This window comes from Mustela erminea, chromosome 15, assembly GCF_009829155.1.
Source record: "Mustela erminea isolate mMusErm1 chromosome 15, mMusErm1.Pri, whole genome shotgun sequence".
Lineage (NCBI taxonomy): Eukaryota > Metazoa > Chordata > Mammalia > Carnivora > Mustelidae > Mustela > Mustela erminea.
Window position 1 is genome coordinate 50,516,921 of NC_045628.1, and position 72,089 is coordinate 50,589,009.

General features: G+C 36.1%; 1 long non-coding RNA gene across 2 annotated transcripts; it reads left to right on the plus strand.

Annotated features, from left to right (window-relative positions):
• The first annotated feature begins 22,308 nt into the window (after positions 1 to 22,308).
• On the plus strand, positions 22,309 to 34,158 carry LOC116573905. 2 transcript variants are annotated; one of them, XR_004279059.1, is made up of 4 exons: positions 22,309 to 22,376; positions 28,691 to 28,749; positions 29,909 to 29,915; positions 34,041 to 34,158. It is a non-coding gene; the product is annotated as an uncharacterized LOC116573905 (long non-coding RNA). The 2 variants fall into 2 exon arrangements; XR_004279058.1 differs by lacking the exon at positions 29,909 to 29,915.
• The last annotated feature ends 37,931 nt before the right edge of the window (positions 34,159 to 72,089 follow it).

A 72,089-nucleotide genomic window follows, 5' to 3' on the forward strand; every position in this document is an offset into this window, starting at 1 on the left:
AAAAATGATTTTTTTTTTGCACTGTAATTATATCTAAGTCTCATTATATTAACAAATTTAACCCTCACTACAGTTTTTTAATATAACTCTTATTAGCTTTCTTTCAGAGATAATGAACTTGAAACTTGAAACAGTTAAATATATTTACCAAAGACCACAAAGCCAGAAAAATAGGCTAGGTTAGGATATGAACCTACATGTACATAATTTGTTCTTTCTTCTAGATCAACGTTAGCAAAACTTGGGTTCCTGGGTCATTTCTAACTAGATAATTACAATGAGTTACATGAAATAAGGGTTGCACTTTTAAATTAGTTTAGGGGGTAAAAAGCTGAATAGTAAATTGGGTGTTTGCATATTAAAGGCTCAGTTCATTTCTCAAGAAAAAGAATCTGCTTATACTTGTTTAACTCGGCATTCCATAAACTTATTTGATAAGTGTCCTTTATAAGACATCATTTAATATAGCATGGATTATTCATTTCATTTTCCACAGCACACAGATTGAGAAATACTGATGCTGCAACGTCTCAAGGTATAGCATTTGCAAATCACCTATATAAACAGTTGGGCACTTATTGTTCTGATTTTGACAAGATAATTGGTATTAATTATCTGTAACTGAAGCTTAAAATACTAATTTAAAGGAATAGAATCCTTCAAAACTTTGACCAACATTCCTCAAGCATTTCTTCTTAAACCAGGAGAAGAAAACATTATAAAGCACAAATGAGGTAGCATTTCAAGTAGAAAGTGGTTAAGAGAGCCAACAGTCACTAAGGAGACAAACAAAACACAATGGGAGTGTTCTAGAGTGTTAAGGGTACTTCAGTGGCAGAGCGATGGTCAGAATGGAGACCTTAAGGGAAGGAAGGAAGTAGAGACAGTGAATAAAGATGCATTTGCCAAGTTTGAAAGGGAGAAACAGGTGGTCCAAGAAGGATCCCCTTTTCAAGATGGAAAGACTTAGGGATGCCTACTAATAGAGAAAGTGTCAGGAGAGAGACAAAGATTAGAGATGTAGACAATCCAAAAAAGTAAGTTTTAGAAAGGGTCAAAAATGAGTTGAATGTAATCTAGGTGAATCCACACATCACTGGGAGATAATACGTAAAAACACATTTTTTGGGAGAACTATTTAGCAATATAAAGCAAAACCCCCAGTATTGATCATATCTTTGACTTTCACCTCTATTTGATAATTTATCCTATGGAAATAATGCAATGGATTGAGATTTTTGCACATATAGATTTGTCATATTGTAAATTATAATATTGAACATATGTTCCTTAATGTCCACATCTTTTTCATAGGGAGTGGGATACTCAATTGTTTTTTTCTTCTGTACTTTGTTTAATATGCAATTTATTAGCATTAAGTAGTACTAAGTAATCAACATTTTAGATACCTTAAGTAATGAATTATACTTTGGATGCCTGGGCACCTCAATCAGTTAAGTTTCTGACTCTTGATCTCTGACCCAATGTTGATCTCAGATACATGAGTTCAGGCCCTGCATTGGCTCCACACTTAAAAAAAAAAATAGTCAATTGCACTCAAAATAGAAATGTCATTATGTACCAATCAAAACTGATTTTTGCCTTTATATTAATATAAATTTTGAAAGGAGCTAATAACATGGATTTAAATTAGATATTTTATCATTTCATTCTTACTCTAATTTTTTAATTAAATTTTTAAATTTTTTTATAAATATATAATGTATTTTTATCCCCAGGGGTACAGGTCTATGAATCTCCAGGTTTACACAGTTCACAGCATTCACCATAGCACATACCCTCTCCAATGTCTTCCTTTAATTCTGATTGTTAGTCTAATTTTAATTCTTACTTATGTGTTTATAGATTTGTCCTAACAATACAACAATAACTACAAATTTATCTTTATCCTAGAGATTCAGTTAAAAATATAGTCATCTCATATCCATCGAGGTTGTAGGATCTAGATTATCTATCTATTGTTTATTAAAACATAGGGTATTATAACTGTATTTTTTTATACTATAGTCTATTTTCATATTTTGATATCTGATGTTTTACATCAAAATCTTTGTTTTTAAGTTTTACGTGGCCAAAGTATCTAATCTTTGATTCTATCATTATGATATAATATGTTTATATATATATGTGTGTGTATATATATGTATATATATAAAATGTATAATATATCATATCATAATGATATATATCATATACATCATACATATAATATGTATAATATCATACTTATAATATGATATTTATATATCATATTACGATATGATATATTACCTAGCTTGTTGGTATAATTGGGTAGGTATGTATGTCTTCTCAGTATCTCATTATAATTAGCAGGGTCATCTGGAGGTTTTACGTACATGGAGATGAAGGATACAGTCTGCATTCTCAGTGCTTTTCTTAGGCCAGTTTGCTAATTCTTCATTTTGGAACATATAGTTAACCGCCCTCTCTTGGTATGGTTATTGATTGTGAATATCAATTCTTCCTCCATTATCCACTTCTCCCACAATAAAAATAGCCTTTACCCCCTCACCCTGATTTGTCTGTCCTAGGAAACATTTAAAATAATCTATTTAGTTAATTCTATGCATATATTATTGTGGATCCTAGCCAGGACTCTAACTTTTTAAAATGTATTTTACACATTAAGTTTTATCTGAAGTAATGCTTAATCCCAAACAATGACACAATGGATGAAAATTTTAAGTAGAAGAAAATCTTTCAGGGCAGGAAGGATTTTGAACCTGAAATTGTGCCAAAATAACAATCACCTACTGTATGTAAATGTAATAAAAAATGATCATTTATTTATGGAGAAAAAGCAAAGCAGAAAATTATTGTATTCCAATTGTAGACTTATTCTCTATTTTCTTCATTTTGAATAAAGTGTTATGTCAGGAAGTTGATTGACTAGGTTTGACTTTGTTTTTGCCTTAACTGATAAATGTTGTGATAAGTTTTATAAGACCATAAAATTGTATTGTTGCCAAATGGCATCCTTATGCAAATTCTCCAGAAGTCTTTTTTCTAATGATAATTATAGTTTGCATGTCATAAGTACCTATTATGTGGCAGGCACTGTGGATAGACTATCTAATTAATTTTTCAGACAACCCCATGAGAAAGGTATTACTATCCCCACATGTGGATGAGAAAACTGAAGATAAGAGAGGTTAAGTAATTTGAAAAAGGTCATTCAGCTAAGTGCCAAAGCCAATATTTAAAGGCAAGCATATTTGAGTCCAAAGTTACTATGCTTCCTCCTTATATTTTGCTGCCTTTGCCTTATAAGTCAAAGAGAGATAGGAAGAGAATATGAAAATGAGCATTTTAGCTTTGGGGGATAATTAATGGCTAGAGTAAAACACACACACACACACACACACTCACACACACACTCTTTAAATGTTGAATTGAAAATGTATGCATAACTTTTCTATGTATTTGTGTGTATTGGTGTATGTGTGTGTGTCTCTCTCTATAAAATTATTAAGTGTTGCATTTTTAAATACTAATAAATACTTCAAATCAAGCATTAAAATACCTACAGCTGAGTGTAGGTGTTTACTTGATTAGGCACTGCTTTTCTTGGACAGAAGTAGATATCTCACAATGCCACAAGAGTGTTTAATGTTCCACTAGTCTAAAGAAATGGATATATTTTTGAAACAGTGTTGCAGAATTTTATTTATGATTATAGATCTGTCTGATGTTCAGAGACCTTTTTCAGTTTTCTCACTTTTTTTTTCTTTGTTGTAACAAGATTTCATAAAAAGCATATGCTTACAAAGTGCTGATTAGATCAAGTTGGGTGAAATGAGTAACACCTTGGAAAGACAGTACATATCAGACATCAAAATAGCTTCAAAAATTTGGAAAAGTGTCCATAAACAAACAGGAAAAAATGATGTTTGCTGACGAGGTAGGAAAAAACAAGAAAAACAAACTGAAAATCGTGTATGATTAGTTACTTGTGCCTTTAGAGTGGGGGGAAAAAATCCGCAAGGTGCCGCTAATGTAATGTAGCTACCAGGAAAGTGTGTGCAGACCTTGTGCATATTAATGAGGGCATCTGGGGTGGGTGCTGAGAGTAGTGTCCTTGCAATCTCACTTACTTTTCAGAGGTGATCTCTCCTTGGCTCCTGGTGGTGATTGTACGGACACCAACACAGGACTTTCACTGTGCAAACTTCCATGGGAATACAGTTCAACAGAATATCAAAACTTCTCTCCGTATTAGCAAATGGAATTTGAAATGTTTCTTCCATGATTCCAGTCTTGGTGGCAGAAAAGAAAAGAAGGGAAACAAAATTCTTTTGCCTTCATGTACATGTTAGTAATCATATTAGTAATGCTAATAGTAACCAAACATTTAATGAAGACATTACTTATTACAAAAATAAAATGTTCACCTCAGTAAACCTCAACTGAGGTTTAAAGAGATAAAGTCAATGACTAATGTCACAATCTGGTATGTAGTGGTGTTGGGACTCAACGCAAGTGTGTTGGGTCTTCAATTCCTTCCTTCCTTTCCTTTCCTTTCTTTCTTCCTTTCTTTTCTTTCTTTCTTTCTTTCTTTCTTTCTTTCTTTCTTTCTTTCTTTCTTTCTTTCTTTCTCTTTCTTTCTTCCTTTCTTTCTTTCTTTCTTTCTTTCTTTCTTTTTTAAAAGATTTTATTTATTTATTTGATAGAGAGAGAGAGAGAGATCACAAGTAGGCAGAGAAGCAGGTGGACAGAGAGGGGGAAGCAGGCTCCCTCCTGAGCAGAGAGCCCGATGCAGGGCTCGATTCCAGGACCGAAAGATTATGACCTGAGCTGAAGGCAGAGGCTTAACCCACTGAGCCACACAGGTGCCCCAACAATGCCTACATTTCAAATTCTTCTTCCTGCCACTGGCTTCTCTGGCAGCTGCTCAAGTCCATTCCTTGTGGCAGAGAAATTTGAGTTACCTGGCTACTTTCACTTAAGATCCTTTGGAGCTTGGGTCCCACTACTGTTTCTCGACGACTCCCTCCTACTGCTTTATACTCTCCAACCATTTCCTCCACCTACATTCTGCCTTCTACTAGTGCCTTTCTCTGATTGGAATACCTACCTAAAATCGGAGGAGAGATTTTCTGCCCACTAGATAAAGCATGTTTACCCTCCTGCAGGATTGAGGAGGGAAGCTATCCCTTCTGCATTTGGAGTTTCTCTCCTTTTTACTGTTCTCCCTCATCCTGATGTTACCTCACCTTATCATTTAAAAAAAATTGTCTTTTATTCTGGAATGATTTATAGAAACCAAGAAAAAGTATATGCTTAAGAAATCAAAGGACCCAAGGATTACATGGAAAAACAAATTCTTCAAGTTTTGGGAAGTGATAGCATTGGATAGAAAATTAAACCTAAGATCTAAAGGGCAAAGATACAGGGACACCTGGATGGCTCAGTGGCTTAAGCCTCTGCCTTCGGCTCAGGTCATAATCTCAGGGTCCTAGGATCAAGCCCTGCATCGGGCCCTCTGCTCAGCGGGGAGCCTGCTTCCCCGTCTCTGTCCACCTGCTTCTCTGCCTACTTGTGATCTCTCTCTCTCTCTCTTTTGTCAAATAAATAAATAAAATCTTTAAGAAAAATAAAAAATAAAATAAATAAATAAAGGGCAAAGATACAGAAGACAAAGAAATATCTCAAGACAGATGGATAGTGGGGTCTGATTCTACTTGCACTGAGGATATGCTGGATATCAAGAGCTAAAATTAATCAGTTTAATAGGAGTTTACCTACTGCCCGCTGTTTGGCTGGATGCTTAGGAGAAAACCAAAGCCCTTGCCTTCACAGTCTGGGAAAAATCAATGAGGAGAAATTAGAATAAAGAGTAACAAATACTCTGGCAAAGGCCAGGCCAGCGGAGAATAACAATGCTGCCTCTGGGAGGATTCCCTGTTTAATCCCAGGGATTACAGAGAAGAATTCCTTTGATAAATGATGTTTGGTCAAATCTTCTGATGAACAACTTCAATAACCATGTAGCTGACCCATCTGGCTCACGGATCTGTCAGCAGTTTGACTTCCTTATGACTGACGGTAAAAATATGAAGCTTCAAAAAGTCCTGATTGTAAGATGCAGACGTGAGAGTAAGAAACCATTATAAAGATTATCAATAGTAATAATGATGATGGTGTTGATGACGACGATGATGATGATGTTATAGGATTCAAAAGTTCTCTCTTTAGCCCAGCATGATCTGTCTGAGTGACTCAATAAATACCAATGACTCTATAATTCCATCTGGATAAAAGTAGAAAAGGTCATACTCTCGCTAAGGTTGCTGATCTTTCCATTAGCAAAGAGGTTCTGAAACATGGGAAGAACTTCTTCTCTTCTGTCCTATGCATGACACTTCTGCCCCACGCTTCATCTTCTCATTACTGAAAACTTCCTTCCCCCTAAGCACAAGCCTCTGACTTTTGAATTTAGATCAACAGTTCAGGCATCTTTTTAGAGCTGCAGGTCTATATTCCAGTTGCCCCTTCTACATCTCCAGTGCATATCTCCCACCGACTGAAAATGTTCAAAACTGAATGAATCATTCCTCTGTCTTCAAACCTATTGGACTCAGTCTTCTATTAACTCCCAACACCCCATCAAAGACAAATGTTGTCTCTTTGAAATAGCTGTTGACAGTTGGCTTTATCTGGTGCCACTTTTTCCCCCTCTTCTTTCATTGATCTTTCAATTTCTTGAACACCTCACTTTTATTATTCTCTTTTTCAGGCCCCACAAACATGCTTTCCCTCTGAAGATTTTTCTGTCCAAGCTATTCCTTACACCTATGAATTCCTGGTCAAGTGCCAGGTCTCAATTTAGATGTCACTCCCCCCAGAAGGTTTTTGCTGATACCCATAGTTTGTATTATAAATGCATTTCCCTCTACTCATTTAAAAAAATATCTATCAACCACCATATACGTTCTAGGTACTGTCGATTTTTTAATGATTCTCATAAGGACAGCAACCAAATAAGGACAGGTCTGGAATGTTGCAGAATACCCATAAGGCATACCAAGTATTTGTCGGATGGATATTTAGGTTACCAAGAAATCAGCTAGGCTAATAAATAAAGGGATAAATAAATAAATAAAGGGAAGTGAGAGCACTTTGAGCAGAGATGACAGCGTGAGTTAATCACAAACAGATATGGGATTTGGGATAGAGAACTGACTGTGAAGGTAGTGGAGTGCTTCTTCATAGATAAATAGAAGTTTATAGCAAATATACACTATGCTTATCAAGGACATTGGTTGAAAAAGAAGAAGAGAATTGGGGAAGTAACTAGAATGCTATCTGAAAATAAGGAATGCTGCATTTAATTTGCTTTCTGTAAAATTTTGAGAGATATTTACCTTGAAGAGGAATATGAAACAAAGAGCTCTACTTTAAATACAAGAAGAAAGGAATTTAATTCAGTGAGAAAAATCATAATTGTGGCAGGAAGGGAACTATACTAAAGCCAGGATAGAAGGACTCCTTGGCCAGGAACAAAGGAAGGAAAATACTGGTGAAACTGGAGGAAAAAAGTAAGGATTTTATCATTATTTTTATTGATTGCTTGAAAGTAAAATCACAGAAAATTACTTTTTCCAAAATATTTATTATCACTCTGAAGAAAACATTGTTGTTTGCTGAAAGTTAGGTAGGAAAATAAAAGAAGAATGAAAAAGTTTTGGAATAGCCAAGGCAAGAAAGAGAATGGGGATGGAATTTGAAATATGGGCAGTCTGCATGGTGCTAGAATATTGTCAGGTGACTCTTTCCACTGTAATCACAATCATGATACATCAAGAGTTTTTTGGGAGCAATACAAAAATGTTTCAGTGGTGGGACCATCCAATCAAATTTAAACTTATTTTATTTTATTTTATTTTATTTTATTTTATTTTATTTTATTTATTTGACAGAGAGAGAGAGACAGCAAGAAAAGGAACACAAGCAGGGGGAGTGGGAGACTCAGGGCTCGATCCCAGGACCCTGGGATCATGATCTGAGCCAAAGACAGACACTTATCAACAGAGCCACCCATGTGCCCCAGTGGTTTTTTTGTTTGTTTGTTTGATAAGATTTTATTTATTTATTTGACAGAGAGAGAGAGAAAATACAAGCAGGGAGAGTGGGAGAGGGAGGGGCAGGATCCTCACTGAGCAGGGAGTCCGATGCAGGCTCCATCCCAGAGCCAAGGCAGACGCTTAATGACTGACCCACCCAGGTGCCCCAGGTTTAAAGTATTTCTTTATCAGAGTCTATAACCTTTATTCTCAGCCCTTCCTCTGAAACCCTGCCTTTCTCTTAGGTGACACTGCTCCTGCAAATTTCCTGGGAAGAGATCTGCTTTCTAAATTAGGAGATGTTGAACTGGACTCTCAAAATCATACTCCTCAATCAGACTTGCAAGAAACTCCATTACCCAATCCAGATTTGGTAATCTATATTGATGGCGCTTAGGCCAAATATTCTGAAGGGAAATATCAAGCTGCACATGCTGGAACTACTAAATATGAATTATGAGAAAATTTAACTCCACTCAGCCTGCAGAATTCTTTGCCATCACTCAAGCATGTGAAGTAGCAAAAGGCAAAGCTCCAAGTATTTACACAGATAGCAGGTATGCTTTCGGAGTGGTCCATGATTCTGGTATGTTCTGGAAATGGAAAGAATTTTAAACATCAAATGCTGAACTGATCAAAATGGATCTTAGGTTGCTGATCTCCTCTCTGTACTGTGATTACCTTCACAATTTGTTAATATCAAAATTGAGGCTCATACCTACCAGTCAGACCTTGAATATCGGAAAAATACTATGGCTGACTTTCATGCGAAAGCTGCTACTCAAGACATTTTGGATGCACAAAATCTCCGTAATTTAAATGAACTTCATAAAATAGATCCAAATCAGGTTACTTCTGACAATTTGTGTCACAGATGAAAATTGTGTCAGATATTGAAAAACAAAAATGGCACAAGAAGGCTGCAAATTTTTTTTCTCTTTTTTTTTAAATTTTATTTATTTATTTATTTATTTATTTATTTATTTATTTTATTTCCAGCATAACAGTATTCATTATTTTTGCACCACACCCCGTGCTCCATGCAATCCGTGCCCTCTATAATACCCACCACCTGGTACCCCAACCTCCCACCCCCCGTCCCTTCAAAACCCTCAGATTGTTTTTCAGAGTCCATAGTCTCTCATGGTTCACCTCCCCTTCCAATTTCCCCCAACTCCCTTCTCCACTCTAAGTCCCCATGTCCTCCATGCTATTTGTTATGCTCCACAAATAAGTGAAACCATATGATAATTGACTCTCTCTGCTTGACTTATTTCACTGAATATAATCTCTTCCAGTCCCGTCCATGTTGCTACAAAAGTTGGGTATCATCCTTTCTGATGGAGGCATAATACTCTATCCCCAGGGGTACAGGTCTGTGAATCACCAGGTTTACACACTTCACAGCACTCACCAAAGCACATACCCTCCCCAATGTCCATAATCCCACCCCCTTCTCCCAAACCCCCTCCCCCCAGCAACCCTCAGTTTGTTTTGTGAGATTAAAAGTCACTTATGGTTTGTCTCCCTCCCAATCCCATCTTGTTTCATTTATTCTTCTCCTACTCACTTAAGCCCCCATGTTGCATCACCACTTCCTCAATCAGGGAGATCATATGATAGTTGTCTTTCTCTGCTTGACTTATTTCGCTAAGCATGATACGCTCTAGTTCCATCCATGTTGTCGCAAATGGCAAGATTTCATTTCTTTTGATGGCTGCATAGTATTCCATTGTGTATATATACCACATCTTCTTGATCCATTCATCTGTTGATGGACATCTAGGTTCTTTCCATAGTTTGGCTATTGTGGACATTGCTGCTATAAACATTCGGGTGCATGTGCCCCTTTGGATCACTACGTTTGTATCCTTAGGGTAAATACCCAATAGTGCAATTGCTGGGTCATAGGGCAGTTCTATTTTCAACATTTTGAGGAACCTCCATGCTGTTTTCCAGAGTGGCTGCACCAGCTTGCATTCCCACCAACAGTGTAGGAGGGTTCCCCTTTCTCCGCATCCTCGCCAGCATGTGTCATTTCCTGATTTGTTGATTTTTGCCATTCTGACTGGTGTGAGGTGATATCTCATTGTGGTTTTGATTTGTATTTCCCTGATGCCGAGTGATATGGAGCATTTTTTCATGTGTTTGTTGGCCATCTGGATGTCTTCTTTGCAGAAATGTCTGTTCCTGTCTTCTGCCCATTTCTTGATTGGATTATTTGTTCTTTGGGTGTTGAGTTTGCTAAGTTCTTTATAGATTCTGGACACTAGTCCTTTATCTGATATGTCGTTGGCAAATATCTTCTCCCATTCTGTCAGTTGTCTTTTGATTTTGTTAACTGTTTCCTTTGCTGTGCAAAAGCTTTTGATCTTGATGAAATCCCAATAGTTCATTTTTGCCCTTGCTTCCCTTGCCTTTTGCGTTGTTCCTAGGAAGATGTTGCTGTGGCAGAGGTCAAAGAGGTTGCTGCCTGTGTTCTCCTCAAGGATTTTGATGGATTCCTTTCGCACATTGAGGTCCTTCATCCATTTTGAGTCTATTTTTGTGTGTGGTGTAAGGAAATGGTCCAATTTCATTTTTCTGCATGTGGCTGTCCAATTTTCCCAGCACCATTTATTGAAGAGGCTGTCTTTTTTCCATTGGACATTCTTTCCTGCTTTGTTGAAGATTAGTTGACCATAGAGTTGAGGGTCTATTTCTGGGCTCTCTATTCTGTTCCATTGATCTATGTGTCTGTTTTTGTGCCAGTACCATGCTGTCTTGATGACGACAGCTTTGTAATAGAGCTTGAAGTCCGGAATTGTGATGCCACCAACGTTGGCTTTCTTTTTCAATATCCCTTTGGCTATTCGAGGTCTTTTCTGGTTCCATATAAATTTTAGCATTATTTGTTCCATTTCTTTGAAAAAGATGGATGGTACTTTGATAGGAATTGCATTAAATGTGTAGATTGCTTTAGGTAGCATAGACATTTTCACAATATTTATTCTTCCAATCCAGGAGCATGGAACATTTTTCCATTTCTTTGTGTCTTCCTCAGTTTCTTTCATGAGTACTTTATAGTTTTCTGAGTATAGATTCTGTGTCTCTTTGGTTAGGTTTATTCCTAGGTATCTTATGGTTTTGGGTGCAATTGTAAATGGGACTGACTCCTTAATTTCTCTTTCTTCTGTCTTGCTGTTGGTGTAGAGAAATGCAACTGATTTCTGTGCATTGATTTTATATCCTGACACTTTACTGAATTCCTGTATAAGTTCTAGCAGTTTTGGAGTGGAGTCTTTTGGGTTTTCCACATATAGTATCATATTATCTGCGAAGAGTGATAATTTGACTTCTTCTTTGCTGATTTGGATGCCTTTAATTTCCTTTTGTTGTCTGATTGCTGAGGCTAGGACCTCTAGTACTATGTTGAATAGCAGTGGTGATAATGGACATCCCTGCCGTGTTCCTGACCTTAGCGGAAAAGCTTTCAGTTTTTCTCCATTGAGAATGATATTTGCGGTGGGTTTTTCATAGATGGCTTTGATGATATTGAGGTATGTGCCCTCTATCCCTACACTTTGAAGAGTTTTGATCAGGAAGGGATGCTGTACTTTGTCAAATGCTTTTTCAGCATCTATTGAGAGTATCATATGGTTCTTGTTCTTTCTTTTATTGATGTGTTGTATCACATTGACTGATTTGCGGATGTTGAACCAACCTTGCAGCCCTGGAATAAATCCCACTTGGTCGTGGTGAATAATCTTTTTAATGTACTGTTGAATCCTATTGGCTAGTATTTTGTTGAGTATTTTCACATCTGTGTTCATCAAGGATATCGGTCTATAGCTCTCTTTTTTGGTGGGATCCTTGTCTGGTTTTGGGATCAAGGTGATGCTGGCCTCATAAAATGAGTTTGGAAGTTTTCCTTCCATTTCTATTTTTTGGAACAGTTTCAGGAGAATAGGAATTAGTTCTTCTTTAAATGTTTGGTAGAATTCCCCCGGGAAGCCGTCTGGCCCTGGGCTTTTGTTTGTTTGGAGATTTTTAATGACTGTTTCAATCTCCTTACTGGTTATGGGTCTGTTCAGGCTTTCTATTTCTTCCTGGTTCAGTTGTGGTAGTTTATATGTTTCTAGGAATGCATCCATTTCTTCCAGATTGTCAAATTTATTGGCGTAGAGTTGCTCATAGTATGTTCTTATAATAGTTTGTATTTCTTTGGTGTTAGTTGTGATCTCTCCTCTTTCATTCATGATTTTATTTATTTGGGTCCTTTCTCTTTTCTTTTTGATAAGTCAGGCCAGGGGTTTATCAATTTTATTAATTCTTTCAAAGAACCAGCTCCTAGTTTCGTTGATTTGTTCTATTGTTTTTTTGGTTTCTATTTCATTGATTTCTGCTCTGATCTTTATGATTTCTCTCCTCCTGCTGAGCTTAGGGTTTCTTTCTTGTTCTTTCTCCAGCTCCTTTAGGTGTAGGGTTAGGTTGTGTACCTGAGACCTTTCTTGTTTCTTGAGAAAGGCTTGTACTGCTATATATTTTCCTCTCAGGACTGCCTTTGTTGTGTCCCACAGATTTTGAACCGTTGTATTTTCATTATCATTTGTTTCCATGATTTTTTTCAATTCTTCTTTAATTTCCCGGTTGACCCATTCATTCTTTAGAAGGATGCTGTTTAGTCTCCATGTATTTGGGTTCTTTCCAAACTTCCTTTTGTGGTTGAGTTCTAGCTTTAGAGCATTGTGGTCTGAAAATATGCAGGGAATGATCCCAATCTTTTGATACCGGTTGAGTCCTGATTTAGGACCGAGGATGTGATCTATTCTGGAGAATGTTCCATGTGCACTAGAGAAGAATGTGTATTCTGTTGCTTTGGGATGAAATATTCTGAATATATCTGTGATGTCCATCTGGTCCAGTGTGTCATTTAAGGCCTTTATTTCCTTGCTGATCTTTTGCTTGGATGATCTGTCCATTTCAGTGAGGGGAGTGTTAAAGTCCCCTACTATTATTGTATGATTGTTGATGTGTTTCTTTGATTTTGTTATTAATTGGTTTATATAGTTGGCTGCTCCCACGTTGGGGGCATAGATATTTAAAATTGTTAAATCTTCTTGTTGGACAGACCCTTTGAGTATGATATAGTGTCCTTCCTCATCTCTTATTATAGTCTTTGGCTTAAAATCTAATTGATCTGATATAAGGATTGCCACTCCTGCTTTCTTCTGATGTCCATTAGCATGGTAAATTCTTTTCCACCCCCTCACTTTAAATCTGGAGGTGTCTTCGGGCTTAAAATGAGTTTCTTGGAGGCAACATATAGATGGGTTTTGTTTTTTTATCCATTCTGATACCCTGTGTCTTTTGACAGGGGCATTTAGCCCATTAACATTCAGGGTAACTATTGAGAGATATGAATTTAGTGCCATTGTATTGCCTATAAGGTGACTGTTACTGTATATGGTCTCTGTTCCTTTCTGATCTACCACTTGTAGGCTCTCTCTTTGCTTAGAGGACCCCTTTCAATATTTCCTGTAGAGCTGGTTTGGTATTTGCAAATTCTTTAAAAGTTTTTGTTTGTCCTGGAAGCTTTTAATCTCTCCTTCTATTTTCAATGATAGCCTAGCTGGATATAGTATTCTTGGCTGCATGTTTTTCTCGTTTCGTGCTCTGAAGATATCATGCCAGCTCTTTCTGGCCTGCCAGGTCTCTGTGGATAAGTCAGCTGCCAATCTAATATTTTTACCATTGTATGTTACAGACTTCTTTTCCCGGGCTGCTTTCAGGATTTTCTCTTTGTCACTGAGACTTGTAAATTTTACTATTAGGTGACGGGGTGTGGGCCTATTCTTATTGATTTTGAGGGGCATTCTCTGAACCTCCTGAATTCTGATGCTTGTTCCCTTTGCCATATTGGGGAAATTCTCCCCAATAATTCTCTCCAGTATACCTTCTGCTCCCCTCTCTCTTTCTTCTTCTTCTGGAATCCCAATTATTCTAATGTTGTTTCGTCTTATGGTGTCACTTATCTCTCGAATTCTCCCCTCGTGGTCCAGTAGCTGTTTGTCCCTCTTTTGCTCAGCTTCTTTATTCTCTGTCATTTGGTCTTCTATATCACTAATTCTTTCTTCTGCCTCATTTATCCTAGCAGTGAGAGCCTCCATTTTTGATTGCACCTCATTAATAGCTTTTTTGATATCAACTTGGTTAGATTTTAGTTCTTTTATTTCTCCAGAAAGGGCTTTTATATCTCTCGAGAGGGTTTCTCTAATATCTTCCATGCCTTTTTCGAGCCCGGCTAGAACCTTGAGAATTGTCATTCTGAACTCTAGATCTGACATATTACCAATGTCTGTATTGATTAGGTCCCTAGCCTTCGGTACTGCCTCTTGTTCTTTTTTTTGTGTTGAATTTTTCCGTCTTGTCATTTTGTCCAGATAAGAGTATATGAAGGGGCAAGTAAAATACTAAAAGGGTGGCAACAACCCCAGGAAAAAATGCTTTAACCAAATTAGAAGAGATCCAAAATCGTGAGGGGGGAGAAAGGGGATAAAAAGAGGTTCAAAAAGGAAGAAAGAAAAAAAAAGAAAAAAGAAAAAAAAAAAAAGGAAAGAAAAGAATTTAAAAAAAAAGGAAAACACCTAAGAAACATGTAAAAAAGAAAAAATATATATATTAGATAAACTAGTAAAAAATCGTTAAAAAAGAAAATGGTAACAGTTAAAAAAAAAAAAAAATTTTACCCGAAGGCGAGGAAAAAAAAAAACAAAAAATGAAAAAGAAAAAAATTAAATTAACTGCAAGACTAAAAAAAAATCACAGGGAAAAAGCCATGAGTTCCGTGCTTGGCTTTCTCCTCCTCTGGAATTCTGCTGCTCTCCTTGGTATTGAAACCGCACTCCTTGGTAAGTGAACTTGGTCTCCGCTGGATTTCTTGTTGATCTTCTGGGGGAGGGGCCTGTTGTAGTGATTCTCAAGTGTCTTTGCCCCAGGCGGAATTACACCGCCCTTACCCGGGGCCGGGGTGAGTAATCCGCTCGGGTTTGCTTTCAGGAGCTTTTGTTCCCTGAGCGCTTTCCGTAGAGTTCCGGAGGACGGGAATACAAATGGCGGCCTCCTGGTCTCCGGCCCGGAGGAGCCGAGAGCCCAGGGCCGCACTCCTCAGTGCGCCCTCAGAGAACAGCGCCCAGTTACTCCCGTCTGCCTGACCTCCGGCCGCGCTCCGAGCTCACCGAGCCTGCGACCAGTTCAAGGTCACACCGAGCTGTGAGCTTACTGTCGGCTCTGTCTCTGTAGCCGGCTTTCCCGTTCCAATACCCGCAAGGTCTGCGACACTCAGACACCCCTGATCCTTCTGTGACCCTGCGGGACCTGAGGCCACGCTGAACCCACGTGGGCTTCGCCCCGGTTTAGCCTCTGGAGCGATGTCCCTCAGCGGAACAGACTTTTAAAAGTCCTGATTTTGTGCACGGTTGCTCCGCCGCTTGCCGGGAGCCGGCCCCTCCCCCTGGGGTCTATCTTCCCGTCGCTTTGGATTCACTTCTCCGCCGGTCCTACCTTTCAGAAAGTGGTTGTTTTTCTGTTTCCAGAATTGCTGTTCTTCTTCTCTTCGATCTGCCGATGGATTTTCAGGTGTTTGCAATCTTTAGATAAGCTATCTAGCTGATCTCCGGCTAGCTGAAGCAGTCTCAGCCTGCTGCTTCTCCGCCATCTTGACTCCTCCCCCCAAGAAGGCTGCAAATTTAATGAAAAAAAGAATAGACCCAAATAGCTGTCTGGTGCTTCCTGGATATCTCAAATTTCCACGCTTATGAGCATTTCACATGACAACCAACCATGGAATTAACACTACGACCCAAATTATGAAAAATATTCGTGGGGCGGAGAGACTGGGAGGCTCACTTGGTTAGGTGTCTCACTCTTGACCTCAGCTCAGATCTCGATCTCAGGGTCATGAGTTCAAACTGCACATTGGGCTCCACACTAGGTGAGGAGCCTATTTAGAAAAAAATTTACGTGTGTGTGTGTGTGTGTGTGTGTGTGTGTGTGTGTATGGGGTGATTGCTTTAATCTGGCATGACAGGTTTATAAGCAGTGTTTATTTAAGCTGTCAGTCACAAACCTAGGCAAAACTATTGAAGTAGCTCTGAGGGTTTTCCCTTCACCATCAAGACCATTTGAACATTTACCATTGGAATTCATTCAATTGCTTCTTAATACAAGATATCAGCATGCAGTTGTAATGTTGTGTCTGTTTTCTAGATGGGTTGAAGCTCTCCCTGTCAGAAAGCTGATGCTGCTACTGTAGCAAAAAAATTAGAAAATGTTCTACCACTATGGGGAACTCCATGCAAAACTTCAAGTGATTAAGGCACTTATTTTACTAAACAGGACATAAAACAGTTGGACAAGGTTTATTCAAACATTGTGGTGCTATCATTGTATCTGTCATCCTCAGTCTTCAAGGGAAGTTGAACATACCAATGGTATTTTGAAACTGAAATCAGCAAACCAGCTGAAACCACAGGATTCCCAGGGCCTAAAGTATGACTTTTAGCCCTTATGACTTTAAGGTCAACACCTTTTGGGAAACATAAACTGACACCATATGCAATCATCACTGGGAACCCATGCCCTTGATCATAGAACCCATATACAACCTTCCCTTGTGAATTCTGGTATGACCCAATACTATGAAGCACTGTACAGTGTTCAAAAGCTTGGTTTTAACAGGTCAAGGAAGCTTTCAGAGATCTTGCACATGTTGGAGACTTCATACTCTGGACACCAGAACCTGGAGAATGGCTGTTCTGAAAGATACGTCAGTGAAAAACAACACTTGAACCTTGGTGGCTAGGGTCCTACCAGGATTTTTTTGAACTTGTCACACAGTAGTAAATTCAGGGTCCATCTAACCTTGTCCATATCTCTCAATTAAAGAACTTCCCTAGACTTTGGACTTGCCACCTTACAACAGACTTGAAGCTAAGGATTACAAAAAAAAAAAAATGTTTTTCCCCGACACAAATAATAGCACAATGTAGACAGCCTCTGCCCAAGTTCATGGAACAAGATTCTGCAGAATTCCTCATTTTTCTTTTTTCAGGACTTAATTTGACAACATTTTTTTGTTTTATTTTTACCTTGCAAAGTAACTCAAGATATTTAAATTCATGTTTTTTTCTTTATGTTGGGAATTCTTCCCATCTAGAATGAATACCTTCTGAGGTCCACCATTCAATTAATAGCTTTTTTTACTAGCCAAAATGATTGCTGATCATGTAGCTGTTTAAATGCCCAGGAAGACTCCCAAGTAATATAATAATAAGCTCCTATCTATGTTTGGATGACCTATTCAGACATTCAGGAATACAGCTTTACGAAAAGATTGGTATATTTCTCTTGGCCATTCAACTTTATGGCCAACTAATCTGACATTGAGAAGAAGCCTTAGAGGTTAAGGGATGGACCATATCCACTGTTAACTTCTTTGTTGGTAACCTATTCTGTAAACAGAGAATCTTAATAGTAATGGACCTTAACTGAGGCATGTTCCAGACTCACTCCGTAAACGAACCCTTTGGTTTGATTCAGATGAAGGAGACTAGATTCCTATATACAATGACACAGATTTACAACTAGATAATGACAGCTATCCCTTTAATTAAATTGTCAAGAAAATTATTGAAGCTGTACAATGGTTCAATGAAAAATAAGTAGGTAAATGGAATGCTCCCATAAAACCCCCATTATATAAAGCAAATGGCAGTTTCACTTATTGGAGAGACCAATATTCCAAGCACTATTGGGAAAAAATCAATCTTTTATCAATGATAATATGACATATGGAGCACTAAACTAAATTCTTAGGAATTTGTTGTTGTTGTTATTGTTGTTGTTGTTGTTCCAATTCAAATTTAAACCACAGCCCTTTAAGACAGGACTGTGATGATGCCTCTGACAAAAAATAACCATGATGTCCACCTTTCCTCTGATTGGTGGGTCATGAGATCCAAACTAACTCTCCCCTTTAACAAAACCCGGTTATCCATCCTTAGTGGTAATAAGATACAGAGAGTTTTCTTACTCAAATGGACCCTGTGGTTTAGGTTATCTTGCTCCTCAACTGACTAAAAATGAGTTCTTAAATGCTGTCCAGATTCTAAACTCAGGACCATTTATGTATAAAGTGACTCCTCATAAGTGAGAGTCTCATGAGCTTCCAAACCATGTTATTCAAAAAAGCTCTGGTTTCCATACATTCATCATAAGGCTTTTTCCTAATTAGGAGGTAATTAATTAGAAATACCACTTATTAATATTTCTGCAACTACAGAAAAAAAAAACTTCATGATCCCTTAAATGCTCTCCAAGCTGTACAAACTGAAATTAATGGTTTATCTTCAGTGATACTCTGAAACAGGAGAGTCCTTGATGTCCTTATTGTTCAACAAAGAGATGCCTGTGCTGTACTTAGTGAAAAATGCTTCTGTGTCGACAAATTATCTGTCACAATTGTTATCCAATATCTAAATGATCTTAAAGACCAGGAAAATTTCATCGGATAAGTGATACCTCTTCCATAGACCTGGTTCAGTTTGTTTGACCTTGGATCCTAGTAATCTCTGCTCCAGGGAATTTTTTAATCCTTGGCAAGTGTTCTCCCGATCAGCATCACATGAACCTTTCCTTTGTGTGCTCTGGAGAATTTTAAATACCTGTCAGCAGCCACTTACACACCAAATGGTATCTATCCATAAGGATCAGGCAACTGAATGAAGTCAACATCAACCACACAAGTGACGAAGATTTTGACTACATGCTTGACCCTTCAGCCCAAGTTTCCAACTCATCTTATGGGAACAGCTAATATGTGAGTCTTCACCCTGACCACACCAACTATGGTAACTGAGAGCATGCTACTGATCGATCATGCTCTCAGTCTGCTGAGAACTTGACCCAAAAGAAGAAATTGTTAAAATTAAATACAAATAAGAGCACACTTGAAAATTCCCTAAGCAGATAAAACCAGTTAGTCATACAAGCAAAGTGTAATTTCCTTTATTTTGCAAAACAAATGAAGTCAATTTGACCTTCTTGCTTGAACATCTTAAAATCATAAACAAAACTGAAACAGGTTCCCAAAACTGATATGAAGTCACTACTAACCAATTCCCTTTCATTTCAGAAAATTCTAATATTGTAACCAATCGCTGTAAAAATTAAACACTCACTGCTTTCACACAATAGAAGTAGTCTTATAGCAATATACCTCTGAGCCTCATTCATGTTTTGGTTTGAGCACTCCCAGTTTGCAAGCTGTCACTTTGTTGTGTGCACAGTAAGTTTTCACTAATTACTACTGAAGTGATTTGCTGGTTTTGCTTCTGTTTGTTATGAACTTTTGACTGGGAATCATAAATTAAAGTTTTAGCACTCAGAAACTAGATGATTATGAACAATTTTTGAATTTTTCTCTGTCATCATTTTTGTTATTGGCAGGTGTTCTACAATCTTCTGTAGTCTATTTTAGTCACTGGTGCAAATGGAAGTATACAAATGCTTTCATAGAAGTATGAGCTAAATTAAAGTTAACAAATGCATGATTGAAAAGGGGAGTTAATGTGAAAAGTATAATGTAGATTCCATCTGTGTTCATTTCCAAAAAGTATCAGAAAGTACTATAACATAATGCATTTGTGGTTAGAACTCTATTAGCCCATTAAACATGAGTCATAGTTTTCTTTGAGCACATCTTAATTTTCAATGTAAATATTTTTCTGAAAGCTAGGTATGTGTTTTGAAGAAAATGAAATTTGTTTTATTCATGGTTGGGAGATTTACATGTACTATATGATTGACATAGAAAGAAATATTATGTTGAACAATTTTATGGCAGACATGCCCAAGGCAATTCAGATGAGAGAATTAATAACAATGCAAGCAAAAGAAATTCCTTATTAAAATTTTGTTAAATGGAAGTATAATTCATTAAAGATTATATCATTATAAAATTTCATCATGCCAGTGGGGACTTCTCTGGCCTTGCTCAGTAAATTTTACATGATTTTTATGTCCTGAAATTGTGTAAAGTTAAGCTTACTTGTGCCCTCAAATGTTAGATTTTTTTTTATGAAGCACCAAAATAACTAACACAAAGTCTATAACCATGTTGAATTCCTCAGGCATTTTAACATTTCAAAGAAAAAAATAAAATCATATTCAAAGTTCTTACAAAGCCTTCTTCTGATAATAAAATGAATGTATTTGCATTATAAAATTTGGAAGATAAATGCAACCTCTTGATTTCAATTGTAGTTTCTCCTATATCTTAATACGCATGTTTTTCCATAGTTGACATCTTACTAAATGTAGCAAATATGAATTTTACATTCATGAGAACTCAAGTGTGAAATAATTGTATATTTTTTTGTTTCTTCGTAACAGACTTTCACTTCTAACTCTAGCCTCTATTCTGCCTGATGACAGAAAACTTGATGTAGCTATTTCAAGCTTATACTTGGTCCCCTTTGGGTAAAACAAGTCAATCTCAGTTTCTTTTTCAGTAGGCTAGCATATAACTTCCCTGCGCCCTCCAGACTATTCGTTTGGTGAGAACAGGTGGATGTGTCCATAACCTCCCTGAGAAACTATGAAGACATAACCATTCTGTCTTAGGTCTTGTTTCACCAGGGGAAAGAGATGCTATTAAATTTATAATACGTTAGAATCACACCCATTTCATTTTAAACTGGATAGGAAAAACAGCTCATTGCTTCTCAATCACAACTGAAAGGATTTCCCTTGAGATGGTCCCAAATACACATAAAATGGTACTGTAGTAAGCCTTGTCCACTGTATTCTGCCTTGTTGGAAAGTAATATGGTAATATGGAGATAATATGGATGTGCTGATGTCGTTTTTTAACTGCAGATGGAACATGCTATGTATAAACCAGAGCCTCAGGCATGCTGCTCCTTAAAGTTTCAGCCTGGATAGCTAGCTACCTTCAATTTTCTGATTGCAAAACTTAAAAGTTTGGCCACTCCTTTGGGGATAGATGTCTTCCTTGTGGAATAACTCTGATGATTTTAGCTATCTATATTCTTTGCATATTTTTATGTCTTCACTTTGTCTATCATTTCAAAGCTCCTTCCCCAGCTCAGAAAAATTGATCAAGTCTGAAATTAGGGACATGAGTTTCTCCAATATTTATTATTAATTGCATAAAACCTACATTTGGCTTCCTCCAGGGTTTAACTATTTTCAATTTCAAAATACCCATGCAATTCAGAAATCTCAGCTTTCAAAAAATCTGACCCTGCTATATTTATAAAGATTATTCTACATTATCTTTTGGTATGGAATGCTTTTAATTCAGTGAAAGAATAGGCTCAAGAAATGATCTTGGTAGTGAAGATACAATGAGGTCATTTTGGCAGAAAAAAAAAGCAGTTAGTATTTCCAATATGTATTAAACATGTATGAAATTTCATATCGCTTTTACTCGCTTGACATTATAAGATGAAGAATCCCTCATATTATGATCACGTCTCCTTAAATACACTCATGAGGTATTTTTTAAAATTTATTTATTTATTTGACAGACAGAGGTCACAAGAAGCAGAGAGGCAGGCAGAAAGAGAAGGAGAAGCAGACTCCCTGCTGAGCAGAAAGTCCCATGTGGGGCTCTATTCCAGGACCCTGAGATCATGACCTGAACCAAAGGCAGAGGCTTTAACCCACTGAGCCACCCAGGCGCCCCTAATGAGGTATGTTTGAGATCCTAACTGAATCAGGCAGCTCTTTTACACCACTTCATATTCTAACTACCTCAACTGTACTTGTTTCACATGTGAGGTCTCTGATTAGTTTTGTATAAGCACAAACTCACAGTGCCTCACATGATGCTCTCATTCTGCGCCTCCCATTCTCAGGCTTCTCTGTATATGATAACGAGAGACTCCACTTAGCACTGTTGATAGGAGCTGACATAGAACAATAGCGAAGCCAGATTGCCCACCAATGCAATGGCAATAAAGACTTAATTGCTGGTGGTCAGTGAGGTTGTGGTAAGTCCTGACATGCAGTGACATCATAATTACTGTGCTTTTGCCTGAGGCTAATTATGATGTGTTGCCCGTGACAGAGGAAGCAGCACAAAAGGTAACTGGTGTGATGAAATGATATGGAAACAATGATTATTTATAAATTGTGCTCTATCCTTATAACTGCATTAGGAGGTCCTGGAAAAGAGTAGGGTGGTCAGGAAAGCCACCTGCTAAGGTAAGATGGTCTGAGAAAATGGGCAATTTTGAAGGAGACACTCATTTCTTGCAGGCACAAGCCAAACTATTTAAAATTGAACCCATTATTTACAAAGCTATAAAGAGCCTCAAAGGAAACAGAATATATAGCTTTGAGAAGCCTCCAAAGTCTCAGTCAGGGCTCTATAAGAAAAGCAAAGCAGATCCTGGAAATTTCTATCTTCTGTGCAGGAACATTTGACTGGCTGAGCCTGAAACCCATGTGCTCCTCACACCATCTGAACCTTTCAGGCCAGGAAGAACAGTGCTCTTCACTTCTCCCAAAGACATGCCTTCATTGGAGATTTTTATTCTCTTCAGATTCTGTGTTTCCGCCCCTAGTGTTTCCACCTTGGTAACTAGGCCAAGGTCTTTGCAGGATCAGAACTCTGAGAGGAACTCCCCACATGTTGAGGGAATCTCAGGACCTAACCAAAATATAGTGTCAGTAACACAGTAAACATATTTGGGATTGGATAATGAGAATGTTGTAACAAAAGATAAAAAATTTAAGGCTTAATAGAAGTTTTAAAAATGTGAGAGCATGTAAACATGATTCGAAATTCAGAATTCTGGCAAGGGGATCTAAATTGATTTCAACATTTTGTTGAATGGCTCTCTAAAACGTCAGAGGAATGACAAGCCATAGTGAATTAGGAGAGAGATCCAAATATTTTCAGCAAATTATAAGATGTATAACAAGTCTCAAAAATACAAGAATATAAGAATTGGGGTGCCTGGCTAGCTCAGTGGGTAGAGCATGAGACTCTTGATTTTGGGTTCATGAGACCCACGTTGGGCATAGAGCTTATGTTAAAAAAAAAAAAAAGAGAGAGAGAGAGAGAGAGAGAATTGGGATTTTTTTTTTTTTTTTAGTGAAAGATTCCAGAATGCATGTTCTCTTGTGAGGGTTCAGACTACATTCCTTCAGAATCCAGTGTCACGTGTATTAATGGAACAGCTGGCATTTTTGAGAAGCACAGTGGTAACTGACTTCGGTAAACTGGAGTCACCTCTAATAGATGTTAGAAAACAAAAACAAAAACTCCCTACTATCCGTATCAAGTAACTATCAGAGACAAAGAAGCCATAATTACTATAATAGGCATTAAAGCCACAAAGGCAATAATCAGTGTCTACATCCACAGAGATCTATGGCAATGACTAATAGATCATGGAATTACTAGGGTCAAGAATGGCCAAATAAGTTAGTACTCAACTTGCTTAATAAAAAACAGCAGATGGTGAGTAGAGGTTGATGTCAATTTCTATAATATACAATTGAAGCCTCTCACTGGTTCATCTTCACAGAGTCCTTGAAGCAAAAAGTAGCAAATTCAGAAAGCAAATTCAATAAGGTCAAGGTAAGGTTTCACTGGTAAAGGAAAATGTCTAGGTTATTTAATAATAGAAACAGGTTCTGAGCTGACAAAGTGAGAAACAATGTAGTTTATGATTAATACTTCTTGCATGGTTACTAAACAATAATGTGCTAGCCTAAATCTTCTTTAAAGACAAAAATACTATTGGATTTAGTTGCTTAGCTAATGGTGACAATTTGAAAACTTCTATCAATATATGTCACCTCCTCTTAGACGAACAAAATACCAAGAAGCACTGGTATAAAGATTATAGAATTTTGTCCAATATGAGATCTATTGAAAATGCTTTAGGCTCAAATCCAGATATTATTTTGAATTGAATATATTCAGCACTTTAAATCCATCTAGCTGGAAACTTCTCCTTAAGTATGATTTTATTTATGTTAAAACGAAACACTTCATTTCAACACAGAGATTGATGCATTTTTAAATCAGTTATTCTGTGTAGAAAGATTTTTATACGTATTGTTTACCTACATAATACCATTTAGTATGTGATAGACATACCATCTACATACAATGCATATATAGTATTATATAGACAGTGTTATAAATATAGATTAGCTATCTCATCATATTACCCATCTTAGAAGTTAAAGTCTCAGTATAGCATGATTTGCTTTAGAGCTACATCAAGTATTTCATGTAGACTAAAAGAAGTAAAACAGATATGTTTCAAATGAGATTCATAATGAAGTTATTAAGTAGGTAAAAGGATTTTAGGCACAAAATTCAACAACATATTTTACCTAGCATATAATATTTGTTAGGTAGAAGAAGCTAGAAATGAGCAGTGGAAAGAAAGTCCTAAGGAAACTTTATCCTTTAACCTGAAAGATTGCCAGGTCCTAAATTCTTGAGGTAGGAATGGTAGAATAGGCAGTTAGTTAGACATGAGGTAGAAGCAAGGATGGTGAAAACGAGGTTCACCTTAGAAGTCTGAGAGCACAACATCCTGACTCCGTAACTTACCACATGCTGACTCTGTGGCTTCCAAGACCCTGGGGCAAACAGAGCAATACAGGCAGGTACAGTGTAGACATTCTCCTCTCCCATCTCTGCCCCCAGGGTAACCCCTTCATTCATTGTAATGCTTTTGCATTGCAGTTATAGCCACTCCCCTGGGTTCCTGTGTAAACGTTTAGAGTCATAATGTTCCCCTCCCAGTTTATAGGCAGGGTCCCCCAAAGGATTGGAAGCTGCCTCCGTTAGATACCACCCTATCCATGACGCACACACATAAAAGGAAAAAAACCCCAGGGCAGGCCTCTGGGCCTGCTTGCTCCCCGACCTTGTGAGTGTCCTGGCCTTAGTAAAATGATTTTCTCCTTTCACTCAGCGCAGTGATCTCTAATTCTTCATTGCGTAGCTGCCAAGTGCCAAGACACACCCTTTTGCATTGACACATTTATATAATAATTGTATTTTTCCTTTAAAAATGTTTCCTTCAGCAGCAATATTTTTATTTTTTAAAAAACAAGTTTTAAATAGATAAGTGTTTATGCAGCATTAACTTAAGATTGCATAGTTAATCATGTTATTGACAATATCAGAAATTAAAAGAACAATAGTTTATGCAAGTTACAAGTGTCAGTACGTTCTTAGCACAGATGAAAGACACAAAGATTTTTTTTTCTGTTTGCTCAGTTTATCATATTCCTTAAGAAAACACTTTCCATTCAATAAGATATTTTACTATGTTTATTATTTTTAAAACTCAAGTGCATCGCTGCAAGCAGTAATTCAATTTTGAGGATGGAATTAACAATTTAATAATTTTAGTTCCTTTTTTACAAAGTAGATTTTCTATAGAGATGTATATGCAACTCTGCCAACATATTGCATTTCTCAATTCAATAGGCTTTCCCTTGAATCTATTAGTTTCCTGAAATGAAACACGTGCAGTGCTTTGAAAAACAATGTTTCTTTTCCCAAATGGCCCCAAAATGAATTTTGTGAGTTAATCATTCAGTAAACAAATATTTACTCAATATCTTCCAAGTATTAGATAAGCAATGTAGAGCGTAATAGATGTAATTGCTGATTTCAAGAAGTTCATATTCTTTTAAATAATCTAATAAGACATAGTGCTAAGAACAGACATATGCTAATAAGAAGATAAAATGTGATGCGAGAGAGGGTGAATTGAGTAGCTACTCTGAAAAGGACAACAATTATAAATGTCCTGAAAGGGGAGCCCACTTCATGTGTTTCAGCCCAGAAAAGCCTGGGTGGCCAGAATATGGCAAATAGGAGGCAGAGGAGGAAGATGAGAAAGGTACTTGACACCTTAAATGATTTGGGTTTTATTTTAAGTATGATGAAAATCTGCTAGAAAGTTTTAAATTGAATGGTGGCTTGATAAGATTTAATCTGCAGAAAGAGCAGAGGGTCCACTGGAGGGCAAGAATGGACAAAGGGAAACCAGGTGAGATCATTGTAGACATCTAGAAGAGAGATGGTGGTATTCTGAACCAGGCAGTGGTGACAATAAAACCCAAGATGTATTTTAGAGGTAAATTCTAAAGAACAACGCCTTGAATTGGAAATGGAGAGGAGAGGTAGGGCAGAATAAAAGATGATGTGGTAGATAAAGATGCTGCCACTTACTGAGATCCTGAAAGGTCAGGAGATAGGAGATTGATAAGGGAAAGTAAGAGTCCTTAGTTCTCTCTGCATTTCATTAAGCCTTAAATACTAGTTAGTTATCCAACTGTCTTAGACTTAGCAGTCTTCAGACTCCATAGCTTATCAATAGCAGAAATTTCTCACAGTTCTGGAAGCTAAAGTCCAAGCTCAGAGCGTCCCATGGCCTAATGAGGGACCTCTTCCAGGTTACAGAATTTTCCTTGTGTTCTTATATGGCAGAAGGGGTGAGGGAGCTTTCTTTGGTAAGGATGGACCTCTTAAACAAGGATACCAATCCCATTCATGAGGGATCCACCATCATGATCTAATCCCCCTCCCAAAGGCTCCAACTCCTAATATCCTCACCTTGGGCATTAGGTTTTAACATACGAATTTGGGGAGAACACAAACACTTGGACCATGGCATACTAGAAACATTAAAATGGCAGGGCTAAGTTCTGGAGAATAATATAACTGATGAGTAAAAATGGACCAAAAGCTCATGATTAATTAGGAGCAGTTTTAACTGCTCCTAAACCAATTGCATTTTGCTCAGAAAAAAATTATAAGTGCAGCTTTGACGTGAAAGTCCCATAAGAATCTCAGAACACTTTACTTAGTTCTAAGTATGGAGAACAAAGGGCCTCCAGGCATTTCGTTTTTTTGTGCTTTGCTTGTGAATGAAAATTATACTCACCTCTAACTGTATTGAATGCCCAACATAGCTTCCCCAAAGACACAGAACATAATGTAAGTGGTGAAACCAGATAATAAGGTTGTGAACCAGAATCTTTACAAACCAATGCTCCAAGAAATTGAATAATTCTCCTTGGTCCTAGGGAAATGTTGATAAATTATCAGAGGAGCCTAAAGGATGTTTAGTGTATTTACTCCTGTTATGGAAAGCCTTGGCAAATTTTGAAAGCCAACATCTTCTAAAAATTATATAGATGAGTAAAAAATTGGCAAAAATATTATACAGATTTACATTTGGAGTGAAAAATCAGAAGCTATAAATGCATATTTGTAAAATATGGATGATGACAGCAGTATTTTAAAAATCAAATAACATAAAGCAGCAACAAATATCCCCAGACCCCCTCCCCAACCCCATAAATATTGATAAAAATTAATCATAGAAATGTAGAGTTGATGGGTTTCCATCATCTTAGGAAATTCACCATGCCGTTAAGTTGATTTCAACATATTTAAGTCATGTAGTATCATATTTATCAAAGACATTTAAAAAGGCATGCTTTCTTAATTAATAGAATTAAGTTAAAGGATATTTCAAACTCTAAAATGGTAAGTAGTTCCCAGTCAAGGCACTCTAAAGTGAGAATGTGTTGCTGATGCCCATTTGTCTACTTCTGTTGGTTTCACAAGGAGTTGCTCCTGAATTTAAAATTGCCAACGTATTTATTGATAGTTTTTCCCTGCCATTTAAGTAACACGCTATATCCTATGAGGTTTGCTATTTCTAAGCCCAGGTAGATTAGATGCTAAATCAGTCCATCACCAACTATAAAAGAGAATCATACTCACAGTACAGAATGTCTTAAGGTCAAAGCCAGGCAATAGCATGAGAAATTTCAGAAAGAAGAGAAACTTTTTCTGTTTATGTTAAAGCTCTTGCATATCATTTCATATTTCCTACAAGTTGAATAAAGATGGTGTGTGAGTTACCTGTATACGAGTTCCTTGCGCGAGTTACTGAAGTAAACATTTCTTTTTTATGATTCCATATGACGATTTTTCTTACAGTTTATCTGTAGTTGTGTGTTTACTATTTTTATGCCATCATGACTCTATATATCCTTTATTTCATCACTCCCTTGGTGTTACAGCTTATTTTTCAAGTTAAATAAAAACACTAGCAAAGAAACAAAGAAAGTGCTGTAATCTCCTGACCCTCGTGCTGACAGTTCCATATATTTTGAAGTAAATAAAGATATGGAATCAGGATTATGAAACAAGCATGCACTTCAGAGAGATGTTTCGTAAATTTATTGCCTGGCTGTGTAGCGCAACTGCCATAGTTTTTGATGGACAAGGACATATATCTGGAAAATGAAACAAAGATAGTGGCTCACTGTAATTCAAAGATAATAACTACTAGAAGATACAATTGTTCAGCAAATGTGAGATTATTGGTTTCCTAGGGATTTATTAATTTGATGTATTTTAATCCTTGCCTGCTGTAAAGGAAGAATATTGTCACTCAGATGATGGGGTCTCACTCATTTTGTAAATCGTTCCGATCATCTTTTTCATTTATATCTAGAATTCATCTGCAGTTGGAAAAGGCCTCTGCCACACAGCAGTCAGTCACCTACAATGAATGTAAGAGCTCACGTCCAGGCTTCAAATGTCACCACATTGCCATCTTACTGTGAATGACTGAAATTTACTTCCCGTTGTTAGTGGTGCTGAAAATTGCCACGGGTTTCTACAGTGTATAATGTATTGTCTAAACCGAAAACATTTCCCAGATTGAATTGACCTTTTAGAAAACAGCACTTTCATCCTCAAAATGCAGGACTGTTGCAATATTTTATTTAAAAAGGTTATTTAGTTATAAAACTTGGAGAAAGGGTAAGGAATTAGAACTGAGTCTATCTCTCCCATATAATGCATTGCTGTCAAAAAAAAAAAAACACAAAACAAAGACCACTGATTGCTTACCCACCCAAATGCTAACTGAGAATAGTGCACTGGAAAACCACATCTTTCCAATATCAACAGAAAAGAACGCTATAAGGCGTGAGTGCCTTTTTTATTCTGTACATTTAATTAGGCTGTCATTTTGTTATCAAAGAGGGAGTACAACATTGTCAAGCCTGTTTGACTGCTCAAAAGAAAATGTAAATCTTAGAAAATTCATCCACAGGGCAGGGTTCTTCCACATGGTCTTAACATGTGTGAGAGAGATGGACAGACAGAGACAAAGAGACAAAGAGGCAGATATAGAGAGATAGAAAGAGATACACAGAGAGAGAAGGCATAATAAAAAACACAGAAAGAATTACTAAGAACGTGTTAGGGATGCCTAGGTGGCTCAGTCAATTAAGTACCCGACTCTTGGTGTCTACTCAGGTAGTGATCTCAGAGTCGTGGGATCGAGCCCCATATCTGGCTCCATGCTCAGTGCAGAGTCCACTTGTCCCTCTCCCTCTGCTCCTCCCCTTTTTTTTCAAATAGATAAACAAACAAACAAACAAACATATAAATAAAAATAATATTTAAAAAATGCCAAAAGCAATTATTTCACTAGATGGACAAATAAAGAATTTGACTAATCCAAATAATGTAAATAAATTTGACTTTCTGTGGCTATAGCACCAAGATGGTTCATGAGGCTAGAAGAAACAGTACAACAAATCATCCCAAATCAGAGCCCCAACTGTGAAAAAATATAGCCAAATTGAAAAGTTTCTCATATTCTCTCTGTTTCCTTTCTCTTTTCCTGTCTTTTTTTCAACCACTTGGATGTTGACCATAGCAAGAGAGTAAGTAGACTGCCTCATGATTCTCCTATTTTAGATAATAAAATTCTAAAAGAATTTTTAAAATATTTGAAATGCACGGAATGTCAAAACTAAGTTAAATTATTCTTAAATGTCTTTGACTATTCAAAAGACACTTGAGAATTTCTTAGTACTTTAGGGCCATTTTTATAAACATAATTACTATTGATCTTCATAGTGCTTGAGTTCCATGTATTTCATTAGAGTTTCCATTTCAATCTTTTTAAAAGAAAGAAAATACTCCTCTGAAAAATAAAAAATAAAAAATAAAAAATAAAGAAAATACTCCTCTGTCTTGCTCTTTGGATTACATTTTGTTAGAACTATTTTGTGGTTTTCAAACTTTTTTTTTTTTTAAAACATTAGACCCTTTAATCAAGGGATACTTCATTCAAAATACTCATCTCTTCACTGTCCCTGCCACTGATAGATGCAGAATCTTATGACCGTATATTTATCTTTATGGATATATTTGTAATCTTTCTAATGAATAACATACATAGAAAATAATGGCCACATAGGGTCATCTAGGGTTCTGGGATTATTTTGATGATATGTCAGCCATTTCTTTATCTTGTTTGAATTGCCCTTTGGAGAAATCTAATTCATAGAGACAAGTAGTTTCAAATCCTCTTTCTTTTTATCAGCACCCATTGAAACCTGAGTGTAGTCTTCAATTAAACTGGTCTAGATGCTTGAGAGGATAGTAACAAATGATTAACTCTACATAATTAAATCACTAATAATACCTAGCAACTGATTTCATTATTTGACAAAATAGTCAGACAAAAAGCACCAAAAATTTATAATCATTGTTAAATTATCTAAGATGAAAGTGACATGATGTGCTATAACTTTACATGCTATTGTTTGACCTTTACTCCAGGATAAGCATATATAAAGTAGACACACAGTTGAGACTTGCCTAACACTTCACAATAGTAACACATGTTGTAACAGTATTTTTACTTGTATAATTTTATGTGTTCATTCAAAAACCTACTTTGAGGTACCTGGTTGGCTCAGGCAGTTAAGCAAATGACTCTTGATATTGGTTCAGGTGGTAGGTGGTCTCTGGTCATAGGATTGGACCCAGTTGGACTCTGGGCTCTGAAAGGAGTCTGCTTGCTCTTTTCCATCTGCTCCTCCCCCTTGTCTGCTTGTTTCCTCTCTCTCTCCCTCTTTTGAATAAATAAATAAATAAATAAACAAAATCTCAAAAAAAAAAAAAAAAAGGCCTAAATCAAAACTGGCAAAGAAAAAAAAAAAAAAAAAAAGCTGAGTCAGAACACAGTGACAAACTCAATAACCAGTGAAGCAAGAAGTTCAATAAACTAATCCAGATGGCAGAAAAGCTGTGATAGACAGAATTCTAAGATGACCCACAATGACATGACCCTGTATAATCCCATTCCCTATGAGTATAGGTAGAAACTTTCAATTACTTTCACCTGATAGAATATGGCAAAGATAATGGGCTATCACTGCATGATTATGATTCATCAGATGGCAAAGGTGAAAGAATTTTGCAGTATAAGTAAAATTGCTGATTGATTGACTTTAATTCAATGAAAAGATTATTCTTGGTGGGCCCGACTTTATCAGGTAAAACCTTTAAGAGAGGGTAAAGTGAACTGAAATCAGACTCTCTTGCCAGTCTTAAAGAAACAAGCCACCACGAGATATGCAGCAGCAAGGACTGAATTCCACTAACAAGAACATGAGCTTGAAAGTCAATCTTGCTTGTCACATGGGACCCTAACCCCCCATCAGCCCCCTGCTCACTCCCAAGAGTAGAGGGCCCATCCAAGTTAAGCTCAGACTCCTGACCTACTGATAATGTGTTACATTTAAGCTGATAAACGTGGTAATTTGTTATCCAGGAGTAGGAAAAATATGTATATGGATATTGAAATACAGATATTGATAGATATAGATATTAATATCTAGACTTACACCAAAAAGGGCTTCATTTCTGTAAAAATAACAGTATATGTTTATGTATGTGTCCATATAAATATTATGTAGTGATCCTTAACATATTGCTAGAAGTGAAGAATAAAAAAGTCTTATAAATTTATAGAATGAAGGATTACATTGTTAGATTACTAAAATGACCAGAATAAGCCTCCTTTAGAAGATGATCACCAATACCAGTTGAGTGATATGTAATTTGAATTACTAAACAGGGTTGTTTTTTTTTAACCGAGTTTTAATGAAAGAGCTCATTCTATGTCTGTATTTTTGTAAATTCTTTTTTTCATTCTGTCTTTGTCCCTCAAATATAGTCATACACATACATACACATCATTTCTCTCACACATACATACACTAATTTAACCTTCAAAGTGGGAGATAGTATTATTATTCTCTCCAATTTTTTTTCAGTCACAGAGCTGAATCACAGATATTTAGGATAATTGCCTGAGATCACAGAACATGGAATAGCTGAGATTTAAAGCCATTTGAATACCATATGGTTTCACTCCCATGTGGAAGTTAGGAAACAAAACAAACAAGCAAAGGAAAAAAGAGTGAGAAAGAGAGGCAATCCAAAAAACAGACTCTTGACTATAGAGAACAAACTCATGGTTACCAGAGGGGAGGTGGTTGGGGGCATGGGTGAAACAGGTGATGGAGATTAAAGAGAGCTTTTGTCATGATGAGCACTGACTGGGTGATGGACAGAATTATTGAATCACTATATTGTTCACCTGAAACTAATATTATACTGTTTGTTAACTAATGGAAATTTAAATAAAAAGAAAACAAAAAGCAAAATAAAGCCAAACATTCTAGTTTCAAAGTAAAACAAATCCTTATTATTCATATAAAACTATTTTTACCTTCTGGGGGTTTTTTTTGTTTTGTTTTTTGTTTTTTTTGTTTTAAGATTTTATTTATTTATTTGAGAGAGAGAGAGAGAGAGCACAATTAGGGTTAGGGTCAGATGGAGAAGCAGACTCCCTGCTGAGCAGGAAGCCCAATGTGGGGCTTGATCCCAGGACTCTGGGATCATGACCTGAGCCGAAGGCAGCTCCTTAATAACTGAACCACCCAGGTGCTCCTATTTTTACCTTCTGAATAGACATTTAAAATGTTGAGGAATTTGAAATTCTAACGCATTTAATAAGGTAAATGATGAAGGTGGGTAAAATTGTTTTACTGTAAAATTACATGTAAAGAGTATGATTTTCTTGACTCCCTTTTAAATTCATACTAACTGCAAATGTTAACTGATCCTCTGGCCCAGTGCTGTCTCTCTGGGTTTAGACATAGGAAAACCCACAATCAAAGTCTTGACTGGAAGATAAAAGAGCAGAGAATAGATCATTGTTGGCATAACACTTGATCTATACTTAATTTAATGGGCCAAATAAGATTTTTTCAAAATTTGCTATGTCCCTCAAAGAAACTTAATTCCCAAAGAGCGCCCCTCATTGTTAAGTGCTTTCAACAGAATTTAATGTTTCCTGAAATCCATTGAATGAAAGCATAAAGACCAACTGTGCTTCTCCAATAAAGTCTTTTCCCTACATTGGGGTTGTTTGAAACTGAACCACATATAATACCGAATGGTATAGTGGTGAATATGGAAAGAGAAATAAAAATCATCTGTTATAAGATCATTTAAAAGCTCTTATATGACAAGGCACAAAAGATCATTGTCTCTCATATACAAGATGTGGGAGAGGAGTGGGAGAGTTCGCTCTCCCATTCTCTCAGTTTATTTTTTATTTTATTTTATTTTTTTTTAAAGATTTTATTTTATGGCAGGGCTCTATCCTCCGTATTTCTGGATACAAGTGAAGGAATTTCTGCATACAATTTTCACAGAGGATATGGTAGGTTTTTTGAAAAGATTCCATGATACAATACATTTGGAAGTCTTTGTTCTCAATTGTCTTCATTATTTCTTTTGTGCTTAATCAGGGCCTTTCTTGTGTTGCGTATTTTCTCCTTCATATGTATCTTAAGCCTGAGTCTTCTCAAATTATTTACTAGATGAATGAAATCACATACTGGGAAAAATTAAATTCAAAGCAACACTTTAGAAATCAGAAGGCACATCAGAGAACACGATTAATTAACTCTTTCATGCCACAGGTTACCTTGTCACTGTCGAAGTGCTCCAAATTGCATAATATCGACTCCTTTTCAGAATCAGAGAAGCCTCAGTAAATTGAAAAGGAACCAAGTTGATGATGATGAAGTACAGCACTAAAAAATGATGGAATATTAAAACGCTCGAGGACCGTTTTTTTCTCTCTATTTTTTTAAAGACTTTATTTGTCTATTTGACAGACCGAGATCACAAGTAGGCAGAGAAAGAGAGAGAGGAGGAAGCAGGCTTCCTGCTGAGCAGAGAGCCCGAGGTGGGGCTCCATCCCAGGACCCTGGGATCATGACCTGAGCCCAAGGCAGAGGCTTTAACCCACCTAGCCACCCAGGTGCCCTGAGGACAGTTTTTGTTTTATTCCAAACACACAAAAAAAGGAATTTAAAGTGAAAATTTAAGGTGTTTAGATTTACACCTGACATCACCTTTATTTCAGAAGAGGCCATTGTACGCTATATTGTTTAAGACATTCTGTGCAAAAATGTATTGTTTATGCCTTTTAAGTCTGTTTTTGCTACGCATCCTGTTTTGGGGTTTGATGCTTTCTGAGGATAGGTGCTGTCTCCTTCAACAATTTTAAAGCTTCCTAAAGACAGGGAAAATGGTCCATTCATCTGTGATTGTTCCCTGCACCCTGCACAGGGCTTTGCCTACAGAGAACCTTAATCATTAAGTATGTATCTGTTAGTAGCTGGCTTGAACTTCTCTCCTACATTTATTTGAATTTGATTTTGTAGACTCAAAAATCTCTGATAACTGACCTAGCCCCTTCACGTCTCATGAAATTTCCTTTCTTAGTACACAGTTTCATAAGCTAAGGATGAGAAAGCCTTCAAGTTAAACCAGCAAAAGGTATGAACACTCGAATCCTCCCACTGCACTCTCGCACTTCTGGAGAAACGCTTCTAATCTAAGCTTCTCCAGCAGAGCCCAGGACTCATGTCCAACACGAGGAATACACACTCACCTAGACTATAATGCTCTGTAGTTACTGTGAATTTATTTCAAGGCCAGACAATTGCTATTGCTGCAGATAAAAAGGTGCCCAACTTACCCGACAAAAACCTTCTGATTTAGTGTAAAGAATATATTTATATTATTGACAAAAAAAAATAATATCCAGTAACACATCATTTTAACTTGTTTTATTTTAATATTTTTATTTCAAAATTACAGATAAGAGAATGACCACTCTTGAATAATTGCCAGGTTAGAAAAATTTTAAACATAACATTACCTGTTTCTACTTTATTTAAATTGGAAGTACCCTGACCCTTACGAGAGAGGAGTGCAAGATGAATGTCATGCTGCTTTTCTAGAACCAGATGCAAACCTCTAAACCATAATACCAAGAAGAAAGCTGTTTTATAAAAAGTTTCAGTGGGGCATACCAAAGTAACACTTAGCCTTCTGAAATTACAAGGATAAATGGGACAAATTTGCATTTCATACAAGAGACAAGAAAAAGCAGGGCTTTCAGTTGTCTTTTATTCTTCCTACTTTACCCTGAGATAGACTAGCACTTTATTTATGTTCTTATTTATTTTTTTTTTCAGAACTGAAATACAGCACTAGGAATAAAAGTAAAAAAAAAAAAAAAGCAATCAATGAATTTTATCATAAGGGAGAATTATTTCTGTTTTCTAGAACTTTCAAAAAAGTTAGTTAATATTTACACAGCAGTAGTTTAATGAATTATAGATAACAATATACCAGCATGTTAAGGGACAAGAACTACCAGATTAGGAGGAAAAAGTTCAAGATGAAGCTTCGTTATGAAACAGATAAATAAACTGAAAGGTAAGTATTCAAGAAATTTACAGTGTTTTCTTCATTCCCTGAAAAAAGAAAGAAAGAAAGAAAGAAAGAAAGAAATAAATAAATAAATAAATTATTTTAATACTCCCGTTATTTTCTGGACTAAGTACCAGCCAATCTCTTCTCTAATATAGCTCTAATAAGATTATTCCTTCCTAAAAATTTTATTTCCATCAAATTAAATACATTCTATCCTTTCTGCTGCAGAGAATCATTGACATCACCCTTAGATTATAAAAGAACTAAGTTATGCTTCTCAAATTTTCACCAAACACTTATTTTTCTCTTACTGGAATTGTAAACCCAAATGAGGTATAGGAAAAAAAAAATTCAGTACTTATATTTTGGCAGGCCAACATTGCTAGGACACATAATTTTACCAGTTGGGCCAAACACTGCATCATTCTCACCTTGTTCTGTGCAGCTTTGAATAAATTTTCCTGTCTCATCTGTGTGCTTTTATCCATGATCTAGACTGAACTCCTGAATCTCTCCTTCTTTCTTTTTTTTTTTTTTTTAAAGATTTTATTTATTTATTTGACAGAGAGAAATCACAAGTAGGCAGAGAGAGAGAGAGAGGAGGAAGCAGGCTCCCTGCTGAGCAGAGAGCCCGATGCGGGACTCGATCCCAGGACCCTGAGATCATGACCTGAGCCGAAGGCAGCGGCTTAACCACTGAGCCACCCAGGCGCCCCATCTCTCCTTCTTTCTTAATTTACATCTGCCTCCTACCTCACCTTTTGACTCTCTCCACTACGCAGGAAATCTGACAGTAAATCATTTAGTATCGCTTTGGCTGACTCTCAAAGAAGTCTTAAGGAGTCAGGTGAAGATAGATAGCAATAGACAAGGAAATAAGAAGATTGTAATAATGTATGATTTTAAATAATAAGATAATATTTGAACATAAAATGGGCTGTGGACTACCTAAACCATGAATTGATATTTTCCCTATAATTTACCTGTGTTTATTTGTAGGTTGGCAGAAACTTCATTATAGAAATGTAGGTTTTATTCTTAATTATTTGGTGTAATGTTTTATGTAAACATTAAGATTTATACCTAATTTATTTGATGCATAGTATTAATTTGTACAAGAAACATAAAAATATCAAAGCTAAAAATAAATTTGTATATCATAGTTAATTGATTTTTTCTGCAACTTACCTATACCTCTTTAAGTGAATAATCTAAATATTACACCTTCATACAATATTTTAAGACTAAAATCGAGATTTCATTTCACCTCTTTCTCTTACTTCAACATACTCTCACAAGCCTATTTCCCAACCTGTGGAATAAGCAAGATAAGATGACAGTTCCCTCTGGAGTGTATCAAAACACACCAGAGCAATAAAAACTCTGATAGCAAAGATTAAGGTTTCTGACCCCAATTGTGGCATCTCAGCTTTTTAGAGAGCCACTAGAGAATGGCTTTGAACCTGCCCTCACTATTTGACTCTCTCTCCTCAGTGCACAGGGCATTCCACAAACATTTTGAAACTAAGAAATCTCTTTCAGAATGGAGCTCCAGGGATGATTTAAATCTTTTAACTCACTGGCAAATTTCTCCATCCTGGAGGATTAACTGACCATTCAGTTGATAAACTTTTGAAGACTTGAGGGAAAGTAATAGATGGCCCCATGGAGCACATGGGGACATCTATTAAAGGGACAAATGTTCATTCTTGTTTAAAAGAGGTTACAACTGAATTATGGAAATAAATGATACACACAATCAGAATAGATATGATCATATTAAGAATTAACTGACTGTTGACATAGGCAACTGTTTCCTATTGAGTTTAAGACATTAACTTAGGCACAATGATGGATTAGGCCCAGAGCTTTGCCTAATGGATCCTTGCACTAGAAATAAGAGATCTGGATGATCATAGATAGGACAGAGTCAATAGTAAGTGGCATAAAAAAGGTACGAGGGGTGCCTGGCTGGCTCATTCAGTAGAGCATGTGACTCTTGATTTCAGGGTCATGAATTCAAACCCCATGCTGGGCATAAAGCTTAGTTAAAAATATATATATAATATATATATAATATATAATATATATATAAAATAATGAAAATTATATATATGTGTGTGTGTGTGTGTGTATATATATATACACACACATACATACACAAATCTCCATCATGGAAGATCACAAGAAAGAAAAATCAAGTAAGGCTTCCTAGAAAGAGCAGAATTTGAGCAAAGTTTGAAGAACTGAAAGAACTTAGTTTATGGGTTATTTATGGGATATGGGTAAAGAAAAGACCATCCCCAAAGAGAAAAACAGACTGTGGCAGGGATAAAAAGAGCTTGAGTGCCAAGAGTTTTATCTCAATTCTGCAGAACAGGATTTCCAAAACTATTGTGTAGAAGAACAATCAAGGTCTATTGAGATAAAAATGAATACTCCATTAGAAATAAATAAAGGATTCCCTGAAGAATTGCATTTTGAAAGATCAAATACTCTGTAGATCAAGAGATCAATAGGGCTAGTGGTCATGGTGTAGAAACTATTATTCTGACCACTACCACCCCTGACACAGTTGCACTGTTACACAGAAGCTGAAACCAGTGGGCTGTGGGGATGAGCTGTTGCCAGGTTATGAGGAAGAAAGAAGCCTAATTGATGCTGTATCTTGAAAAGGTAACCAGCAGCATTTCAAATAAAAACAGCAGAGATTGGGTGATTTTTTCTTTTTTCTAAAATAGAGGCTGGATTGTGTCAATTATGTGATTAATATTTCGCAGTGGCTTCTCAACTTCTCAGAGTAAAACCCAAATTCCTTATTCTGACCTCTAAGGCCTAGGTCTAGCCCCTACTCTGTCTAGGTCTAGTCCTTACTGTCTCCTGATCTCCTGTTTTTTGTTTTTGTTTTTGTTTTTATTTCTCTCTCTCTCTCTCTCTCTCTCTCTCTCACCACCTCTCTGTCATTCTCTGTCTCTGTCTCTTTCTATCAAAACTTCTGCTCCACCCACACTGCTCTTTCAACACCCAGAGCACACTTACACCCTTCCCTGCTATTCCTGTTCCAGAGAACACTGGCTCCCAGATTTATGCATGGCTCACTATCTCACTTCCCTCGAGTGTCTGCTCTAATTCCCTTTAACTTTATTATAAATAACCACTCCATGATAACTTTCATCTAACTTTCAATCCTCCTTCCCTGCTTGATTTGTATTTAGCAGTCTTATCATCCTAGATATATATTCTGCATCCATATTTGTTTAGGTGCTTGCTGTGTCTCCTCCACGAGACAGGCTGCGGGCAGAAAAAAAAGAGACAGCACAACTTCTGTATCTCCTGTACCTGGAATAGTGCCAGGTATGGGGTAGGTACACTATACATAAGTCTGGAAAGATGTAAATGGACAGGAAACTAGGGGTATGGAGAGACTGCTTAGAAAACATTTGGTAATGGTGAATGTGAAAGAAAATAAGGGCTAAACTTTGGTGGGAATAGAGTAGATTGGTAGGAAAGATTAATACTTAACTACAAATTATTTCAGGCATGGATCATGATGGAAAGGATGGGCGGTGGAGGCAGATGGTCTCTAGTTCAGATCCCAGACTCCCAACTTAGAGGTTGTGGGGCCATGTGCAAAATGCTTCATCTCTCCACACCTCAATTTTCTCCCCAGTGCGAAAGGGAAAACACCCTCTTTTTGGATTGCTATAGGTTATGGAGAAGTCAAATGCTTAGAGTATGGCCTTGGCACTAGCAGGAGAGTGATGCATCTTTCAACATATTTTAAAAATAGGATTAGATATTTTATCTGTGTTGAACCTCCACACAGAGATTTTAAGTTGTGCAAAGTAATGCATACCCTTTATAACTTTTCTATCGTCCAATGTTCTTAGTATGGCCCTCTTGGTATTTTTCACAGGATACCAAAAATAAAGCTATGAAAACTCCTATTTCTTGAACACGCGTGATCTGATTTTAGTACTGACCAAACATTATGAAGTGTATGTATATCTAATATCTTTAACATATTAGAAGACATGTTCAGAGTGGTAAAGTAATCTGTCCATGGTCACACAGCATATAAACAAAGGAACTGAGATTCAAATTCAGATCTTTTTGGAAAACAAATTCATCCCCTGCTATTCTCATATACCTATTATGGTGTTTTGTGGTTTCTGAATTGACAACATTTTCCCCAGGGTGAGATACATCTACGTTTTATAATAATTTTTCAAAACTATAGTTGCTCTTTGCTTACCACATTTCACACCACATCCCTAAAATGGTTATTCATGTTGCCTCTTTCTTTGCAGACTTCTAATGACTCCCTACTACACTTTGATCCAAAAATAAATGTTAGATTATGACCTTTGAATGTTTACTCCAAATTGTCATTTCTCCTTCTTATTTACCGTCTAAGTTTATGACCCTTGGCGGGTAGCTCTACAAACGTTTCCGCAGTTCAGAACCAGTGGGTCTCAAACTGCAGGAGTGGGGGCTTAACTAAAGGAGCATAAATTAACATAACTTGGAGAACTTTTTTTTTTTTTCCCCAAATTTCCACCCTATTTCTTAACAGACATTCCCAGGTATGGGGCTCCAAGCATGAGAATTTTGGAAAGCTCTCCAGTACTCAGATACACATGCATGGTGCCTCTCAGGGTTGAAAGGGACCACCCAGGAGAGTGAGGTATCATCAGTGCCTTGCATAATACCTATGTGGTGGTAGCATGGCTACAAATGCTGTCCTCTTTCACTTGGCAAGAGAGAAACAGAAGAGAGGAAACAAAGCTCTCACCTGTGAGAGTTAAAGATTCATTAGTGGATGCGACAGAACTAGACTCAAGTCTAAAAGGAAAATTGTATATGCATATGTATCATTTTGCTCAAGGTCATGAGGGGTGATCGTTTTCTAGGAAATAGCATGAGAAAAATACATATAGCTTGAGATAACTATTACATAAAGGACAGGGAAAAAATTGGTGTGACTGAAAAGGGACAACACATTATTAATCTATATAGGGATGTTGGTAACAAAGATCATTTTCCTGCCATTATTTTTTCTAGTTCAGATTTAACATTATGGGATTTGAGGCTTGATGATTCTCACATTTTAAATGTTTACAAGCTAAAACAGTTTAAAGAAATTCACACAATATTTATGGTATAGTGTATTGATTCCTGTCTCAATGAAAGGTGCAACTTTCTACTACCTTGTTGCACAAAGCTAATCTTTCTTGTCTTTCGATCTTTCTGTGTTTTGTCTGTCTGACTTGGTCCCCCATCACCTGGTTCACTACAAAATTCAGCAAGGACTTCATTTCTTCAGTAATCTGCCCCTGACCCCTGGAGCTTGGGTTAAAAAATCTTTTATACTCTAGCGATGCCTGGGCGGCTCAGTCAGGTAAGCTGCTGCTTTTGGCCCTGGTCATGATCCCAGGGTGTTGGGATCAAGCTCTGCAAGCTCCTGCTGAGCAAGGAGCCCACTTCTCTCTCTGCCTCTGTCTGCTTGTGTGCTCTCTCTCTCTCTCTTTCTCTGACAAATAAATAAAATCTTTAAAAAAACACTTATACTCTAATAGCATCACATTATTTTACCTCCATTATACTAATTGTATGTTGTATATTATAGTGCAATTGCTAGTTCCCTTATGTGTCTCAGACATTAAGGGATACCCTACTTGAAATGTAAGACATTGGTTTCATTAAATTTGAATCACTTATTTTACTACTCAATACATAGTAGTTTCAATGGCAGGCATCAGTTTTGAGGAAAGCTCAGTATCCATAGTTTAAGAATCAAACCTAAAATAAATTGTTGCCATAAGTTAAAGATAATGGAACTCTTGCTGAAGGAAAAATGGGCGAAATTGGTCCCACGAAGTTAAATGGAAGAGTGAGAGAGATGTCTCTCCTCTGCAGCGATCTGCTTTGATAAAGGAGTTAGGAATATTCTTGAAAATATTTTTTAGATACATGAGAAATAGCGTATACAAATAAAATTTTAATGTTCATTCTCAATTTCTACTTAGATGTATTTTAATGTTAGCTTTTTTCCAAGGAACTAAATGGTTTTTTTTTTCTTTGCTTATCATAAAACGTACATATTCATTTAAATTTATTCAATGTTTATTAAAAAAATATTATGCAGATTGATTGTGAGAGCACTCGTCCTCAGATGAACAATTCTTCCACGTTACAAGAGGATCCAGAAACTCCATGAAATGAATTTATACCGATTATTTGAGATAAAATTTGTCTCAAAAAGTAAAATACATTTTTTCATTTCATTTAGGAAATAAAGCAAGATGAATGAGCCCCTTGCCATATATCAGCCTGAGTGTCTTTGAAGGGTGTTCTGCAAGTTACACACAATGTATTGCTATCATCAGGCTTGGTGTTTACTTCTTCTTTTTTTTTTTTTTTTTAAAGATTTTACTTGTTTATTTGACAGACAGGGATCACAAGTAGGCAGAGAGGCAGGCAGAGAGAAAGAGAGGAAGAGAAGCAGGCTTCCCGCTGAGCGGAGAGTCCGATGGCGGGGTTCCAACCCTGGACCCTGGGATCATGGCCTGAGCCAAAGGCAGAGACTTTAACCCACTGAGCCACCCAGGCACCCCCTTAGTGTTTCTTTCTTAATATTCTTCTCTCTGAAGAGTTTTAGTTCCCCATTTAATATTATTATTATAACCTGTTAAAGCATATGGATGTGGGATTAACTGTCTTATTATGACATCTAATTTGATATGTGGAAGTTAAATAAACTTTTACTTATTTTATCAGTGAAAAAGAGGTATAATAAAAAGCCTTTCCAGCCACCGAGCCCATCTCCAAGGAAATACTGTGGATTAGTACTCACTTGGTTAAAGTCAATTACAGGGGCCGCAGTTCATATGCAGGAAAGTGCCAAGCTCTAATAAAGGCACTTCCTAGGTATGATAATTATAAAATTAGATGAAAACATTTATTAGGTTCACAGCAAAATCCTTTATGAAACAGAAGATACTGGAACTGAAACACAGCCAGATTTGGTAACAGCATGCAAACAACCTTCAGAGTCAAAAATCATTCAAAAATGTCTAATCCCATAACTGTATCAAAGCTGGCAGGTGTTCACTACACAGAACATTAATTTGGGAGATTTAGAGGGGATTTTAAAGATAACCTTCTGTGCCAAATATGTTAAGAGCAATGTGTCTCAGGATAAAAATACTGAATATTTCATAATCTATAAGAAGGATGAAGACACAAAATGTGAGGGAGAGGATATTTTCAACCCCAGCGTAAATGATACAGTTTTCATTAGGCTTCTCTGTTTATGACGGTGGGATGGAATCAGTGCAAGAGCATGCAAATAAAATCAGAATTGTTTCAGTTTGGATCTAATAAAAGCACAGTAATCAGGAGGATGGCTCACAATCTGAAGGTATTTCTCACACAACAGCAAAAACATGGTTCTGAGAAGTAGTAATGAATACTTTGATAAGATTTTGAAGGGCAGTGTTGGTAAATTCTCGTTCATGCACAGTTTCTCAGCACTGCAGTAAGCTGAGTCCTGTCCTAGCAAATTTCCCAGTGCCATGCAAGCCAATTTAAGGATCTTATGTGAAGCCTCCCACACTTACCTTCTCTTCCAGTGAGTTCTGAATCACTACCTTAATCAACTAAACTTCAGCAAGGGAAGAGGTTTACAGAAGAGTGAGAATATATACAGAGCAACACTAAATGACCAAAATGCATGTGATCTCACAAAGTGTCAAAAGTGACATTAATCTAATTTAAAGTTATAAGATTTTGTGGATTGGGAGTAACGATTTTCTAAAGTCATATTATCCTTTAATGTATTCTTAGTTACATGAGGTTGAAAACACCAGATTAAAAATGTCACACAAGGGGCGCCTGGGTGACTCAGTGGGTTAAGCCTCTGTCTTTGGCTTCGGACATGACCTTAGAGTCCTGGGATCCAGCTCCACATTGGGCTCTCTGCTCAGCAGGAAGCCTGCTTCCCCCTCCCCCTTGCCTGCCTTTCTACCTACTTGTGATCTCTCTCTGTCAAATAAATAAATAAAACCAAAAAAAAAAAAAAAAGGAATTCTTTTTTTTTTTTTTTTTAAAAAAAGGAATTCTTTAAAAAAATAAAAAAAGTCATACAAGAAACCTGCTGAAGGAAGACCTAGGGACAATATAGGATTGATTAGAAATTCAAGGAAAAGGAACTAATAGTTTAGAAAATATGTTATCAAATGTGGACAAAATATACTCTCATCAGAAAGACACTAGAAAGAACATTATTAAACAAATCAAATTGATAGAGAAGGTATACATGTGTCTTTAGTATTTCCTAATCTTATAATAGACCAAGGTAAGTAAGTGTATCCAAAAAAAAGAAATGTTTTTTATTTAATTACATTAATGCGCATTCACTTCTGTGATATACAATCAATCATACACAACAGCTTTCTATGTCAGCTTTACTTTCTTCCGTTAGAGGCTACAAACTCTGATCAATTTCTTCAACCACGTCTTTGTTAATATTTTCAATTTCCATTTTGGAACCCACCTAACAAACCAAAGCTGAAGCAATCCAACAGACTGATTTCTTTGTTCCTATACCTGGGCAGTAGAATCCAACTGGAGAAAAATCACAAAATCCTCAGAAAATTGCCTCTATAAATTAATGTTCTCTCAGCTCAATAAGGCCATTTACCCTGCTCACCAGTTCTCTGTTCTGATAAGGTTTTTCTCCATTTTCCATAGTATCTGATCAAACCATTTCTTATCTCCTCAACCGTCCTACCCTAATACCTTCCCACTCATTCTCAGCAGAAAATCTTGTCTCCCACTTCAAAGAAAAATAGAAACACTCAGATAAGAACTCTTTCAAATTCCCGACACCCCATCTGCAAAAGTGATGGTGAATTATAACCAACTTCTTTCTCTCGTTATGATAGTAAATGTCTCATTTGACTGAAACTAACTCCTCCACTTGTTCTCTGGATCCCATAAATGTTACTTCAGGAATTTCCTTCCAGTTATTAGACCTTATCCTATTCCCCCCATAAGTTTTCTCTTTATCTATTGCATTTTTGAAAACTCCTCATGTCTTTTCCATTTGTTTTTATACTTCAAGCCTCCTGCAGTTTTCTTTCCCTCTCTACTCCCTGGCATTGCCAAGCTTTTTGAAAAAGACATCCAAATCCTTATATCTGCTTCCTCTTTTCTCGTTTACTGTTCAGATCATGGCAATATCAACGTTATCTTTTAGTCGTCCACTGAATGAGCTTTCAGGAAGAGTAGTACTGAATTTTTGTTGCTATATGCAATGAGTTCTGAGTTTTTATCTGTCTGTCTCCAGGGAGTGTTTAATATTGTAAACCATAACCTCCTCCTTGAACCCAAAATTTCCTTAGCTTTCTCAATGTTAAACTTTTCTGGCTCTTCTCCTACCACCCTCCTTGATGGCTCCTTCTTAGCCTCCTTGTGGAGTTGCCTTGATGAACTCATCTATGTAAAGAACATTCTAACCTGTGTGCTGTTGGTCCACCTTGACAGAGTCTCTATGGCACCAGTCACTCATCCAGGTCACCTGACTCACTTGTAACATGGCATTCTGTATGCTTCCCTATGGGGGGAAAAATGAAAGTGGAATGTCTAGATTCATTTCCAATCGGGAATCTTCATTTCATTATCTACCACGGAACATATTTATATGCAAGTCTGGAAGCCTGAGATTTGTCTGGCAATACGACTAGGGAGATATTTTCCGGTGTTTATCTTGTCTTTGTAAGGTTTGAGTGATAAGCAAAAACTTAAATAATGAAGGCAAAAGTTTAAAATACAAGAAAATACAGGAGAATGACTTCACAATCTTTTGTCAGAGAAGATAATTGGAAGATCAGTTTTAAACTAAGAACACATATTTAAAGACCTGTAACTGGAAGAAGATTGGTATCCAGAATTTATAAATAAACTTCTTGAATAAATAAGCAAAAGAGACATATCAGGCAAAAAAAAAAAAAAAAAAAAAAAAAAAAAAAAAAAAAAAAAAACAGGCATTTCATAAAAAAGACAGTGTAAGTTGTAGTTGAAGTTTTTGAAGGATGGGAGAGTTCTCTTGAGGTGGAATGATCCCTCAAACACCCATTTATAATCCCTGAGACCTTGGAGATACTAACTCACATGGCAAAGGGACTTTGCTGGTGTGATTAATCAAAAGGTCTGGAGATCAAACATTATTCTTCGGGTGGAATTAATGTAATCAGAGTCTTTAACAGTGGAAGAGGGAATCAGAAGGGATAGTCAGAGGAAGGTATGAGTCTGGAAGAAAGGGAGAGATCCAGGTGTGTTGGCCTAAAGACGGAGCTCAGAGGTATGAGCAAATCAATGAATGCAACCTCTAGAGGCTGGAAAAGGTAAGGGGACAGATTCTCCCCTTCACGCCTCCAGGAGAAGGGAAATCCCAACAACATCCTGATTTTAGTCAAGTCCCAGTTGAGATGGCTGACATTCAGAGCTTGCAGATAATAAAGTGGAATGGTTTTAAGCTAGAAGGTTTGTGGTCGTTTATTACAGCAGCAAAGGAAACATCCATCTCTTCAATTCTAAATTACATTGGGATGCTGTCTGACTTGATTTTGAGATACTCTAAAATACATGAATATTATAAAACTTAAAAATCAAGCAAGCAAGCAAGCAATCAATTACATTGGGGAGCTGCTGGAAAGCCAGAGAATGGAAATGACAGCAAAGGCTTCCACAACCACCTTCTCTTCTGCCACCACTTAGTTTGTGCTTAGCTGGGTAGACATTTTGCAAAAATTAGCTGCATATATTCTGTATTTAAATCCAGCAAATAAATTCATGGGACCAGACACGTTATTCCCGGCTGACAAATAAGGAAACTCTGAGAAGTTAAGAGAATTATCAATTGTTAAAAGCCACACTGCTGATTAATTTGTATGAGACTAAAATTATTTAATAATAAAAATAAATTTTATTTATGAGATCACTAGAGATACAATATGTGCTTAATCAGTAATCCAATTATCTATAATAAATGTATACATTATTGTGCATATATTATGTGCTATAATTAACATAGCGATGAGTATAGTTATACATATAAACATATAATTTTATTGAAGGACTCCTATCTGTTGAGTCGACATTTACATAAAACATTAATCACAGGGATGCCTGGGTGGCTCAGTAGGTTAAGCCTCTGCCTTTAGCTCAGCTCATGGTCTCAGGGTCCTGGAATCGAGCCCCGCATAAGGCTCTCGGCTCAGCGGGGAGCGGATCTCCCCCTCCCTCTGCCTACCTCTGCCCACTTGTGATCTCTCTCTATCTCTCTCTCTGTCAAATAAAATAAAATATTTTAAAAATTAATCACAGGTAAAAATTCCTCAAAATGTACCACGGATCCTAAGAAATGCTAACAATTATATCTATAGGACTAGTCTTTAGACTAAAACCATTGGGATAAAAGAAAAAGAGCCATTTTTGAATCGTTCTTACTCAACTTATTTTAGACAAGTATTGAATTATATGTGAATATCAGCTTAATAATTTGCTCTAAATTTCACTGAACTAGAACACTATGGAGAAGGGAGTGTGATTCAGGTATCTGAAATATATGTCTCATGTTCATGTCAGACTGAATCACTATACTATTTTTACCTGGATCCCCACTAAAGTGAAATTTTACTGAAGTAACAGAAGAAGGGAAATAAGACTGAATGCCTTGGAGGCAGGTAGGAGGGAGGGAGGGAGAGAGAGAGAGGAAGAGAGGAAGAGAGAAAGCCTAGGAAGATGAGTTTGGAATAAGGGAGGAAAAACATGGCAAACTTGAGGAGAAAAAAGTGAAGCTACTGACAATTATTCCTCTATTGCAGCGTTTATTTTTTTCAGGTTTATAAATATGTCAAATCAAGCACTGAGGAAAATTGTTTACAAATGCAGAACTCTAAAAAAAAATAAGATCAAAAGAAGATCAAAGACAGCATTAAAAAGATTAAGTTTAAAATGCTGGATGGAGATCAGCTTTCCATTTCACTGTTATTTAGTCAATTGAGGTCCAATTTCAACCATACACAGAAACATGAATTGATTTTAATGGCATGTGTGGAAAAAAAAAATGCCTCAAATACTCTAACAAAAAGATTCCAAGAAAGCAGATATGCCTATAATGGTTTTTTGCTCTGTGCCTTAAAACTGGAAATGTATAGTGAAAGAGAAAGTATACAAAGAAAGAAAAGTCAGGTTGGCACTCAGACTAAAGTGAGTGCAAAGATCCCTCTGTAACTTCAAGCCTTAACTTTGAACTCATCAGTTGTCAGTTTAAAACGCACATGATTAAATCTTGTTTCTACAGATAACAACTGTCAGAAACAAAAATGATGAATTCACCTGAAAGGTACAGGTGAAGTTTAATAATAACCATGCAAAATGTATGTTTGCTTGTATTTGCTTCTAAAGAAGCTGGCAAATAGTTATAAACTTTTACAAAAATAGAGTTGAGCTAAATTCAACACATCTTCAGCTTTATAAAAGTTCACATACTCCGTGTTTACTCACCTATTCTAAACTTGTTTTTTTTCCTTGCATATGCTTGACCGAGTGCTTATGAATTTTTAAGCAGTTGGGATCAAATAAACATTGAAAAGTAAATAAAGGCATTTCTAATACTATCAAGGTGTTATGGTGGATTTGCACCCCAGCAAAAATCCATGAAGGAAAGTGTATTTTCATCAAACAAGACCCGTTCACAATCCTACTCTTCTTTAGAAGCTTACATTCTATAATTGAAGGCTTGAACTTTCCTCTTGTTGATTTCATAGTATTGTATAATAGAAGTTAGTCTATCTATTCATGTTCCTGGATATTAATACTCCAAAACACTTCTAAGTATAGAACTCGACATTTGGATGTTGCTGTTTTGGCACAGTGACAACTTGCCTTGGAATTATTCTGTTCAGATCAGACCTTGAAAAATTAAATTTTTTACTTTTTTTTTTTAAGTTGCCATGTCATATACATAACAGACATCCTCACTGCATTTCTGAGTCTCCCCTAACTACACGTTTGTCATGTCCCTAACTCAGAACCACTGGAATCAAGGATACAATGAGAATCCCTGATTGCATATAGTGTGGAGAGAGGCTGGCCAAGGGTTTGAGAAGCAGCAGAGTGTAAAATATAGGGCAAGACTCGAAGACACCATGAAGTTTAGGGATGCGGAGTTTATATCTCATGTAATTCATAAGAAGTTTCTTTACATTTTTTTTTTTTAACCAACCATTTTGTTACAGCTGCATCAAAACAGCTGCTTCTGTTAGAGCCCATCAGAAAACAGATGGTACCCTCAAAAGGTAATTAAGGAGAGTTTAAGGAAGGAGCTTTCACACATATTTAGGCAGGGTTAAGGGAAAGACTTGGCCTGCTGGAACATTCTACAAGAAGCAGTCATGCGAAGCTGTGACCACTACAGCGCTGAACCCAGAGAGTATAGCTACAGCTGAGTCCTGAATCCATCTAGTCATTAAAGGCAAGGGAACTCATTGGAATCTATGGGGAAAGGATACTTCCTGGTGCAAAGAAAGTAGTGGAGAACAATGGAAGGGGGATCGGGAATGGAAAACAAGAATAGCCAAAAGCACAGTTCTTCATTTTGCCCCTCAGGATACACATTTCTTTTTCTGTATATCAGTGATCATATTATACCTCGTTGGCATCAATGGAATCCCAATCCTACTGAAAACCTAGATTAAAACAGTGGCTGCCATCAGTATTCTGTTTTATATGATAGGAACAGGGGGGAACCAGGCAGAGTGAGAGGAAATACACATATTTTGTGGAAAACACTGATGATCTTTTTATTAAAAAATGGTTGGTGCTCTCATCCTTGTTTTTATTTGTTTATTTTTCAAATTTGTAAAATCAGATAATACCAGCCTCACAATGAGCTTTTTGGATGCCATCGTAGCGTCATGGCCCATGGTCCAGCATTCAGGCTCTGTTGAAGCCCCATTACAAGCATGGAGCTGCTTTTTCAAGCATGGAATAGTATCTCCTGAGGAGGAAATGGCTTTATTCCAAAGCCCAAGATGTCTGTACTGTGGTTACCATACTGAGACTTGTCAGAGGCTCCTGCAATACCCATATATTCCAGAAATTTCCAGTATATAAAATTCAAGTGACAGGCCAGTTTTCCTGCAGCTTAGATTTGCTAAAGAAGGACCTTACACAGATACTTTCTGTATTTTTTCAAGAACAATATAAGTGTGTTCTCTTAGCGATTGTAACATCTCCTATATTCCAGGAAATATATTATTTTCATCAGAAAAAGTTACCAGATCGTTTTAAGATTTTTTTCTACAAACCCTAAAGAGGGCTTTTTTTTTTTTCCTTTACTTCCACCTCTATCCCTCTCTACCCCAACCTTCATTTTTTTTTTTTTAATTATTTTCCCAACTCCTTCCTGCAAAGAGGCACTCAGCTCATCTCCGTTCAAAACATAGTCAAACTGAAGTCACCGATACAGTTTGTGAAAGAAGAGAGATCTGCTCATTCATGCAAGATAATTATTTCTTTTGCTTTCCTCTCCCAACTTTGAGTGATGATAACTCCAGCGAGGGTGAAAATTGTGCTTCTTCAGGAAGTGACTCTATTTTAGAATGTCATTTTGCATCATGAAGTTCTATACCACAGAATCTTGATAAAGTACTTTGAGAAACTCTTTTGTGGAGTAACAATTTCAGCGGAGGTAAATTCACATTAGGTTTTCTGCAACAATTAGAGCAGTATGATTGGCAGGCCTAAGATGATAGGATGTCTATTTTATGCACTGCAGCTTGGATAAAAATGGTTGGATATGCAATAAGGAGAAGTAGGGGTTATGCTGTGGAAACTTACTTCACCAATTTGAATATTTATCTTATTGTAGGCGTCCTAGGAGATTTCAAGTTTAACTCAACATATGGTCTGTAAATTTTAAATTAAATTTATTTTATAAATTTGACACAATAGGAGTTGAGCTCAAATGAAGGATATAAGCATATGGTGGATTTTCCAATAATTGAGAGACTTACACCATGAGAAGTAAGTAGAAGAGGGGTTTAGCAGCTTTAGTTTTATTTTTATGACTATATATAACTGAACAGATTACTTTTATTGTTTGTTAGTTGTTATTCTAAAGCATAGGTGAAAAAGATTTTTTTACTAAAGCACATTCAAGGAAATAACTGTGCCACTAAAACAATTTAGATTTTATATACGTATATATTTTCATATAAAATTATCTGCGTATACGCACTCATGTATTCATAACCACATATATTTCTTCTCGCCCAACAGTTATTCCTCTTTTTTACTGCTTTATTGAAGTACAAGTGACAAATAACATTTTAAGATATTTAAGGTGTACAATGTGACGATTTGACATATGTATATACTGTGAGCTATCCTCCTTTAGTAAGACAGCACATTTCCAAATGGTAGAAATCTCTAATCTCAGGACATCTTTGGAGAGGCATTTTTCAACTTCCCACACACCTCCCAGTAGCTTTATAATCCTCTCTAGCCCCTGGTCCCATCACTCCACAGAAATCACCCTGAATAAATTCACCATGAGTCTGAATCCCCTAAGTACGCAAATGTTTTTAGTCCTCATGTCCTTCCCAGTATTTGAATCAGTTGACAACTCTTTGTAAAAAGAAGAGTTTTCTTCTTGAAACACTTTTTCCTTAGCTTCCTTGACACTGGACTCTCATGATTCACTGGTCCCACTTTCCCTTGACTTCTTCTTTTTACTTACTCATATTTAAACAAAAAACACACGTTTCAGACTTGATTCTAACTCATCAAAATGATAAATGTGTTTTCCTCTTAGCCTCCCACTTTCTACTGTACTGTTCTCAGAAGTGTAGACATAGCCATTGAGCTGAATGTTTTAGTTGTTGTAAACTAAACATCGAGTAGAATGGTTTAGGGCCAGGAGCATTCCAAACAGCACAAAAATCTTTATGTTTGGTGAAGTGACAGAGCCAGGTAATGTTAGGATTTTTGCCATCCGTTGCCCTAGCCTCTTCGCTTTTGGCCACATCCAGGCTCCTTCCTGATTTGCAAATACAGCAAGGGCACTGCCTCAAGAAGCAGCTCTGGACAAAACCTACCAGCTTCCACCACACAAAATGTAGACCTCCAAAATAAACAGAGAGTCTAAGAGATTCATTCCCTTTGTGCCTGGACTATTTCCCTGAGTTTTCCTTCCAAATCATGGGGTGTGTAGAATCTACTGAGAAAAGTGGTAACTACGGAGTTGCATAAATTTTCTTTTCTCCCCTCATTTTCCATGACTCCTCACTGTGAGAGGAGAGTGAATACCATTTTCTCTGCTATCATTTTCACTTCTAGCCTAAAGGTTTTAGGGTGTAACACAAACTTTTCTTCTGTTTCCATGCCTGAAATGGGATTTTTCTTGTTTTCTGGGAAAATTACTTTTGGTATTTCAACAAAGACCTTAGGGTAAGAGACCTGGATACCTCTCTTCAAGCAGCTGCTATTTGGGAAATAATACTACACACTAGGATTTTGTTGTTGTTGTTGTTGTTGTTGTACAACTTTTGCCAATTTTTTCAGTTTACATCCAGAAGGAAATTAAGGGTCTCTGCAATCAACTGTATGACTCTTTATCATCAGTTCATAAATGTGATTTGCAGGTTTTCTCTTAATACATAAGTATAATCCAGAATGAAACATTTCCCCTCAAATGTTTCAGAAAATGTTTTGAGATCCACAAGAGAAGGAAACTCTAGGATTCCCACATGAAAAAAGTTGTAATATTCATTTGGGTATCAGTAGAGCATATATTTCATAAACAAAGAGAAACAGAAAATATACATTTAAAAAAATACATTTTAAAAACAATGAGAGTTACCAGAAAAAAGATAAAGTGTATATGTTAAATATATATTTTTGAGAATCCCAATATTTTTATAGATTTTTTTTTATTTTAGAATAAGTGAAATAAAATTATTTCTATGGGGTGCTGATTTCCCTCATTACTGTCTTATCTGGAAGTTATAGAAAAATATGGTTTGATAAGCTGAATCATCTATTCCTATTTCTGAAGATACATTGTAGTTCTAAAGTTTATTATACAGAAGTAAAAAAAAAATGGCTCTCAGGAAAAGAGAAATAGCACATTTTTACAATAGAAAAAAATCACTTTGTGTTGAAAACTGGTATTTCCATTCTAGGGAACTTGAATCCAACTGGCTGTGTGTGAAATAATGAGCCCAAGAGTCAGCAGACTTTTTTTTTTTTTTTATTCTCCCCCTAATAGCAAAGGTCACAAGTCTTTGGTTGTACATACTGGAGCTGTTCAGACTTGCAGGGTACATGAGCCTCGTTTGAAAAGTCTTTCTGTGTGATAGCTACTGTGTTTCCATTAGTCAGAGTATCGCTTAGCTCAAGGGTGAGGGTAGCACATTCAAATGCTGAATTTAGACAAGAATCTGAAGAATATAATTTTGTGGGCAATTGCAAAATGACGTTTAGTCATTTCAAGTAACATTTTAGTATGGTTCCACTTCCAGGGTATAGTCATTTTAGACATTAGTTAGATACTTTTTTTTTTTCAAAATGCTGGGAAAACTAGTTAAATTATATATTTATATAGCCATTAAAATATTGTAATAGTTAATTTTATGTGACTGGGTCACAGGATACACAGATTAAAGATTTTTCTGAGTGTGTCTATGAGGATACTTCTGGATGAGATGAACATTTAAACAGGTGAACTTAGTAACACCTCCTCAGTGTGAATGGGGATGATTCCTTCCTGCCCCCCTGCTTGAGATAGGACATCAGTCTTCTGCTTTTGGACTTGGATTAATATCCTTTGTTCCCATAGTCCTCAGGTCTTTGGACTTGAACTAGTATTACACTACTGGTTTTCTTGGACCTCCAGTTTCCAGACAGTAGGTTAGGGGAATTCTCAGCCTCCACAAAAGCAACACTCCATTCATGGGGCCACTGCAGAGATTAGTGCCACCATTGAGGACTTGGAAGATGCAGGGCTGGTGATTCTCACCCATCCTCACTTAGCTCTCCCAATTAGCCTATGTAAAAGACAGATGGATCTTGGAGATAGGCAATGGATTACTGTAAATTAAACCAGGTGGAGACTCAAATTGCAGCTTCTATACCAGATGCGGTTTAATTGCTTAAGCTAATTAACACATCCCCTGGTACCTACTATGCAGTTATTGATCTGACAAATGCCTTTTCTCTACCTTGTCTGTAAGGTTCACCAAGAGCAGCTTGTTTTTAGTTGGCAAGGCCAGCAATACACTTCCACTGTCTTACTGCAGGACTAGGTCAAATATTACCCAATGTCATTATTTAGTTCACAGAAATTTTAATCACCTTTGTCTCCACAAGATGTCACACCGGACATCGATGACATACTGCTTGAACCTAGTAAGCAATAAGTATCAACTACTCTACACTGAATAGTGATATATTTGCATATCAAAGGGTGAGAAAAATCCAACAGAAGTTCAAGGAATTCTTACCTCAGTGAAATTTTCAGGAGCCCTGTGGTACCAGTGATGTTGAGATACCTCTTCAAAAATGAAGGATAAATTGTTGCACTGGGTCCCTCCTACAACCTAAAAGGAAACACAATGCCTGGTGGAACTCTTTGCATTTTGGAAGCAAAATATTCCTCATCTGGCCCATTTACCAAAAGACCTCAATATCTGCTAGTTTTGAGTAGGGCCCAGAAAAAGAGAAGATCCTGCAACAGAACAAGATTTTCTGTAGCTCGGGCCATAGGATCCAACAGATTTATGGTGCATTAAGAATTGGTGGCAGATAGTGTTGCTTTTCAAGCCTTTGGCAGGCCCTTTTTTTTTTTTTTTTTAAGATTTTACTTATTTATTTGACAGACGGAGATCACAAGTAGGCAGAGATGCAGGCAGAGAGAGAGGAGGAAGCAGGCTCCCTGCTGAGCAGAGAGCCCGAGGTGGGGCTCGATCCCAGGACCCTGGTGTCATGACCTGAGCTGAAGGCAGAAGCTTTAATCCACTGAGCCACCCAGGCACCCCTGGCAGGCCCTTTTTAAGTGCACTGCAACTCAGGCATTTAGGATTTAGCACAGCCTTGTCATCCTTAGCAAATAACTATTCTCCTTTTGAGGAACAGCTTTTGTCAATAAAGACTGAATGCTTAACCATGAACCACCAAGTCACGAAGTTACCATGAGAACTCACTTCACAACACAGTATAGGCTGCCACATGGCTAATGGGATTCACTGGTCTCACCATGTTCCCCACCACCTCGAAGCAGCAAAATTTTGCTTTTCTCATGAATTTATGTTCTTCTGGCCTAAAATCCTAGAGGACGTAGTCCTTCTACCAGGAGACACAAAAATAATTCTGTTCAACTAAAAGTTAAGACTGCCTCTCAGGCAGTTTGGGTTTCTGATGCCTCTGAATCAGCAGGCAAAGAAGGAAGCTGCATGATTGTCTGGGGTGAGTGATTCTGACTACCAAGGGAAATTGGACTACTCCCTTGTGGAGGTAAAGGAGGAGAATGTTTGGAGTACAAGAGATTCCTTGGGGTATCTCACAGCATTACCATGCCCTGCAATTCAGGTCAATGGAAAAGTGTAACAACTCAATCCAGACAATAGTATTAATGGTACAGATTCTTCAGGAATGAAAACTGGGTCACCATACCTAGTAAAGAACCAAGACTTGCTGAGGTGCTTGCTGAAGTCAATGGGAATACAGAGTGCATAGTGGAAGAAGGTGGTCATCAATACTAGTTATGAACATGTGACCGACAAAGGTTAGATATATTTGTTTTCCTTCTCTCTTATTCCTTTATTATGTAACATGGGCTACATAAGATGTATTGACTTTATATAACTGCATTTATTACTGTTAATTTTACATTACACTATTAAATTAAGGAATATCAAATTGAAGAGCAAATATTACTCAAGGACTTTACCTCCTTTTCTGGGAAGGGATTATTGAACTTTTGGTTTATGCTGGCTAGTTGTAGAACATTAGGCAGAATTACAACCTTGTTATTTTATTATTTATTTGGAGAAAAATATGGTTTAAGGGGATTCATATGAGTTCCAAGTTGACAAAGGGTGGACTTGTGAGAGTTAAATTTGTCTATGTGACTAGGCCAGAGCATATCCAGATTAAACATGTCTGTGAGGGTATTTCCAGATGAGATTACCATCTGAAATGGTGGACTCCTAAAGTAAGTTACCCTTCCCCATGTACGGGGCATCATCCAATCCTCTGATGGCCTCCACTAAAAGTGGAGGAAGGGAGGACTTCCTCCCTGCCTGCCTACATGCTTGATTAAGCTAGGACATCAGCATTCTCCTATCCTTGCACTAGACTGTTAGATTTGTTTCTCAGAAGAACCCTGATTAATACAAGTATGCAAGAATATTACACTTTTTGTGCTAGCCAAATAATATAATTAAGTAAAAAAAAATTAAATATTACTGTGGTGCAATTCAAGGAAACTAAATAAAATCGGCTTCTACTTACGTATATGCCAAGCCCCTGCCTCCACCATCACCACTGACTTCCATGTTACCTTAAATTTAACAATGTCAAATCTATTTCTTTGAATCTGTAGGTACATCTCTGGTATGATTATCATAATAAAAATGTAGCAATCTGTGATACTTCTTTTATTAATTTTCACCCCGGGAGTAATTAGAAAGGGCAGCAACCTCAGAGCAACTTAGAGTTATGGGAGCAGAGGGGTTTGACAAAAATGCTGAGCATGTGGACTGCAAACTTCTGCTCTATCAACATTTTATTGGAGAACTGACTATAATTGTTAAAAACCTGCAAAGGCCATGTCACAAAATGATGAAGAGTGTCACTTCTAAAACTGGATTACCAAGATTTGAATCTGGGCTAAAACAATTTCTAGTTGTGTGAATTTGGTTATTTATTTAACATTTTTCTCACTGCTTCCTCATTTGTAAAATGTGGATGATAGCTTACAGGGTTATTTTAAATATTAAATATATTAATAAGCAAAAAAACCCCAAAAAACAGACAAGTACATTTTAATTAAGAAGTAAGTGTTACCAAGTTTCAAAAAGTAGTGAATACAGTAGATATTTAATAATATGTATATGGCTTTAAGTTACATATTTCTTAGACTGAAACCTGCCAAGAACACAAAACTTTTACATATATATTTATTTATTTGTAGTAGTACTTTCTGCGAATGCATCCTAGCAATATTTTTTTCTGGCTAGTTTTACCTATATTTATGTATAAATTTGAAACTTCTATGTACATAAAAAAATTTGTGAATACTTGCCAAATTATGTTTAAGTGTGCCATTTTAAGATCTCACTATGATTTGAACTCCACAGACTTGTATAAATATGGGCATATGTTCCCATCCTTTTATGACATATTAAGCATTTTTAATTTAAATTTAACAGTTTTCAATTAATTTAGGTCTTATATTTTCTTGAAGCTTTCATCTACTTAGAGATGAAACATGTACTCTACATATGTTTAATTATTTCAAATTCCAAGAAACATATAAATTTTATGGCACCATAAAATGAACTTTTAATAGTTTTTTATTATTTAATTATATAATTCTGTATAACTAGAAAGAAATAAAATCAATACGAATAATTTTCCATCACTTCTCAACAAGTAGCCATATAGGTTTTAATTTTTCCCCTTATTTATCTAAATGCCATGTCATAAGTTTATTTTTAAAAAATCCAATGTCATACTAGCAATTGTGATCTCCAATTATTCCAAGGAAGGTCTGAGATTGGTAGTGGTATGTAGAGGATAATATTAATAATTTTTGATGAAGTTGCTATTCTATGTTGGTTACTGATGTTTCTGGCTACTTGTATTTAAAACAAAACTTTTTCTTCAATGAAATACCATAAGAAATTGAAATGGATACTTTATCATGTTCATTTATTTCATACTGGTTTGCTTAGTTTACTATGTTTTTACTGTGATTTATGCTTTGACTACTTCTACCATACTTACTTTACTGTATTTTTATACTTACATGTGCATTCTATATTTATCCCAGTTATTTTATGTATTTCATTGCCAAATTTTCATATAAACTCACCTCAGAATAAGAGTTTTTTCTTTCTATAGCCAATATCTCTATATCTAGTATGTCTCTGTTTTTTAAGGTCTTAAGCCAAAGTAGTAGGCTTAGGAAGTGGGGCCATGTTGGGGTAAAGCCAAATGACAAAGTTAACCACTTAATCCTCACAACTAGGAAGCTATGAGGAAGACTGTATTTAGAATATTAAAAAAAATGGACAGAAAGCAGTTTCATGATCTTTATATTTCATTCAGGACCTACATGGATAATCCAGAATAAGCTCCTCTTTTCAATGACCTTAACTTAACCTCATCTTTGTCATAAAAAATAATATTCACAAGTCCCAGGTTAGGATGTAGACATCTCTTCTTGGGGGCCATCATTTAGCCCACTACATAGGGTAACCCCATCAATCAGAAGAGACGTTACATAGGGGGAGAAAATCCAGTAATATGTCGTCTGTAAGAAACCTTGAACAGGGGCGCCTGGGTGGCTCAGTGGGTTAAACCTCTGCCTTCGGCTCAGGTCATGATCTCAGGGTCCTGGGATTCAGCCCTGCATCAGGCTCTCTGCTCAGCAGGGAGCCTGCTTCCCCCCATCTCTCTGCATGCTCTCTACCTGCTTGTGATCTCTGTCAAATAAATAAATAAAATCTTAAAAAAAAAAAAAAGAAATCTTGAACAAAAAATGATACAAAATTCTGAATCTAAATTTTTATAGCTAGATACAATAGATAAATATAAACCCCCAAATGACTCAATATAGAAATTTTAATGTCAAATGATATATGATTTAAGCTAAAAATAACATGAGTAGTAATACATTAAATACATGTAAATAGAAAATAGATTCAGAAGTTACAACAATTTTATATTGTTAATATATAGTCCCCAAATTTATAAATACCCAACTAAAAAGTTGGAGAGGGGAAAAAGAACAAATAAACTGTTACAGTTTTAAATTTACCTCTCAGAAAGAAGTACGCCAATCACATAATAAAAGGAAATTTATATATGAAATTATAATAATGTGATTAATATGCTTAAAACAAACAAGAAAAGACTAAATAGGAGCCTTTCTTAACTTGACCTAGGGTGTATATTAAAAATTAATGATGAACATGAGTTTCTTTTGTTTTTCCTTTTGTGGTAAGAGCATTGAACATGAAATCTACCCTCTTGGCAAATTTTTAAGTATATAGAACATAGTATTATTAATCACAGGTCCCATATTGTACAGTAGATCTCTAGAACTTATTTCTTTTGTGTGACTGAAATGTTGTATCCTTTGATTGACATCGCATCATTTTCCTCCTGCCCAGTCCTTGGTAACTTCCATTATACTCTCTGCTTCTATGTCTTTGACTAACAAACATGATCCTTAATAGAAAATTGTTAGAAATATTCCCTGTGGGACCTGAAACAAGATGAGAATTCATCATTGCCACTACTATTGAACATAGGATTAAAATTTATGGCCAGAAAAATTATTTTTTTAAATAAGATATAACAACTATAAGGATTTATATAGAAAAGCCAACATGTTATTTGTAGTTGATATGATTATCTATATAGAAAATCAATAGGATCAAGAGACATTTTTAGAACTACGAGAAAATTTAGCAAATATCCTATTGTGCAAAACCAACTTATGAAGCCATCTGTGTTTTTCTATACCATCAATAGTTAATTAAAATATAATAGAAAATGAGTTATTATTCATAATGTCAAAAAAATAGATGATACAGATGGATAACTTTTCTTATCAATACTATGGCAAAATGACAACGCCATGCTTTAAGCAAAATGGTGAAATTGAATGGTGTAGGGTCTTACAAATAATGAGTATAGTGGGCTGAATAGTGACCCCTCAAAATACATGTTATGACCTAGTTTCTGGACCTATAAATATCATGTTATATGGTAAAATGATGGCTATTACTTCATATGGCAAAAATGTATTTAAGGATCTTGAGAGGAGGAGGTTATCTGGATTATCAAGTTAGGCCCTAAATCCCATCACAAGTGAGAGAGAGGCAGAGGGAGATTTTATACACAGATATATACAGCAGAAAGTGATATAAAAATGGATCAAAGAGAGATGTGGTCATGAGTCAAGGAAAGACAGATGTGACCAGGAACCAAGGAAAGATAATAACAACAATAAGTTAGAAGAAGGAATGGGTAACCCCCAGAGCCTCTGGAAGGGGTGTGGTCTTCCTGACACCATCATACTTTTCATGTTACCCTGAGAAATAATTTGTGAGGTGAGCCCCAGCATATTTGAAGAGCTTTTGGTATCTCTCTTCTGTAGGCCAGAAATTACAGTGAGAACGGCTGCTAGTGAACAGAGATCTTTGTGTGAAATAGGGGTAACTGATGTCATGGTGCCAGGGAACAAGGGCCAGAACTCAATCACCGAAGACAAGGTGGGTCTGGTTACCAAAATGGATAGTGGAGTCAAAGCAGTAACCAGAAGGGTTGAGAAAGAGATACAAAGTCTATGAAATTCTTGATTAGTGAAATGTAATGGAAGAGTTCCATGTTGGGTAACTTGAATGACCAAAACAGAACCAAGTTCCCTCAATCAGTTCCCAGATGTGAACCAGTTTATAGACCCAAACTCCTTGAATGAAGAGAAGGCTGGCTTCCTTGGATCCAGCTACATTGCCCAAAAGGTATATTGTTGATCTTTCTCCTAGCTTCTTAAAAGGGGCTTATAGCCTTTTAGTAAGTTTACTACAAACTGGGGAAAAGGAAATATCCAGATTTTTTGAGGTTTACTAGACATTGTCTCTGAAGTGCCACTAATTCAAGGAGATCCATGTCATTGTGGTTTATTACTCAGAGTAAATATTTATAGAGGTCAAGTGATCAATGGAGTTTTAGCTCAGGTTCATCTTCTACTGGGTACATTGTGTCCTCAAGACCCTCCTGTGGTTATTTCCCCATTTCCAGAATGTATACTGGAAAAGTTTACTTAGCAACAACCAGAATTCCACATATTGGCTCCTTTACCCATGAAGTGAGGAACTACTGTGGTAGGAAAGGTGATGTAGGAACCACTAGAACTGCCTCTATTTAGGATAAATAATAAACCAAAAGCTATATCACATTTGTGGAAGTATTTCAGAAATTAATGCCACCATCAAAGACTTGAAAGATGCAGAGATGCTGGTACCACTACATCCCTATTCAAATTAACTTATTTGTCCTGAGCAGAAAACAGATGGATCTTTGTGGAATGACAGTGGTGCTTTATAAAATTAACCAAATGATGACTGCAATTGCAGCTGCTATTCCAGATGTGACTTCATTGCTTCAGCAAATTAACACATCCCCTGGTACCTAGAATTCAGCTATCTATCTGGCAAATGTTTTTTTTTTCTTTGAGGAATGGTAGTAAAGATCACAAGAAGCAGTTTTCTCTCGGCTCCCAAGGCCAGAAATACACCTCCATTGTCTTCCCTCAGGGTTATCTCCAGCCCTGTGTAATAATTTAGTTTGTAGGGAGCTTGATTGCTTTTCCCTTTCACAAGATATTATACCAGTCTATTATATTGATGATATTATGCTTATTACGTATAATGAACAAGAAGTATCCATTACTCTAGACTTATTTTTACAACATTTGTATGTCAAAAGGTGACAAATATATTCCACAAAATTTCAGGGGACTTTCACCTTATTAAAATTTCCAGGAGGCTTGTGGTGTGGGGCATTTTGAGACATTTCTTTTACAGTGAAGGATAAGTTGTTGCATCTGAAAAAAAGAGGCAATTGCTAGTGGGCCTCTCTTGATATTTGTGGAAATATATCCCTCACTTGGGTATTATATTCTGAGCCAGCTAGCAAGTAGACTAAAAGTGTGCTAGTTTTGAGAGAAGGCTGTGCAACAGAACCAACCTCCATGCAAGATGCTCTGCCATTTGGGCCACAAGAATCAGCAGACATGGAAGATCAGATTACTAACATACTTATAAAGATGTTTTCTTTTTTTTTTTTTTTTAGGATTTTATTTATTTATTTGAGAAAGAGTGAGAGATAGCACTAGCAGGGGAATGGGCAAAGGGAGAGGCAGGCTCCCTGATAAGCAAGGAGCTCAATTTGGGACTTGATCCCAAGACCCTGGGATCATGACCTGAGCTGAAAGCAGATGTGTAACACTCTGAGCCACACAGGTGCCCTATAAAGAAGTTTTCATTCCCACTAATCAAGTAATGGAAATAAGAAGGCAATAAGACACCACTTTATGGACATCAACTTGGCAAAAAGGAGAAAGTCAGATAACATCAAATTTTAATAAGGATGGAGGGAAAAGAACTGTAAATATCTTGCAGTTAAGAGTGAAGCATAGTTAGACAATTATCCATCCTAGAGAGAACTGTGTGAGTAATTATTCAAATTAAGCATATCTGAAACCTACAACTACCCTATTATGGTTATCTATCCTAAAACTATTTGTATTGGTTGGTAAAAAATGTATTTCTACATTTATTGCCTCACTCTTTCAGGTGGAAGGGGTTGGAGACAACTCACCTCCCTATTCCTAATGGAACTGGAGAAGCAAATGTGAAGGGGGACGTGTTAAAAGCACGAACACAAGATACTCTCAGAAGTACCAGTAGATCTTCTAGGACATGTTGTTGAGAATATTTGATATAAAAAAAAAAGAGCTTCATAGCAAGAGACCATTTCTGTAGATCAAAAATGCATACAAAGAAATATGACATATTTTAGAGGTATATATATATAAAGACATACATCAGTACATTCAAAAGGGCATCTAAGTAAGAGAAAGATAGGACTGGGGAATTTGGATGGAGTGGAAATAAGAAAAATTAAAATAAAGCAAATGATAGTCAATGACTGATTGTAGTGGACGATAATCCGAAGAACTAGTCAACCTAAGTGCATATATCTGAGTACGAGTGGATTGGGGAAAGATAGAAAACAAGAGATATAAACTACCATTAGGAATTTCTATACTGATAGCATATTTGTATATTTAGTAATCAGAAAGTATGGATACCCAACTTTTGCATCAACATGGATGGGACTGGAGGACATTTTCTGAGTGAAATGTCAAGCAGAGAAAGCCAATTATCAGATGGTTTCACTGACTTGTGGAACATAAGGAATAACATGGAGGACATTAGGAGAAGGAAAGGAACATGAAGGGGGAAAATCCGAGGGGGAGACAAACCCTGAGAGTCTGTGGGTTCTAGGAAACAAACTGAAGGTTTTAGAGGGGAGAGCGTCAGGGGCATGGGTGAGCCTGGTGGTGGGTATTAAGGAGAACACGTATTGCATGGAGTACTGGGTGTTATACATAAACAACGAATCTTGGAACACTACACCAAAAACTAATAATGTACTGTATGGAGACTAACATAACACAATAAAAAAAATTGATTAAAAAAAAGATTTTAAAAAAATATATCATTTACCCAGTGATACATTTAGAGCTATTTATCATGAGACAAAAAGGCTCTGGGCAATGCTTGTGTTACATTCATCAACACACTATTCAGAAAAATGGAAAGATTAAGAAACCTAAACATACAACAATATGGGATTAATTAATTGTTGGTTAAATAAAATATAATACTTCTTAAAAGCAAAGCTCACAAATTATGAAGTACATTGTGGAGATACTGACACGGGAAAAACATGAGTTTTATTTTTATGTTAAAAATCAGTTTACAAATCAGGATATGCAGAATATATACACATATATGTAACACATAGAGAATGACTGAATGACTATATAGAAATAAAACTGAAAGCTATTTTCTTTTAGTTATGAAATTAAGCAACATGTATTAATGATTCAGTAAAAGACAACTATTCTATGAAAGAAAAAGGATAATTCTTTAATATATATCTCTCATCAAAATCCAGTAATTACTTTAAGATATAGTAGGTCTGGTTATCTAAATACTTTTGTAACAAAGATTTACTTTTATTTCTTCCAAAATTATTGTCATTACTGTACACTTCAGACATGCATCCTTTTAGTAGTTTATTAAATATTTACTACATTGCCCCTTACATAATGTGGATTCGAAGGGAAAAAGGTATCTCTACCTTAGAGAAGTCCATGATAGAGATATATATATTTGTAAATAGATAAATTGTGGAAACATGGCCCAAGGGTTTTGAATACTATAGACATATTATGTCCTATGTGTTCTCCCCTGTGAAGCAAAATAATATGAGAATAGAATAATGTGAGGAAGATTAAGGCTGAATCTGAGATAAACCAACCTAGTTGTGGAATTGACTGGCTTCTTTGAGAATGTCTTCCTTCCAGATCACAGTATCCAAAAGTATCATTTACTGAGAAATATATAAAAGTGTGCAAATCTTAAATATAGCTAAGATTGAAAGGTTTTATAAAATGTGTTTTGGTAGAAGTAATACCCAACCATGAAGCTCTTTGGAAAATTTTGTGCTCTTGAATGAGAGTTTGAAAAGACAAAACCAGGTTTAAGAACCCCATACAAATGAGCTACAGAATACAAATGAGAGATCAGGAAAATCCCTCTTTGGTGATTTGAGCACTTAGTATGCTGAATACAAAAGCTGGAGGTAGCTAGAGCCACTCAGGGACATCAGACACCAGGTCTGTAGCAAAGGTTTATGTTGATGTTTGCTTCTTGATGAATAAAGTTGCCATTTCAGATGTTATTAATACAAATCAAAGGGTATCAATAAACGTTCTGAGAAAGGTGATTACTCAAATGATGTCCTACTATATACCACATCTTGAAAAAGTCCCAAATATACTAGAACCAATGAGTGATGCAATCAAAGAACAGAAAACTGATAAGTTATTTCATTTTTTCAGAAGGCTGACAGTAGGAAAGACTCACTTGACAAAGAGACTCTTCTTCTTCTTTTTTTTTTTTTTTTTAAGATTTTATTTATTTATTTGTTAGAGAGAGAGAGAGAGAATGTGCAAGCAGGGGGAGTGACAGACAGAGGGAGAAGCAGGCTCCCCAGTGAGCAAGGAGCCCAAAGCAGGACTCGATCCCAGGACCGCAGGAACTGACCAAGCCATCCAGGCATCCCCAAAGAGGCTCTTCTAATGGAAACATGATTAAGAGTGATTTAAACAAAAGGAAAGCTGTTTTTGTATTTTCTAAATATAAGAGCCTGGCAGTTGATTTGGGCTGTTTTTTATGACTATTTAAGTGGAGGCAATATTTTGTTTTGTGGAGTATCTTGTTTTTAGCTAACAGTCATGTTGATGTAGTACTGATAAACCAAGGTCTATCCAACTATCTCCAAATACAGTTCTAGGCACAACCCTTCAAGTCCCCATAAAACTAACCTCCTTCATTGAAATTCACTTCACTGAATTTAACTCTAAGGATATTATCAAATTAAAATATATTGAGAAGTATATAAATGTTATATTAATTTATTCTAATATGTGGTCTTCTGTTGGATTTCTAAAAGTTTCATCTGATTAGCTTTTTAAACTAAAATCTTTATGGGTTTCAAGATTATCTCTATAGCATGTAATGTATGTAACGCATCCTCAAAATATATTGACTCTTGAAATAATGTAAGATCCACATATTGCATTTATGTTGGTTTACACATCACACTCAAATACGTTGGTTTCAGAGGTTTTTTTGGCACTTAATTTAAAGTTACAACATTGGTCTTCCAAATCTGACATTTGTATGATTGGTGGACTGCACTGCAATTTTATTGACCTTTATCTTGTTTTTGCGCTCACTGGCTTGTCAGATGTCATTCTGTCAAAAAAGCATTAACAATTTTCCTCCTTCCCTGTCAATTAGTGTATCTTTTGCAAGAGCATTGCTGATCATTCATGAATAGTCCTTGGTTGTGGACTTCAACTCTCCATAACCCTTATAGCCTTTGGGGAGCTATTTGTCTTTGCAATTCCTAATCTTTTGGATTTATATACCAGTAGGCCCAAGGGCTACTTCCCAGCCTCAAGGTGGCAACACATAATCTCTCATTTCTTTGCAAAAGCTGCCTTTACTCCTGTTTTAAAACAACCATTACTTTCTATATTCTTTGAGGATCCTTTTTTCAAGACTGGCTCAATTTTTCTTGCTGGGTCTAAAGAAAACCTATTATTAACCTACTACTAAGTCCTGCTAGTATAAATTCTGATCACTATGAAGACGTGCTTAGGGAACAACACATTTATTTTTAAATGGAATGTTACAGATATTCTGGATTACTGAGAATCTCAGCTCCTAGTGTCTACTTACTGATTTCTACTTCTTTTAAGATTTTCACTTAAGAAGATTTTGCTTAGAAATTTGACTTTTGTTTTCTGTATTTAAATATGAATATAGTGTTTGCATTTTTCTCAAATCCTTTCTTTACCCTCACCTTGAACTAAGATTTGTTAATCAACTTTTTTCTATTTATCCCCTTTTTCTATGAAAGTTCCTTTTCTAACAATTGCATGGTCCTCCCAAAACAAATCATTCTAGGACAGTGACCAATTATTAGGTTCTAATAGGTAATTTAGATTTCCAAGGATCTTAAGATGGGGTTATCTCATGTTTTTGGTGCTTTGCCTTGTTTATGGCAGTCTTTGTTGTCTCTTTCATGAAACTATATAAGCTATGGGACAGCAGAGGCTATGTCTCAATTAGTGCTGAATAACCCAGTCTATGACATAGCACAGACTATTTATATATAAAATAACATATATGTGTATATATATGTACATAAATACATAAATAGATATAGTTTATATACATTTATTGAGCAATTGGAAAATTGAATGAATCTACTGTCCATTTTGTTGGCCAATAAAAATCCTATTAATTCTTTTAATAAATTAATTGTATCTTTCTAATTTTGCACGTTTTAAATCTAAAGGGAACTCATCTCATAAAATGTATTTGAATAACATTTATTTTTAACACATTATTTAATCATAATAAAGAAAAATGAAGTCACAGGTTGAATTCTTATTTCATTAGCATCCACCAAAATTGAGTATTATTCAAATATAACATTCTTACTAATTTTCTGAAACCAAAATGGATAATGAAAAGATATCTTTACCTGTTATTAATGTTCCAGTTACTGAAGTGTAAAATTTTAATGAAAGTCTTCTTGGAAACTTTATATAAAAAAAATAGGTATACTCAATGGAAAATGTGTGAAACATATTTAATGTGTTAAGTAGTTAAAGCCAGTCTATTGTCAATGACATGCTTTTAAAAAAATTCAAAGTACATTATGTATGGTTGGAAAGTTTCAATTTCACATCTGTGTGAGGAATTCTAAATTGCTCATCATGCTTTACACATAAAATTACTTTGTAAACTCCATTATGTAGAAACCTTCACATATTTATGTTCTCTATACTCTAAGTTTTTACATAAATATTCATCCTGTAACTAATGCCATTATGATCAGAAAACTTCTAATAAAACCTTTCACATAATTCAGCTATCCAACTCTAGTAGTCATGCCAATAACAGTTGCAGGCACAGACTCTTCTTCTTCCATCAATCTCTTCTTCCTTTCCTTCTTTCTATCCTTCCTTCCTTCTTTCCATATTTATTGAGGCTCAATCTATTTGGGTCTAGAAACTGGATAGAATTAGAGATACAGTATTATGCAAAACTGACGTGGTCAATATCCCTCATGATTGTTCCAGTTTAGAAAGGAATACATTATGCTAATTAAAAAGCTACACAAAATTTTGGAATTATTAACTGTGGTAAATATTGTGAGTAGGGAGGTTCATGGATCAATAAGAGGTCTTGGGACAACTGGATGGCTCAGTGGGTTAAGCATCTGCCTTTGGCTCAGGTCATGATCTCAGAATCCTGGGATGGAGCTCCATGTTGGGCTTCCTGTACAGTGGGGGGTCTGCTTCTCCCTTTTCCTCTGCCACTTTCCCTGCTTGTGCTCTCTCACTCTCTCCCTCTGTTAAATAAATAAATAAATAAATACAAACTTTTTTTAAAAAATCAGAGGACATAATAGAGAGACTTGACCTAGATAGAAGATTGAAGATTATTCTCCAGGAGAACTGAAAATAGAGCTAAAATGTAAAGAAAGACTACAACTTAATTAGGTGAAGGGAAAGGGTAGAGTACTACATGAGCAGAAAGCAAAGGTGAAAAAGCAAAGTGGCAGCAGAACAATGTTTCATGGAGTGTATAAAGGTCAAGATGACTGAACAAAGAGGATAAGTGGAATACGGTATAAAATAAAGCAGGAGAGAAAGGCAGGGTCAGCCCATGTGTGAAACTTTCTAGTACATGCATGTTTAGTATGTTGCACCTAGTCCTCAATAACTGAAGAGAAATTGAATGGCTTTAAGCAAGAGAGTGCTTGCTTAAAGCCATTCACTTGGCTACTAGCTCAAAGGGTGACTTTATGTAAATCAGGGAAAAGGGCCCTTTCTCCAGGACACTTTAAAGACATCTGCTGGAAAATTGTCAAATACTTATATAAACAAGACTACTGAATGAAGGAGTCTCTCTAAAGCTGTTCAAAACACAACCTGCATGACTATAAGCAGCAGCTCTAAATGACTGGAGAATGTGAGAGAACAGCATTATATCTAAGAGTGAAGAGTACAGTGGCTGAGGCTAGACCAGAAGCAATCAGGCAGTTAATTGGGAGGTTATTACAATAGTGCAAGAACAAGAGTAGCAGTTTGGATATAATATTAGGGATGGAAGAAAAGAATTCAACATACAATTAGAAGATAACATTGGCAGGACAACATTGCATACAGATACGGGGAAAGAAGGAAAAGTCGCAGACCACCATTTGCTTTCTGGCTCACAAATTGAGGGTTTTGGAAGGGAGAGGGATGGGAAGATGGATTAGCCTGGTGGTGGTACATATTGCATGGAGCACTGGGTGTGGTGCATAAACAATGAATCTTGGAACACTGAAAAAATTTTAAAAAGAAAAAAAAAAAAGAAAAAAGAATACCTGCCATTCGTTGTGACAGGACACACTAGAAGAGAAATGGCTCTGGGGGAGAAATGAGGAAGATCATTATTCAATTCTTGACTTAATAGTTTGGAGAGATGTTGGAGCATTAAAGCAGTGAGACCAAGAAGATGGTGGAAATATAAATCTGGAGCACTGGGAAGAAATTTCAGCTGAAGTTAAAATTGCAAATCTTTGACCTCTATATGAAAACCATATTTGTGTGTTTGGAAGAGACTGTCTTGTGAGAGAGTCAGGGTTGATAAGTGTTAAGGGTATAGCACTTAGAAGTTGTAGAGAAGAAAATTATTCTTTGAATGTTATAGCAAACAACCATAATAAAAGGGGAAATATCACCAAATCCAAAGAGATAATGAGTTTCAAGAAGGAAGGAGTGGTCAACTATATTCAGTTCTACTGAGATATCGCAAAATGGAAAGTTTAAAAAGCTTTCTTTGTTAACTTTTTCCAGGACTGTTAATTAAAGTTAGGGAAATGAATTGGTCTAGTGTGGAGTAACCCACTGAGTGTAGATGTAAGAAACACAAGCAGCAAGTAAAGTCCCTTCTTGAGAAATGTGGTTAAAAAGACATAAATAGAATTCAAGGAGATATAAGAAAGAATATAACAATAATTAGTGTCTGTTTATGTCTTTTGCTTATTTTTGCTGTTATTTTCATTTAATGTGAGATTTTCCAGCATATTTAAAAGAATATATTTCACAACTATTTTCAACCTTCTTGAGCCTTGTATTAAATATTTTGTATATTGGATTATACTATACTTGTTTTAGGAGGGCAGATATATTAGGGTTATTAAAATCAGAAGGAAATGTCAAAAAAGTAGGTTTGCCCCTTGACTTTGAAAAATTGTTAGAATGTCAGAAGTGGAGGAGAAAAGGCAAAGTTTTTGATAGAATATTTGGGGAATCATAGATGACTGCTCCAGCAGCAGTTTCTTTTTCTGTGGTCATGAGAAATAAGGTTGGAAAAATAAAATAAACTTCACCAGTTCAATGTTTTAAATGCCAAGCTAAAAGATCTATGGCGGAATAAAGAGAAATGAGACTAGAACGTGAAAGGTGGGGTGATGAAGGGAATCCTGTAGTTCACACAGCTGTCAAAATCATCATAATGAACCCTCACAATCTTGGTGTAATTCTCAGGGATGCTAATGCCTTAGAAACTGCCAGATCTCCATTCACCTGATGGTGTCACTGCTCTTGCAAAGGTCAATAAATACTTTTGTGAAGCTCTTTCTGCTTCTCCTTGCCCTTCTCATGTGCTTGAGGTGCAGCCAAAACTATTCAAACAGCTCTTGAAAATTTAAACCTATACAGGAATTATCTTGGGCTGAAGCATGCTATACTAGTGAATTTAGTGACTCCTACACATTATTCTACAAATTTAAATTTAAAAAGAAAAATTTAAAGGTATCAGTTTTCTTTGCATATGTCTTAAAGCATCATATGTTCCTTATGGAAAAAATTTTAAATAATAACATTTTAAAGGATCAAAAATTAAAACCTGTATTTCTACCATTCCAGATAATCATAGTTGAAAACATATATGGAAGATCTACTTTTTATTCTCTAGGCAATTTTATTTATAATGGTTAGATAACAATAAATTTTAAAAATTGCATCCTAAAATTTTTATAGACATAATGAAATACATATTCCTCTTTCACCAATTATTGTCTCCCCTCCTCTTCTGATATAAACATGGTTAATATTTTGGTGCATTATAATAGAATTTTCAGGGGAAAATTATAAACATTATTAAACTTCACGATTAAGAATTGGTTGTGGTATTAAAAGAACTTTATTTCTACTTATTGATGTTCCTCCTTACTAAGTCGTCTAAGAAATGTTTCTTAATGACTAATTTTCATATAGTTGTAGTCCAGATGTGAAGGCACTTGGATATATATGTCAGTTATTACAAAGAATAAATCATTATCTTCTCATTAATGTTATAATTTCATTATCTTTGGTTTTAACCTTTTGTATGAAAGAAACATCTCACTTTAATGTATTAAAGCTTACAAAAAATGTATTAAAGCTTACTGGTTAAGTATAGTGCTTTCATTGTAGACATTTGATGATTACATCTGATTCTCTGAATTGCTTATACATGTTACCTGTCCATTTTTTATTTTGAGGAGATTGTTTCTCCATATCAAACAAAATTCAAATCCTTTGAAAATTAATCCTTTGTCATATATATTTCTACTGCTTATCAAATGTATTATTTGTATAATATTATATATAACACTGACTTACAAATGTTTCAATAATGAAATTAAAATATATATGACTTAAATATGTATATATGTATATACATATGCATACATATATACGTATATACATATGCATACATATATATATATAGTATGTGTGTGTATAATTCATTTCTTGAGCATGTAAAGTTCTTCCCACTGACAGATTATATTAATCTCATTTGATTGATTGATTCATTCATTCATTTCATATTTAACTCTCAGATCCATTCAGAATTTCTTTTAGTATGTTATAAGTAGGTATCTAACTTCATTAGTTTTCACTTAGATGAGTTACTAATCCAGGAACTTTTCACTGAAAATTAGCCGGAAATTTAAAAGTTTCCTTTATCTATTACATACATGAATATATTACAGTCTGTATCTTCTTCTTATTTTTTTCCATGTAGATCACACTTGAATTATTATATCTTTCTACTATCTTTTACTCTCTGGCAAGCCTCTTGATGATATTCCCCTTTTGTTTGATTATTTGATATAAATTCTTGTTCATTTATTTTTTCCATTAACCTCAGAGTCTTTTGTCAAGTTTGGGGTGAAAATATCCCGTGGTGATCTTGAACTGATTTTGTCTTGATTTATTAAATAACTTGGGAAGAATTGAACCCTTTATAACAAATGTGTTTGCTCAATTAGGAACATGATGATTTTTTCCATTTATTTATATTTTTAAAAACTTTTCCTAGCTAAAGATTCTCTATCACTTAAAGTAATTTATTACTCTACTACTAATTAACTCTTTTTTTATTAATCAAGACTAGATATTCAGTTTGTCCAATTTTGTTTGGGTTTATTCATTTACTTATATGTTTTCTGAGGGC